Below are 68,242 nucleotides of genomic sequence, written 5' to 3'. Positions count from 1 at the left end.
CCTGCATTGGCAGCCGGGTTCTTTACCACTAGCGCCACCTGGGAAGCCCCCTAAAATGGGTAGAGGAACTGAAAAGACATTTTTCCAAAGAAGACATACAAATGGCCATTTGGCACGTGAAAAGCTGCTCTGCATCACTAATCATTAGGAAAATACAGATCAAAACCACAATGAGACATCACCTCAGGCCTCAGAACGGTTATTATCAACAAGACAGCAAGTAACAGTATTGGTGAGGATGTGGAGGAAAGGGGACACTTGTGCACCGTTGATGGGAATGTAAGTTGGTGAAGCCACTGGGGAAAACATTCTGGAGTTTCTTGAAAAAATTCAAAATAGAACTACCATGGAATCCAACAACTCTAATTCTTTCTTCTACTTTATCTGAAGGAAACAAAAACATTAATTTGAAAAGATATTTTCACCCTTATGTTTGTAGCAGCACTAGTTACGATAGCCAAGACATGGAAGCAACCTAAATGTCTGTCGACAGACGAATAGATAAAGGTACGGTATACAAACAATGGAGGGCTCCCTGGTGGCTCAGTGGTAAAGAATTTGCCTGCAATGCAGGAGACCTGGGTTCGATCCCTGGGTCAGGAATATCCCTTGGAAGAGGAAATGGCAACCCATTCCAGTATTCTTGTCTGGGAAATCCCATGGACAGAGGAGCCTGGTGGGCTACAGTCCATGGAGTTGCAGAGAGTCAGACACCACTTAGCAACTAAACCAGCACCACCACCACCCCTGTATATGCAATGGAATATTACTCAGCCATTAAGAAGAATGAAACCTTGCCATTTGTGACAACATAGATGGATCTAGAGGGGATTGTACCAAGTGAAATAAGTCAGACAGTGAAAGCCAAATACCATAAGATTTCACTCAGATGTGGAATCCAAAGAACCAATGGACAAACAGAACAGAGACAGACTCTTAGACACAGAGAACAAACATGTGACAGCTAGACGGGAGAAGGGGCAGGGGGAGGAGTGAAATAGGTAAGGGACATAAAGAGGTACAACCTTCCAGGTTGCCAAATGAATGAGTCACCGGGATGAAAGGTCCAGAGTGGTGGAATGTAGTCAACAATATTGTAATAACTTTGTACAGTAATGAATGGTAACTAGATTTATCATGGTGATGACTTCATAATGCATAGAAATATTGAATCACTACGTTGTGCTCCTGAAACTCACGGTGTTATATGGATCAACCAACCTTCAGTTAGAAACAAAAACAATGGTGCCTGCTGTTGTTTTCATCGCTGGTAATGAAATGATGGTAATGGCTCAGTGAGTAACACAGAGCTGGCTGTGAGGGGGTCAAATGCACCTCACACCCCATTGCAGACGTGGGTGTGTGTTATTCTGAGCTGCTGCTGGTTGCTCAGGGACAGGGTGGAGCCAGGCTTAGATCCTGCATGTCAGAATCAAAGTCCAGGGTGGCCCTATGAGATGTAGGTTGAGGAGAGGGGCATGGGACTCTCCTTCTAGGTAAGGAACTCCCATAATCTGACCTGGGGAGCACTGAGCAGACAATTGGCCATTTTCTCTGGTGGCCAGGAGACCCACCCGCAGCCCACGGGGTTCATGGAATGTCTGCTCAGGGCCTGGCTGAGGACAGACCCTGATCATGTGTTCCAAGCTGACTTGACTCTCCTAGGAGCCGGAGGCATTCTCTCCCAAGGATCCTTCCCTTCCGTTCTGCAGCCTAGAGTGAGATGCCCCATTTGAGGGAACTTGGCTTCCCAGTCTCTACAGATTAGGACTTAATGGCGATTCAAACCTGTTGCAAGGTTTCCCTGGTGGCTCAGGGGTAAAGAATCTGCCTGCCAATGCAGGAGACAAGGGTTCGATCCTTGATCCAGGAAGATCCCACATGCTGCAGAGCAACTAAGCCTGTGAGCTGCAACTATTTGTAGGGAATATGCTATGCACAGGCCTGTACCATAATTAACAGGGCTTCTTTGCAAAATAAGAATGACTTTCTCATCACCCCCAGGCAAAGGGCTGCTGCTGCTGCTAAGTCGCTTCAGTCATGTCCAGCTCTGTGTGACCCCATAGATGGCAGCCCACCAGGCTCCGCCGTCCCTGGGATTCTCCAGGCAAGAACACTGGAGTGGGTTGCCATTTCCTTCTCCAATGCCTGAAAGTGAAAAGTGAAAGGGAAGTCTCTCAGTCGTGTCCGACCCTCAGTGACCCCACAGACTGCAGCCTACCAGGCTCCTCCGTCCATGGGATTTTCCAGGTAAGAGTACTGGAGTGGGGTGCCATTGCCTTCTCCAGGCAAAGGGCTGGGAGCAGTAAAAAGTACAACGTGGAAAAACATCTTGAAAACAAGATGTTGAAGTACTGATGTGACTGATGGAAAACCATTAGTGACTGTTCTCATGAGCAGAGCCTTGAGGGAGTTGCTGAGAAAGGTTGTCACTAGCTGATGGTCTAAACAGAGTCATGAAAGGCCTGAAGCTTTGACATTGAGGACTGTGCATTGTATATCCTTATCCCTGATCTGAGATTGTAAAAAACAGGTATCTCTAGAGCATGTACAAGAAAGATGTTAGCAATAAAAAGCATGCAAGGATTAGGATCTGGGCTTTTGCCTGTGCATTCTTCTTTATTCTTCTGCGCACTGCCCCTCAGGTCAGTTTGTTGTTGGGCTTGTCCCAACATTTGGTGCCCAAACAGGGACCCGAGGGTGCAAGTAGCTTTCAAGGCTTTTTGACAGTGCCAAAAGACGCGGAGAATTCCAGCCGAGAGATCGAAGGACAGTGAAAGTACTCGGTGAGGACACCCCTGTGGACTTGTCAATCAGGGACACAATGGGGCGATCTCCTTCTAAGCATGCTGACTATATTATGCTTCTAAAAACCTTACTACACAGCTCTGGAGTGCAAGTGAAAGAAGAGAATTTTGGGGAATCATTTCAGGCAATTCATAAGCTCTGTTACTGGTTGAACCCAGAAAAAGGGACTTTGAGTCTTAATGAGTGGAAAGAAGTGATGCATTGTTTGTGTAGAGCCTATCAGTCTGGGGAACCCATTCCTATAAGTGTGTGGTCTCTTTGTAACCTTATATACTACTTTGGCTCCTTTACACTCTGAACTGTCTGACTCTTCTGATTCAGAATCCCATACTCCTGCTCCTCCTGCATCTCAGGAGTCGCTTGTCCGGCTGCCTCATATTTATGAAAATCTGGATAAAGGGAAATATAATCCTTTGGAAGGGGAGAGAGAGGCTTGATTTTTGAGTCCTAAATTCCACATTAACTACGGTACGGGACAACATCCTCAAGCTTTCCCTTTATCACCAGTCTCACAGCCTTCGGCTCCTTGGCCAGAGCCCCCTATAGCTCAGGAACCCCTCCACTAGATCCTGACACACCGTTGGATGGTGGGGTACTTATTTAGAGCCGCAGTCACAAAACCAAAGAGGTAGGCGCCTGCTCTCTCATCTTTTCAACAAGCTCTAGGAGCAGTGAGGCGAGAAGGTGACCTTGGTACTTTGGTTTCGCCTGTTATCGTGACTGTATCGTGAGGTGCCCCCTAATGCTGAACTTTCACAAGGCGGGGTACAATTTGAACATACTCCTCTCTCTTTCAAAACTATTAAGAAGATTAAACAGGCATTTACACAGTACAGAACTACATCTCCTTACACCACAGGTCTTATTCAGGGGTTGGCTCAGTCTGAACAACTCATTCCATATGATTGAGAAACGATTCCTAGAATTTGCTTATCCACTTCGGAATTTTTACAATTCTGAACATGGTGGCAAGATGAGGCCTCTCAACAGGCTCAAAGAAATGCAGCTGCTAATTCTCCTCTTAATATTACTGTGTAACAATTAACGGGGTCAGGAGCATATCAAGGGGTTCAGAGACAACTATAATTCGATGATCAACTTATAAGTCAGATAAGATTTATTTGTCTTAGGGTGTGGGAAAAGGTTAGCCCCCCAAGACAGTCTCATCCTTCTTTTGTTAATGTAAAACAATCTAATGAAGAACCTTGTACTGATTTTATCACCCAATTAAGACAAAATCTGGTGAGAACTATTGCTCAAATTGAATTAAGGGATATGTTATTACTGATGCTTGCCTATGATAATACGAATTCAGAATGTCAAAAGGTTTTACAGCCTCTCAAAACACAAGGAAAGCCTCTAGAGGATTATATTAAGGCTTGTCATGATATTGGATCAGAACCCTATAAGATGCAATTGTTGGCTCAAGCCATTAAGGCTTGAAACAATAAATGAATCAGGAGATTAAATGTTTTAGTTGTGGTAAGAGAGGACATGTGCAGAAAAATTGCAAGACTAATAAAATACCCCTAATAAGCCTACTCCCACAAATGAAAAGACACCTGGATTATGCCCTTGCTATAATAAAGAAATCATCGGGCTAATCAGTGTAGATCTAAATTCATAAAATTGGATCCCCTTTGTCAGGAAACTGGAAGAAGGGCTCCGCTCAGGGCCCGTCAAACAATATGAGCTCTTAACAAACCTGGAAAGCTGTTCCTTTTGTGTACCCAGCCAGCGAACAGCAACCTCATCCAGCCCTTTCAAACCATACACCCGGGTTGCCAACCTCCTTCCTGCAACATCCGGGAGTGCAACATTAGATATCCCTGCCATTGATAATTTACTTCTTATGCCAGCTATGAAAATTTATAAAATCCCTATAGGAATTAAAGGTCCGATATCTAAAGGAAGTGTGGGGTTATTATTAGGACACAGTAGTTCAACAAGTAAGGGAGTTCAAGTCCTAATGGGGGTTATAGATGAAGATTATGAGGGTGAAATTTCTATTATGATGAAAACAGAGTATCCTTATCAAATAATAAAAGGAGATCGTATGGCTCAGTTGTTATTATTACCTTATATCACTACTAGTAAATCTCATATTAAAAAAACCGGAGGATTTGGAAAACTGGAGGACAGGAAAACAGGTATATTGGCAAACTTTTGTATCTGATTCTAGACCCACATTATCTGTATATATTAATAATAAGCAATTTTCAGGACTTATAGATACTGGAGCTGATGTTTCTATAATATCTAAAAAGCATTGGCCAGTTTCTTGGCCTTTAACAGATATCCCTATTATGTTAACTGGAATTGGAACTAAGCAAAATATTCAAAAAAGTACTAATATTTTGACCTGTTCAGGCCCCGAACAACAACCTGCAACTTTAGTTGCAGATACCCCTATTAATTTATGGGGACGAGATCTACTGATGCAATGGGGAGCTTATGTAACAATTCCTACTATATCTTCTCAAGCTAAACAAATTATGGCAAATATGGGATACAATCCTGTTCAAAATACACAGGTTGTGGGGGCCACTACCAAACAACAAAAAACAGCACTTAAATTGACATGGGAATCTGAGGAGCCTATTTGGACAGAGCAGTGGCCCCTATCACATGAAAAGTTACAGGCTCTTGAACAGCCAGTAGAGGAGCAATTATCTTTTAATCATATTGCCTCAACTACTAGTCCTTGGAATTCTCCTGTCTTTGTTATTAAGAAGAAATCTGGGAAATGGAGAATATTGACTGATTTAAGAAAAATTAATGCTATCCCAAAGAAAGGCAATGCCAAAGAATGCTCTAACTACCGCACAATTGCACTCATCTCACACGCTAGTAAGGTAATGCTCAAAATTCTCCAAGCCAGGCGTCAGCAGTACGTGAACCGTGAACTTCCTGATGTTCAAGCTGGTTTTAGAAAAGGCAGAGGAACCAGAGATCAAATTGCCAACATCTGCTGGATCATGGAAAAACCAAGAGAGTTCCAGAAAAACATCTATTTTTGCTTTATTGACTATGCCAAAGCCTTTGACTGTGTGAATCACAATAAACTGTGGAAAAATTCTGAAAGAGATGGGAATACCAGACCACCTGACCTGCCTCTTGAGAAACCTATATGGAGGTCAGGAAGCAACAGTTAGAACTGGACATGGAACAACAGACTGGTTCCAAATAGGAAAAGGAGTACGTCAAGGCTGTATATTGTCACCCTGCTTATTTATCTTATATGCAGAGTACATCATGAGAAACGCTGGGCTGGAAGAAGCACAAGCTGGAATCAAGATTGCCGGGAGAAATATCAATAACCTCAGATATGCAGATGATACCACCCTTATGACAGAAAGTGAAGAGGAACTAAAAATCTTCTTGATGAAAGTGAAAGAGGAGAGTGAAATGTTGAGCTTAAAGCTCAACATTCAGAAAACGAAGATCATGGCATCCGGTCCCATCACTTCATGGGAAATAGATGTGGAAACAATGGTTGACTTTATTTTGGGGGGCTCCAAAATCACTGCAGATGGTGACTGCAGCCATGAAATTAAAAGACGCTTACTCCTCAGAAGGAAAGTTACGACCAACCTAGATAGCATATTCAAAAGCAGAGACATTACTTTGCCAACAAAGGTCTGTCTAGTCAAGGCTATGGTTTTTCCAGTGGTCATGTATGGATGTGAAAGTTGGACTGTGAAGAAAGCTGAGCGCCGAAGAATTGATGCTTTTGAACTGTGGTGTTGGAGAAGACACATGAGAGTCCCTTGGACTGCAAGGAGATCCAACCAGTCCATTCTAAAGGAGATCAGTCCTGGGTATTCTTTGGAAGGACTGATGCTAAAGCTGAAGCTCCAATACTTTGGCCACCTCATATGAAGACTTGACTCATTGGAAAAGACTCTGATGCTGGGAGGGATTGGGGGCAGGAGGAGAAGGGGATGACAGAGGATGAGATGGCTGGATGGCATCACCGACTCAATGCACACGAGTTTGGGTGAACTCCAGGAGTTGGTGATGGACAGGGAGGCCTGGCGTGCTGCAATTCATGGGGTCGCAAAGAATCAGACACGACTGAGCAACTGAACTGAACTGAACTGAATACTGGACATATTATGGCCAATACTTCTGATGTAGAAATTATTGATTGGAGTCCCGAAGGAGATCCTTTGGATAAAAATAATAATTTACATTTGCCTATATTGTTAAACAATACTTATGACTCCATGAATAACATTGTTAATAGCTCCATATATTGACATGGAGGGAGTTTCTCCCCTCCCTTGCCTCAATTACCTTATATGCCTTTACAATCAGAATTGTGGAAAATATCAGCTGTCTTCCAAGCCATAACAGCATGGAAGGGGCGATTTAATTCAACAATATCCAGTCATTTCTTAACAGTTTGATAAAAAATCAACCCATTGGATTAAAGCATTAGTTTACCTTTCATATTTTTGATAGGACCTACTTTTTATAATGCCTCTTCTGGGTTACTTACTTGTCAAAATTGTTCCTTTTACACTTGTATCAACTCTTATCTCCAATTTCAGAATGACTGTTCTCTATATATTCTAAAAACCAGATCTGGAGTATGGCTTCCAGTAAAAATGAATAGACCATGGCAGGATAGCCCCACAGTCTATACTGTAGAAGAAATCCTTAAAGAAAGTGTCAAAACGCACTAAATGGTTAATTGGACTGTTAACTGCTACCGTTTTAGGAATTATTGCTATAGCTACTACAGCAGCTGTGGCAGGAGCGGTGTTACATCAGGCTGTACAGACTGTGCAGTTTGTGCAGGAATGGCATAAAGATTCTGATGTTCTTTAGTCTATCCAAAGACAAATAGATGGAAAATCAGCTGTACAAACGGCTGATTTACAACAGGTTGTTACACTACTCGGTGATCAAGTAAACAGTCTGCAAAAACAGATTCGTCTTAAGAGTGATCGGAACATCGCTTCTTTTGTGTCACTCCTCACAAATAGAGTGAATCTTCATTTCATTGGGACAAAGTTAAACACCACCTCTTAAATCAAGGTAATCTATCTCTGGATAGTAATAATTTACAGCAAGAGATTATGGAAACTTTCTCTCAGAAACTACACCTTTTGCAAAGATCTAATCTGCAGGAAGCAGCAGCAGATGGGATTTCTCAATTAAATCCCATTCCTCACTTGAAAACTATCAGAGGATCAATGGCTGGTTTCATGTTAATTTTTATGTGCCTTTTTTTCTGTTTCTACATAGTCTGGCAACAAATCACCAAGAAAGTCAACAGACAACAACAGCAATCGGTGACTATCGCTTTGGCTTCTATGATCAACAATCATCAAAAATAAGCTTCTAAAAATAAAAAAGGGGGATACATAGGGAATATGCTCCGCACAGGCCCGTACTATAATTAGCAGGGCTTCTTTGAAAAATAAGAATGACTTTCTCATCACTCCCAGGTGAAGGGCTGGGAGCAGTAAAAAGAACAACGTGGAAAAACATCTTGAAAACAAGATGTTGAAGTACTGATGTGACTGATGGAAAAGCATTAGTGTCTGTTCTTGTGACCAGAGCCTTGAGGGAGTTGCTGAGAAAGGTTGTCACTAGCTGATGGGCTAAACAGAGCTAAAGCTTCATGAAAGGCCTGAAGCTTTGACATTGTGGACTGTGCATTGTATATCCTTATCCCCAATCTGAGACTGTAAAAAACAGATATCTCTAGAGCACGTACAAGGAAGTAGATGTTACCAATAAAACACGCATGGATTAGGATCTGGGCTTTTGCCTGCGAATGGCTTCTGCCCCCAATCCCCCCTTTATTTCTGAGTCTTATTTTTCTTTATTCTTCTGCGGCACCACTCCCTCAGGTCAGTTCGTTGTTGGGCTGATCCCAACACTATTGAGCCTGTACTCTCCAACAAGAGCAGCCACCGCCATGAGAAGCAACTAGAGAGTAGCCCCTGCTCACTTCAACTAGAGAAAAGCCCACCTTTAATTAATTAAAATTAATTAATCAATAAACGAAACTATAAAAAACAAAAACCTGTAGCGCTCTGGCCTGCTGTGGTCCAAAGCCCAACTTGGTAAAGGACCCGCACCCAGGCTGTCTGGGCCCCAGGCCTTTCTCAGGTTGCAATGGAGCTACCCCTGCAGAATGATGCCCGTGCAGCCTGCTGACCCCCGGAGGAGGCCTTCCCAGCACCCAAAAGCTCCTCCAGGTGGGCAGTCCCTCTTGGCCCCAGCCTGGCTGCCCCTACCCCTTGCCCAGGGTGCACCAAACATGAAGGACGTTGGCCAGCCTGAGCAGGGATGCAGCCAGCTGAGGATGGAAGCGTCTCAGTTCTATTTGAGGAACCAAGAAATGTCCCCTGTGAAAGGAGAAGTGTGCATGGCCCCCGGATACACATACCCCACCTCTGTCCCCAACGGAGTGCCCATTCTCTGGAAAGCCACAAACATTCCAAGACTGGACTTCTGCTGAATCATCCCGAATTCTTTGAATTCCACGGGTCTAGGGAAAGATGTGGGTGAGGTGATCAGAGGCGGGGCAAGATCCCCAAAGAGGTTAAATAGGTCACCTTCACCCTGGGAGTTCACCCTGGTCTCCCCTGAGCAGAGGGACCCACACACAGAGACCTTCTCCCCGGCTCCTGGCACCATGGCTCCCCTGAAGACAGTGCTCCTGGTCGCCGTCCTCCTGGGGGCTCTTCTGCAGGACACCCACGCAGGTGAGAGCAGAGGAAAGACACAGGAGGAAGGGACACTGGGCAAGGAGGGGTGGGGCCGCTAAGACCACAGCAGCTGCACACGCACATTATTCCTGCACCCCACTTACTCCTGCAAAGGTGTGAGAGGCTGGCAGCAATAGGATTTAGAGGGAGGCGTTCAAAGGAAAATGATGATGATGAAGAGGAGGAGGAGGAAGATGAATGTCCTAGGACTTGGGGCTCAGCTTCTGAGGAAAAAATTGCTTGCACATCTCCCCCTGCAAATGTCATGAGGCAGTGACTGTGATTGTGTTTTGACAGTGGACAAGGAGCAATTCTCACAAGTATTTGTTAAGAGTCTGTTTATTTAATGGGTTTTTATATACAGTGAGGGGCTTCCCTGGTAGCTCAGCTGGTAAAGAATCCACCTGCAATGCAGGAGACCCCGGTTCGATTCCTGGGTTGGGAAGATCCGCTGGAGAAGGAACAGGAAAACTCCAGTTTTCATGGGCTTTCCTGGTGGCCCAGACAGTAAAGATCCTCCCGCAAGGCGGGAGACCTGGGTTTGGAAGATCCCGTGGAGGAGGATATGGCAACCCTCTCTAGTATTCCTGCCAGGAGAAGCCCCATGGACAGAGGAGCCTTGCGGGGCTACAGTCCATGCAGTGTCAAAGAGTTGGACACGACCGAGCACCTAAGCACAGCACAGTATATAGAATGAGAGGGCTGGCATCAAGGCAGGAGCACACGACCCCAGAGCAGGTGAAAAAAAAGAGATTTTTATACTCAGTTGGGAAAGGAAGGCTGAGCTAAGATTACTATTTTAGAGAAACAAAGCTGGTTAGCACCCCGTGTGGTGACACAGTGACAGGGCCACAGTCTTCGGGGCTAGCTTAATTGGGGTGACCTTCACAGTTGGCTGCATGTCTCACTTTTGTAAAAGTCTGGGCCTGGCCAGCTCCGTGTCAGTCAAACCAAGCTCCATCCGCAAGATGGTGAGAGGACACTCCGAGGCTTCTCAGAAAGCACCTTGTGGTGGTCTGAATTGAAGTCACAGATCGTCTGTTTGCCAGTTTGCAGATGCTGGATATTTTTTCTCCTGCTAAGATGAGGACACCAAGCCCCGGGGAAGTGTGTTCACACCCGGGCCTCCACTTTCTCATCTGTAGAATGGGGTAGTGACAGCACCTGTCTTCAGGTGTGCTTGAGGACTGAAAGAACAGCTACAGCCAAGGGTCAGCCCAGAGCCTGGTCCAGAGTCAACGTTTGGTGATTCAGGGCTGGTCTGAGTGTGAGCACACATGGATGCACACACATGCAGACACACACATATATGCGCAGACTCCCCAGGCACATACAGATCCACACCTGCACACAGATCTCCACACACAAATGTGCACACGCACAAAGACGCACACACAGGCATGTGTACACAAATCCTCTCAAACACATATAGACATGTGCACAGACAGACACACAAACACCGCAGGGCCCCTCAAAGCACACACACGACCTCATGCACACAAACGTGCACACTCTGACACACAGACTCACACACAGAGACACAGGTGCAGACCCCTCACATACTCCCCCACACAGAAACATGATCACAGAGCCCCTCAAGGAGACCTCTCCCAACCACACAGACACACACATGTAGAAATGCACACGCAAGGACCCACATGATACCACACACACACAGACTCCTCACCACAGAGACACACACACGTTCTGGCCCTCACAGACCCTCCCCAAGCAGACATGCGCACACATACCTGTTCCTGCTTGGCCTTCCCCGCAGCTCGAGCAGGCAACGTGGGCCGGGAGTGCTGCCTGCAGTTCTACAAAGGATCCATTCCCCAAAAGGTGCTGGTGGGTTGGTACCAGACCTCGGACGATTGTCCCAACAAAGCCATTGTGTAAGTCTGCCCCTGCTGTTCCCCTCTGCCCCCCTTCTTACCCCAGGAGCTGAACGTGGGAGAAGGTGGACCCTGGAGCTCCTGGAAGGGCCACTGCGGAGGGGAGAGGACAGACCGGGGCCTTCATCCCTTGTCGCCCTGGTCCTGCTCCTCAGGGCCACTCCCACTCCACACTCCGTGAACCCCCAAAGGACCTCAGGCTGTGAGGTCTAAGCTCTTCATACATTTATGAGGAAAGGGAGGCCCTGAGAGACATGGGACAGCCCCACGCACAGGGGCAGTCAGCGCCCTACGTGGTCGCCTCTGCAGCCTGGGCCCGAACCCTGAGCCCCTCCTAGGCACCCCTCATCCCCAGGGTTACGTGGATGCAGATGGTCTGAGGTGGGGAGCAAAGCTGTGCAGCCCTGGCTCCCTGGAAGGGTCGGGAATCACTGAGGACAGAGTGTGGGGTCCCAGAACTGCCACTGCCACCCTGGGTGACTTCAGGCGAGTTCCAGCCCCTCTTGGGGGCTTGGGTCCTGGTCATCACAGGGCGAGGCTGTGCCAGGACTCCGGAAGGCCTCCCTGCCCTGACCCCCCACCATGGTGTTCTCCCTCCATGTAGGCTGGTGACTCGCTCTGGTAGAACCATTTGTGCAAACCCCAAGGACAAAACGGTGAAGAAGGCAATGAAATACTTGCAGAAACAGAAGAAGTCACCTGCTTCGGCCCTCCAGGAGTCCTGACCCCTCCTGGACTTCTTGTAGACCTCCCGCCTCCATGTTCATTACCCCAACCCCCAGCTCCTGGAGCCAGAGGAGGCCCTACAAGGATAAGGAGGCCCCTTGTCCCCTTTTCTGATTAAAGTCTTTCTCCCCCAGTCTGGGTTCAGCGTGTTCTGTCCACCCTGGCCTGTCGCCCTGGAAGGGCCCTCAGAGAACATCTAGTCTCTCCCTGTTCACGTTAGAGAAGGAAGCTGAAGCTTCGGGTGCAGACCACCCTCAGGGAGAGGGGGCCCCGGGAGAGAGATGGAGGCAGGGGTGGGGCTGAGGGATGTGGGATGAGCAGGGCAGGGGTGACAAGAGGCTGGTTGCCCACCCCAGCTCTGCTGTATGAGAGCAGGAAGAAGCCCTGGGAAGGGGCTTCCAGCTAGCCTCCCATCTAATCTGCCCCTGGCCTCCTCACGCCTGATCCCAATTCCACGAATGTTTCCAGGATTCTTTCCAGGCAGGCTGGGGTTCTGCCAAGTACTGGGGAGCTCCCTGGCGCCAGGGACTCCTGCAGCCCCTTCTCCATCTTGCCTACCTCTCAGCCCCCAACCACACACTGCAGCCCAGCCAGCCCCAGAGGGTCTTTGTAAGCCCAGCTGCGCCCCCCCTCTTCTGGCTCCAACTCCAGGCCGGCTCCCAAGGCTGGAGTTACTCCCCCTTGTCCTGAGTACCCCGCCCCAGCCTCACCCCTGCACCCACTCAGCCCCATGGCTTCCAGCCCTCATCTCCCACTCTGAGCAGGCTGCTTCCCACATTGTCCGTGATTCCTGCTGACCTGAAGTGTGAGCCCCGCCCTACCAGGTGACATCGCACCCAGCCTCAGCCCAAGCCAGCCTGCGGGAAGCCATCCTGGCTGCCACCCCTCCCGCCTCTCCTGCTCTTCGGGACGGTAGGGCAGCCCATGGGGGTTGTTTTCCTGTTGACTCCTGTGAGGGTCTGTAGTCCTGATTCCTCTATCATATTGGGAGCTCAGTGAGCCCCCCTAGAGAATCCACAGCCCATGTGCTCAGAAGGATGGAGAAGGACCCATCCCCAAACCCCTCTGACCAGGCCCAGCTGAGGACTGGAGTCATGGGGAATGGATAGAAGTTGGGATCTTCAGATTCTAGATCTGTCTCACTCTCCTCACCAGCCGTGGGCCTGTGGCTTCTCTCTCTGGGGCGAAGTCTAGGGACAGGGGCAGTGCGTCCTTCTCTCATGGAATTCCGTGTTATTTGGCGGGGCTGCAAATGAGAGTTCTTTTCGGGCAAAGTTTATGCCCTCTGCTGCCGCCTTGTGGTCAATGTTTTATTGATGGGCAGACATCAGAGCCAAGCCAACGAATAAAAGTGATGATAATAATAAGGTTGACGATGGTGGTGAATTATCTTATCCGTGACCCCAGGGTCTTCTCAGCCACAGTTGGGCTCTTTCTCTGCCCCTGGTCCCAAGGAGTATCCCTCGAACAACCACCTCTGATCCAGAGTCTTTGGGGGCAGCCCAGTCTGAGTCCTTTGTGGGAAAATATTGTCTGGATCCACAGTGTAAGGAGTGGGGAAAAGATGATCTCAAAATTAGGGGAGGCAAGGAGATGCTCCTGTGACAGCAAGGGAGAACAAGGGCTGGAGCCTAGACCTCCTCACCCTGCAATAATGACACTCAGGAAATTCCCTGATGGTCCAGTGGTTAGCTCTTGGCACATTTGCTGCTGTTGTCCTGGGTTCAATCCCTGGTCAGGGAACTAAGATCTTGCTAAGCCACGCGGCACAGCCAAAAAAAAAAGAAGAAGAGAGACACTCAGAGATCATGCATGTAATCCCAGTGCATTGCAAACTCGCCTTAAAAGAATAAGAACTTTTTTCCTAGTGAAATCTTCCTGCTGCTGCTAAGTCGCTTCAGTCGTGTCTGACTCTGTGCGACCCCATAGACAGCAGCCCACCAGGCTCCCCCGTCCCTGGGATTCTCCAGGCAAGAACACTGGAGTGGGTAGCCATTTGAGGCCCTTCTTGTGAACTTGGATAAGTAGAGGACTATGAACAGGTAAAGAGGGGTGGGGGGCTGGGGGTCACAGAGCAAGGGGGTGTGTGGCTTAAAGGTCCCTCAGTGGAAGAGAGGTGGAGCCAGGACTGGCAACAACATGCAGGATTCGGAATCCAGGTGTTTACTAGCAGGGTCAGGTGCAAGGTGGGTGGGGGGAAGAGGCAGGAGATGGAACCAGCCATCATGTTCCCCTGGGAAGGGGCCATTTTAAGGAATCATGACAGGGAGACTTGCCCAAAAGTAGGGAGGCAGGAAGCAAGAGGACAGGGCAGGGACCAGAGAACACAGAACAGTTGGGAGGCGCACTGGCCTCTCATTGTTCCTTCCACCTGGAAGGTGCTTCATCTCTTCCGCATCTGAAATCCAGTCCCCCTTCTGAGCTCAGCTCAAATGCTGCCTCCCTCAGGAAGCCCTCCCCGACCTCCTTGGTTGCAGCTGATGCCCCACTCTGTACCCTCCTCCAGCTCCCTGCTTTTGCTTTCGCTTTATCACACTGTCACCTGTAAATATAGTTACTTGCAAGTCTGACTCCCTGATGAGCTCCTTGGGGCAGGTATTTCTGACAGGCAACTCGGTACTTCCTGATTCATTTATGAGAAGGAGGAAGTGCTTTGTGTATAGTGGACATTTGAGATATATATTTTCATCAACAAGCCCCCGTGTGAATCCCATGAGGAGCACGTCAAGAAAGAAGGTCCCAGAGGAGCGGTGCCTGGATAAGGTAACTGCGCTTCAGTCTAGGCATTGACGTGGAATTCAGAATTGGGATACTCTTCAGAATTGCGCTGCTCTTCAGTTGCCCATCAGAGGGCGCTCCAGCTCTCAATAAAAATGGATGTACCTGACCACCAGGGCCCTGGCCTCAGCGCGGTCCCCAGGGGCTGAAGTCACCCACGTCGGATTATAGCTGCTCAAGGCCTCGGGTCAGCGTGTCTGTGGCTGGCCAGCTCTTCTCCTGAGGGAACTGGACAGGGAAACACTGCCAGGGGTTAACAGGATGAAGAGGAAGAAGGAAAACCACTGCTAGGGATTGCAGGGCCGCTAATTTCAGATGCGACGTAGGCAGTGCTGAGAGCACCGAGCTAGGGCCTTTTTCACCGCGTTTTTTTAGATTCTGAATGTGTCTATTTGGCATACATTTGTCACAAGTTACACCTTCCCTGTGATCTGGCTCTCAAAGGGACGCAAAAATCATACTGCAAACTTTTCAACCAATCCCGAGTCCCCCCAGCCATCTCCTTTATATAACTCACTTCCCAAACCAGTATTTCCCCAAATCACTAAGCACTGGGTACCAGACAATGAGGGACAGCGCCCGCGCTCCAAAACCCGCTATCATGACTCCCACAGGCCGGTCCTCAATCGTTGTCCCACTCCTGCCTTGCTTTTTCCATGGAAACCCAATAAGGGTTGTGGCCTCAGCCTTCCCCACGCTTCTCTTTCTGCCCTGTGGGCTGGCATGGCCCCTCCTCTTGGGAAAGGTAAGTAATAATGGCATTGAGTCACCTACATACATTTAAATCCCATGAGTACATTTTATTTATTTATTTTTATTGAAGCATAGTTGATTATAATGTTGAGTTAATTTCCATTGTTCAGTAAAGTGACTCAGTTATTTATACATGTGTATATAAAATTCTCCAAGCCAGACTTCAGCATTATGTGAACCGTGAACTTCCTGATGTTCAAGCTGGTTTTAGAAAAGGCAGAGGAACCAGAGATCAAATTGCCAACATCCGCTGGATCATGGAAAAAGCAAGAGAGTTCCAGAAAAACATCTATTTCTGCTTTATTGACTATGCCAAAGCCTTTGACTGTATGGATCACAATAAACTGTGGAAAATTCTGAAAGAGATGGGAATACCAGACCACCTGACCTGCCTCTTGAGAAATTTGTATGCAGGTCAGGAAGCAACAGTTAGAACTGGACATGGAACAACAGACTGGTTCCAAATAGGAAAAGGAGTTCGTCAAGGCTGTATATTGTCACCCTAATATGCAGAGTATATCATGAGAAACGCTGGACTGGAAGAAACACAAGCTGGAATCAAGATTGCCAGGAGAAATATCAATAACCTCAGATATGCAGATGACACCACCCTTATGGCAGAAAGTGAAGAGGAACTAAAAAGCCTCTTGATGAAAGTGAAAGTGGAGAGTGAAAAAGTTGGCTGAAAGCTCAACATTCAGAAAACGAAGATCATGGCATCCGGTCCCATCACTTCATGGGAAGTAGATGGGGAAACAGTGGAAACAGTGTCAGACTTTATTTTTTTGGGCTCCAAAATCATCACAGATGGTGACTGCAGCCCTGAAATTAAAAGACGCTTACTCCTTGGAAGGAAAGTTATGACCAACCTAGATAGCACATTCAAAAGCAGAGACATTACTTTGCCAACAAAGGTCTGTCTAGTCAAGGCTATGGTTTTTCCTGTGGTCATGTATGGATGTGAGAGTTGGACTGTGAAGAAGGCTGAGTGCCGAAGAATTGATGCTTTTGAACTGTGGTGTTGGAGAAGACTCTTGAGAGTCCCTTGGACTGCAAGGAGATCCAACCAGTCCATTCTGAAGGAGATCAGCCCTGGGATTTCTTTGGAAGGAATGATGCTAAAGCTGAAACTCCAGTACTTTGGCCACCTCATGCAAAGAGTTGACTCATTGGAAAAGACTCTGATGGTGGGAGGGATTGGGGGCAGGAGGAGAAGGGGACGACAGAGGATGAGATGGCTGGATGGCATCACTGACTCGATGGACCTGAGTCTGAGTGAACTCCTGGAGTTGGTGATGGACAGGGAGGCCTGGCATGCTGTGATTCATGGGGTCGCAAAGAGTTGGACACGACTGAGCGACTGAACTGAACTGAGCAACTGAGCACACATCTTGAAATTGACACTCTAGGGGTAATGGCCTAAACCAATTCCAGCACCTTTGGTGAAAACTTCCTACTTGGCTGAGCCCTCACCCATACTTGGTAGCGGATCCATGTGCAGCTTCCCCTCCCCAACACAGGAAGCAGGCGGCTCTAGGTGCATAGCAAAGCTAGGTCTCTGATCTCCTGCCAACAATCTGAGCCGGCCAGGGTTGCTCCGTGGGATGCTTGGCTGCACACGGAACCCCCTGCTTGATGTTGTAACTCAAGCGCCCCCTCGGTTTGGAGCAGGTCTGGGCTCTGACTTGTTCTCTTCCTCCCACTCTCCAGCCCCAAAGGCCCTGCTTTCAGCACCCTTCCAGCTCTCTTGTGGTTCCTCTTGTGGTTCTGTTTCGGCTATGTCTTAACCCCAAGGAAGGTGTGGTTTGCTCTGCTGCCCACACCACTAGGTGCTTTAAAGTGACTTCAAAGAAAAGGGGAACGCCCCAACTGTTTGCTGTCCGATTTTGGAGATGACCTTAGAAAGAGTTCACCGAAAAATGATTCCTCAGCCCCACCCAGGCCCAATGACAAAATGTCCAAGGACCTGGGTAACCTTTGCCTTTAAAGGTCATCAGGTGATGGTCACAGCTCATTCTCTGGGTCTCACCCAGTCTCCAAATGTAAATTGTGGTTTTCAGTGATATCTGAGACTGTTTTGGCTCCAAAACCTCCCCTCAGAGCTGCTGTCTTCAAAAGTCCACAGGTGTGAGGACCCTTGTACCTTCCGTGGACTCACTGAGCTGTGTGGCAGCTGGGCACTGAGGCCACGTGTGCACTGCTGGCCAGCCAGGCCGCTCTGCAGCAGGTTGGCCCCCAACTCTTAGCCCTCATGTGGAGTGATCCAGCAGTGCTGGCCTGCGACTCTAACTGCCAGACAGGAGGTGGCATCACCCACTTTGCCAGCAGTGGCGGGGACGCAGAACAAGAATCAAATCAGCAAGAACTGGTGGCATTTGCCTGGAGTTCTGCTAAACCCAGCCCAGCTCTTTAGCTCAGGATCTTCTCTCTTCAACCTGCAGGTAGAGATTTTCCTCCTTCACTTTGGCAACTGCAGTGGGAGCCATTAACAGCATCCTGTCCCGTGGCTTGACTTGATAAATATCTGTTCACTTTAAGCCTAGTTGGGGGCTGGAGTGGGTACCATGGGTGTATAATGAGCCACCCCCAATCTAGTGGCTTAACACCACACACATTTGTCATCTCAGATTCTGTGGCTTGGAAGTCCAGGCACCACAAGGTTGGGCTCCCATGTAAAGTCCCACCAGCTGGGTCTCATCTGAAACCCGGGTCCTCTTCTGAACGCTCCTGATTATTCAGTTCAGATTTCTGTTCTCAGGTGTGATTGCAGGGCTGAGGGCATTTTCTCTTTGACAGTCATTAGGTCCTGCTCCCTGGTCCCAGAAGTTGCTTGTGGTTCCTTGCCTGTGGATCCCTCATAACACGGCAACTTAAGGCCAGCAGGAAAAACTTATCCTCCAGTTCTTATAAAGGATCGACTGACTAGGTCAGGCCCATGAAGGACAATCGCCCTCTTAAAAGGCTGAAGGTCCAGGGAGGACGTTTTCCTCCAATTATTATTTTTATTGAAGTATAGTTGCTGTATAATGTTACAGGTATACAGTGTAGTGATTAATGATTTTTCAAGGTTATACTCCATTTAGTTATTATAAAATATTGGTTATAGTCCCCATGTTGTACAATAATGTATCTATGCAGTTATTTTATACCTAATAGTTTATACCTCTTACTCCCCTACTCCTATATTGGCCCCCACCTGCTGAACTCATAACTAGTTTGTTCTCTGTATCTCTGACTTCTGCTTTTTTGTTATATTCACTAGTTGGTTGTATTTTTTAGATTTCATATACAACTGATATCACTTCTCATGTCTCTTAGCCTAATGCCCTCCAAGTCCATCCATGTGGTTGCAAATGGCAAATTGCATTTTTTATGCCTGAGTAGTATTCCACTGTATGTATATACCACCTTTAATGTTGCTTATTATTCATCTGCTGATGGACATTAGGTTGCTTCCATTCTTGGCAACTGTAAATAGTACTGCTATGAACACTGGGGTGCATATATCTTTTCAAATTAGCTTTTGGTTTTTTTGGATATAAAGCCAGGGGATTTGCTGGGTCATATGGCAGTTGTAGTTTTAGTTTTTTGAGAAATCTCCATCCTGTTTTTCACAGTGGCTGCACCAATGTTGTACATTCCCACCAACAGTGTATGAGGGTTCCATGAGGGACTTTATCTGCAAATCCTTTCATATCCACCACACAATATAACCCAATCACAGCAGTGATGTCCTGTCATCCTCACAGGTCCTGCTCAGTCTACCACGGGGCTTCAGAGTCAAGCCATACCCATAACTAAAATCCATCAGAATGGACAAATACCAACGGGTACTTTTCTTTATTGTTAAAACAGGAAAACCTGGGTCTCTTATATCTACACAATCTCTCTTGCTATCTGGCAAGATCACTTTCATGTTTGTGTAGGTGGGAACAAGAACAGAGGAGCTCCTGCTCAGAGATTTACTGTTGGTTCTGCTTCTGCCCTGCTTCTCTCTAAATGCTCACCAGCACGGACTCTTCAAAAGGCGATGGAGGTCGGTCCTGATCTCTAAGTGCAGGAATGGCTCCCTGTGGTGTGACTCAGTCTCTCCAAAAATGGTTGTGGTACCAGGTGAGCTTAGATGGCTGTGTCAGACATCACAGACACACAGACATACACCCTCTTCACAGCGAGTATGCGTAAGTACATAAATTTTAATAACCTGTTGATGAACAGAAATGAAATAGGACACAGATGTAACACATTAACACATGGATGGGGGGAGACGAGTGGAGGGAGCAGGACACTGGATATGATCATGGCAACCCATGAGTGATTCCCTTGGTGCTGAGGTCACAAGACCCTCGCCTCACGTCACCAAAAACTGCATGGTAAATAAACCCCCAACTCTGGGAGATAAGCTGTGGGCGCTGCTGCAGAGCTTAGGATGAGACAGGGTCCTCCATGTCAGTGTCAATACTCAAGGGCAGCGGGATCCAAGAGTGTCACAGTCAGCACTCTGACGTAGGGAGAGGGGCCCACTGGAGATGAGCACTATTCGCCTAACACTGGGTGAAGGAGGTCCCCACTCAGGTGGTAGGGCCCCAGGATACCTTGGTCTTGACCGATGGCAGCACTCCACACCACTGTGCCCCGGCCAGCTCCACTCTGTCCCCTGATCACCCTCCCTGCCAGGGACCTAAGTCAGAGGAGATGGGGGGAACCATGTGGTGGGATGTGAGGGGCGGGAGCTGGCGGAGGAGCAGGTGTGCCCCAGGCCAGGCCCTCCTAGGCGTCGTGGAGGTTGCTGTCACTCAGAAGCACCTTCTCCCCAGGTTTGAAGGCTGGCATCCCAAGGTAGGGGCAGCTGGCACAGCGGAAAGCATCGCCCAGGTAACACTGTTGAGAGAAGAGACCCATTAGCGAGAAGCTGAGTGTCAGCTCTCCCGGAGATATGGGCTGGAAGATGATATAATATGGCCACAGCAGCCTGAAGAGAATGAGCGGGAGTATCTGTAGGTCCAGCTGAGACCCACAGACTGAGAGTCTTTAAGATCTCTGATTTCATGAAAGACAAATGTCTACAGAAAGTTCCTTAGGTGGACATACTTCTGGGTTCTCAGCAGTTCAAATCATAGCCACATGTAGCAAATGGTTAGGTAGCTTCAGGCCCCGTGTGAAGCAGAAAGAAAGGGGCCAGAAATAAGAAATGACAGGCGCCTGCCTCCCTATGGTCCTGAGCGTGCTACGCACCCTCAGGTGATAACCCGTCTCCCCACTACTCCCTGGAGACACCGTCTCGCATGTCCACCTATTGTTACAATACTTGGGCAGTAGCTTCTGTAAAGCTGGAGCTGGTCTGTGTATGCTTTAGTCCTTTGTGAATACTGAGTAACCATCCAGATACTCACATTTCCACAAGCTGACTTGGGCTGGGAGCTTATCTGGTCCCTCGATTTCTCTTTTTCCAGTTCTTCTGCGAGGCCACAGGTGCTGGGGGAAGTCAGGAGCTGATGAGTGAGATTTCCTGCCACCCAAATCCTTGACAGACCTCCTTTCCCCTTGAGCCTTTACAGACCCAGACATGGACCTTTCCTGGCCTAGTCAGGTTTGGGCTCCACAACTCAATAAGGTATTGTTTGGAGATTCACACAGAGATAGTAATCTATGAAACAAGTCAGGAAGGAGCCCAAACTTAGGAGAAAGTAGCTTCTTGGGAGGAGATGGAGGGAGATGCAGCTGAGGAAGCCAGCGGAGGCAACGTCTGAGGTTCCCGATTCTTAACCTGGGTGGTCAGTACCTGGGTGTTAGTTTTAGTACTCTTTAAAATGTACCTGTTTAGGACACTCTTCTATACATCTGACACACTTTCCTGTAAGATACGTTTTAGTAATTGTAAAATACAGTGATTCTTTGAGAGTCAGAAGTGGCTGGCAGCAGCGAGGCGGCCCCAGCGCACCCCAAGGCTTACCAGTTCTTGCAGGCTTTCCTCTTTTTCCCTTCCCCACAGGAAGGGGCCCGCAAGGAAGCTGGGTCTGGCTTCTTCAGATCTTCCGCGTCCAGCAGTTCATCTGAGTCGATAAGATCCTGGAGAGTGTTGGAGGCCATGAATGACACAGTCGTGGTCTCTGCTAATGAACAGCTGATGTGGTCACGGGCCACGGCAGCAGTTCACCCCTGTGTGTCAGAAGGCGTCCACCGTCCTACCCAGGGTTGATCATCGCACCCAAGCCGCCCACACAGCAAGTAAACTGTGGGCACGGAAGCTATACTGGGTTGTGAGGGGCCTGGGAACTCATTTATGATGTGCAGAGATTATGTGTGAGGAGGGTGGGAGGGAGGGAGCAGGAAGAACAGAGAACTGTTACATGTACTTGAATATATAAGGACTGTCACACGAGAAAAGGGGATGGAATATTTTCCATATAATTTCAGGGGAAAAGGCAATAATAATATATACACTTGGGTAATTTGTGAGGGCAATTAATCTTTAAGTTCTATGAGGACACAAACCATCACCTATTTTGCTTACCACTAACCTCGATAGTCGCAGAAATGAAGCATTTTATTATAGAAAGCACAGATGTGAGATTTTAAGACAGTGAGCATTTGGAATCTTGTCCAGATGAAGAAGCCAAAAAATATTTTAGCTGGCTAACTCTTTTTAGGTTTACACATGCCTACAAGAGTCTTCAGTATATCACATGAAGTGAGAACAAGAAAATCTGTGGAGAAAGATGCTGAAAAGGAAATGTAAGATGCCACCAATGTGGAGTTTCCTTCTGAGTCAAAAACACCAGTGTCAGGCACCACCACAAGGCTGGGCTTTAAATGCTTTCACACTTACGAATTCAGAGTCCATTCCAAACTATGACCACTCCTACCCAACATGAACGTCGCTCAGTCGTGTCCGACTCTTTGCAATCCCATGGGCTATATACAGTCCATGGAATTCTCCAGGACAGAAGAGTGGAATGTGTAGCCTTTTCCTTCTCCAGGGGATCTTCCTAACCCAGGGATCAAACCCAGGTCTCCCACATTGCGGTCAGATTCTTTACCAGCTGAGCCACAAGGGAAGCCCAAGAATACTGGAGTGGGTAGCCTATCCCTTCTCCAGCAGATCTTCCTGACCCAGGAATCAAACCGGGGTCTCTTGCATTGCAGGCAGATTCTTTACCAACTGAGCTGAGAAAAGCCTAAAAGAATGCAATCAGGTGACCACAGAGCTGACTCACCACGCTCTCATCCTCCATATCATTGGCCGAGAGGGTCCAGAGCTTGGCAGCTGCAGGGTCCACAGCAGGCTTCCCTGAGTTCAACCAATAAAAGAAAACAAGCTCCAGAAAAGCAGCCAGAAACAAGGTCCACAAACATATTAAGTGCTTCTCTTTAAGGCTGTGCAGGGAACACACTGGACTGGGAGTCAAAAGACTTGGGCTCAAAGCCCAGCTCAACCACTTATAAAGGACCCATCACTTTATGGTAATAAAAGTCATCCTTTGTTAAGCACTTGCTTTGTGCCAGATATTAATACTACACATTAAACACTTTACATATGTTATCTGGTTTAGTCTTGCTAACCACCTCATGAGGAAACTTATCTGTCATCCTAATCTTCTGAGGAAACAGATTTAGATACTTGGGTCGGTTTCATACAGCCACAAATACAGACACAGTCTGCCTAACGCTTTAACCTTCCACTCCAGCTTGCTTTCTCCTCCTCCTCTTAGTTTCAGTCCCTAGAGCATGGGGCTTAATAGTATCCCCTAAACCCACAGCAGGAGATTTGCAGATTAAATGAGAAAGTGTGCCAAAAAGCATTATGAATAGCAAAGCTTTGGTCTCATGTAAACCTGTTATAGACAAGAAAATGGGCTCTGGAGCTGATGGTGGTAGTTTAAGAACAAATCAGTGACAATTACACCTTCTGATTCCCTTTCCGGGGGCTTCAGTGTGGGCTGGCTCATGAACGGGGCTTAGGGGGCAAAGTGTGCCCCCTGTGAGGGGCAAAGTGTGCCCCCTGTGATCACTGTCACAACTGGATGCTCAGACCCCCACAGGGCAGGTCATCTAAGCAGATCCTAGCTGCTCTGGAACTGTGAATCCAAAGGTTAGGATGCCAAAGAATTTCTTGAAGATTCAGGTTGGACAGCAAAACACAGCAGTGTGAATGTATACTTGTAAATTTCTGTCTACCTCACAGCTGGGACAATTTTCCTCAACCTGGGCATTAAAAGAAAGTGATAGGAAGGGTGAGAATGATGACAAAGGACTGGGTGTAATTTTCTAAACAGAAGAGCTATTTTTATAAATGTCTTAAGATCCTCAAAGAAAGAAAAGCTGACTTCAGTGGCACAGAGAAAAGGACACGCAGGAAGAGGAACAGGGCACTCTTATCTGCCATGACCGCCCCTGGGAGGTCTTCAGAGGGTAAGTGTCATGATTCTGGGGTCTGGAAAGACTTCATTAGCTAATGAAGCCACAGGACTCAGAACCCTGGACTCTGGAACCTGGAGGCCTCAGCATCCTCTGGCGCAGGAGGAGGGACTGAACTAGGTAATATCCACGTGCCACTTCAGTTTCGGATTATGAATATGCCCGGGACAGCAGTACATTAAGCATCCTTCTATTTGGAAATGAGAGAAATTAAGGAAGGAGCTGATTCTATAAAGTTCTCACCGCCTCACTCAGATCTCTGGCTCGGTTTCTAATAGGACCTCCTAAGTCACTCAGATAGACATGTCCCTAGGCCATCTCACCGGAAGACTTCTTGGCAATAGAAAGCTTAAGTTGACTAGAAGAGCCCACTTCAAAGTTGGGCTTTTTGCCTGTGATCTGCAGAGAGAGCAGACTGTCGCTGTGGTAACCCAGGTGTTCTCGGACAGACTGAATCTCCTCAGGGCTCAAGGACTCGCGCTGCAGCTGGAATTCAAGACAGCAGAGGATCAGGGCACATCACAGTCCTTCTACAGTGTGACACGGTACCATGTCCCCCCATGGATGTCAAATGCTCGCATCTGGAGGAAGCACACGACAGCGGGAGGTCATAGACAGGGCCTCGGGCCTCACGTTCTCCAGAGCGTAACCTCTGTCTGCATGTTTACAGTTAACCCATCCCATGGACAGTTTGAAAGTATTTATCAGATAGCGGTCTATTGGGTACAAGGCGCTGTGCGAGGCCTTGTGGGGACTGTAATAATTGTTATTATCAAGATGAACTGGGTGTGTTGAATAGGATCAAAGCCTGTAGCGGGGAAGCATGCCCATGATAAAGAGGCTAGAAATGAAATATGTAGTAGAGAAAGCGAACCAAGGGGGAGGGAAATGCTTTTTATGTTCCTTGAGACGAAGCAGCAGGCAGTAAAGGTAGGGAAAACAGTAGGGGGTACCACCTCTGCGTCCAACAATTAAGGAATGAATGGCCACAAAAATCAGAGTCCATTTACACCACTGAATGTTGTTCCATCATTAATAACCAAGTGGGGAATACACTGATATGGATAAATGTCAAGCGTATCTAAAGGTGGAGAAAAGAGCTAGTGACTGAACAATGTATAATGTGACTTGATTTACATTAACAATGTGTAGACATACACACATAACACTCTTGTAAATACATAAAATGTCTGAACAGCCACACCAAAAAGTGTATCGGTGGCTTCCTCTAGGGAGGGAAGTGTAAGCAAGATCTGAGACGTCACTTTAAATTCTTTGGTCTTAATTGAAGTTTTATGAACATCACGTATTTTAGAATTAAAAAAGGGAAGAACTTTAACTAAAAAGAAAAATTAAAAAGGGAAAGTATAAAGAAACTGAGGCCCGCGGCCATGTACAGATCCAAGTATAACAACTATTGTGATTTAACACCTATCTCTCACACAAGAACATTTCAGCATGGGAGAAGAATGCAGAACCATGAATACCTCTATTTAATGTTAATGTTTCTACTGAATTGTCAGAAAAGGATTTCCCCTCTAACCTATTCCAGCCTCCCACCAAAAAGGTGAGGAAAATAACTGTGTAAGATTTGTGTAATAATTACAGGTGACTGCCTTCCCCGTGGGCCTAAGACTTGTGTCCACTAAGAGATGTGTTGCTCCCTTTCTGCCTCAGGCATCACCACCAGTACTGAGACCAGAAAATGGCCCAGCCCAAGCTGAGTCTGTCCAGAGGAGGCTGATGTTAGAGGTCTCCTCCTTCGAGGCATCAGGTGTCTTCTCAGTTTGTTTGCTAGTCTAAGTGACGCGGCTCACCTCACCTTTAGGGCTGCTATTTCTCCCGGGTTCTCTCTGTATCATCTGACAAAGAGATACTGGGCTTAGTGACCCAAGGCTTAAATTCCCAACGAAGAAGGTCATCTACAAACATACCTCTTTTACTTCCACAAGACCAGAAAGAGTCAGGGCTGAACACAGCTTAGATGCCGTCTTCACTTTGCTATTGTTAACTGCTAAGAGGAAAACCCCAATTAGTAGCGTTATAGGCCAATGCAGGAAAAATTATAAAGGCTCTATCCTAATCGAGTCAACAGGGCATTAAAATAATAATAACCTATTCTGTTTAATAGAATATAAATATATTTATATACAATATAAAGATGTATATATATATTTTAATGATAATATTTTAATTAGAGAAATCCTTTTGGTTGTTCAAAGTGCTCTTATACAATAAATCCTTTATTACTGTTTCTTATCACTCTCTGTTTCTAAGAAATACTTAACCTTACAGAGGCTGCTGGATAATGACTGAGAAAGAGGATTAGAAACTGTATACAAGTATCTTTGTATGGTTCTGGTAAGACGCTGTGTTTAGCCACTCAGGGTTTACCTCCTGGCAAAGAAGGCTATATCTGCTCCTAACATCACAAGTCTGTGTTTCCACATAAACATCTCTATATGTTTCAAAATACTTTCATTTCTATTATCATATTTGATGAAATGCATCACATTTTGATAGAAAGTCTAAAATGCTAAAACTCTAGAATGACTCTGACAGCTTTACCACTAAGCAAAAAAAATTAAAAAAGGTTTTTATTTCTTGGATTCTATCTTTAGTTTCACATGAATCAATACTTACCTCATCACTCTTGGACTATATTTAATTTTTGAGTTTGAAATACTATAGATGTATAGTAAATTAAAAAAAAGTTCAGGGAGGTTCGGAGGACCCTTCCCCTCACCTCCCCATGGTAATATCTTATACAATTATTACATAGTATGAAGGCTGGGAACCTGTCACGTGTAATAATATAGTCCACAGAGCTTATCTGGATTTCACCAGTTTTACATACATGCGTGTGTGTATAGTCTTCATCACCACAAGGAACCCTCACACTACCCCCTTTATAGCCTCATGAACACCCTTCCCTCCTGATCCTAACCGCTGACAATGGCCACCCTGTTCCCTGTCACTATAACTTTGTTATTTCAAGAATGTTCTGTGAATGGAATCATACAGCATGTAAGCTTTGGAGACTGGATTTCCTTCACTCGGCATGATTCCCCTGAAACTCAACCAAACTGCTGCATGTGGCAAGCGTTTGTTCCTTTCTCACCGCTGCGTAGTTTTCCATTGTGTGGATGTACCAGTTAAACCATTCACCTGTTGAAGGATCCAGCCATTTTCAGATGAGCAGTTTCCTTCTGTTTTACAACTAACAGGTCAAAGATCACAATTTATTCAGATGTGTGGTTCAGAGTTTTACAATAACTTATCCCTAAGGATAAGGTTTAATATAGGAATATTGATCTCCAAATATTTGCTACTCAGAGAGATGCAGCAAACATACCTAAGATTCAACCCTGTTAAATCATAGGGTTTAAGTAGGTCTTTCAAGTGAAGATCTAGTCTTTTAAGTGAAGATCTCCTTACCTACAGCTGTCTCTACCGGTTCCTTCAGAAAAAGACATCCACCAGGCCGAAGAATCCGGGCCATCTCAGCCAAAATATCAGCACTGTGCAGAGTGGTGCTTCCAGGAATTATACCCGACAAAACAATGTCAAAGCTAGATTCTTTGTGGGCAGCTGAAAAGAAGGAAGACTCTACTTAGTGGTCACCTGGGCCCCAGAAGCCATCGACCAAGCCCCCACAAAAGCTACGCACGTGGCCCCGTAAAATAAACACCTACCTGTTCTGCAAAGTCTATTATACCACTGTTACTAGCAAGTGGGGCAAGGACGCTTGCTCTCCCTCAGTCTTACTAACTTCTTCTTTTACATGCTCAGGGGAAAAAGTAAAAAAAGAGGTGGACGAAAAACAAGCTTTAAAAAAAAAAGATGTGGAACAGGTTCAATGAGTAAAGAACCTGCCTGCAACGCAGGAGCCGTGGGTTCAATCCCTGGGTCGGGAAGATCCCCTGGAGATCTTGGAAATGGCAAAGATCAAGGAAATGGCAACCCACTCCAGTATTCTTGCCTGCAGAATTCCATGGACAGAGGAGCCTTGCAGGCTACAGGCCAAAGGGTCACAAAGAGTTGGACATGACTAAGCAGCTAAGCACAGAGTAATAAGAAAGAAGAACCTACTTACACAGATCATCAACTCTATCTAAGTCCACTATATCTCAACTGAAACAACCACTATCATGTGCCACCTGAAACAAAAACCCAGCCATCAAGGAACGACAGGAAAGCAGCACTCCCCTCATAACTGCCCTGAAAGACAACCTGGGCAGGTACTTACACTGCAGCAGCTGGTTGATATTTTCCACAGACACTCGGCCCTCATCGCCAGTTAAGGCTTGAAGCTTATCCACCAGATCTTTCAGAGCCTCCACCGGGGATGACTTATCCCAGATCACTGCCACAAACTGGCCAGCCGAGATCCCAAAATCTGCCATTCCCGCAGTGCTGTGGACCTAAAAGCTATGGGCCAAAAAAGAGTCAAGACTGAGCAGAGACAAACATGGAATGATTAGAATTACACCTAATTTTGACCTTCCATTAGAAAATCTCACTGTAGATAGCAGAGTGTGATCAAACAAACCCATTATCCAAGGTTTCATAACCCCAACATTCCCAAACATGGCAGGTGGCTTTCTTGGTGAGAATCGTGACTGGGGAGTCAAGTACGGAGGTTGAAGGCACAACGATTATTCTCTCTTTGCTATGAAAACTCAGCTTGAACAGAATATAAAACACACAGGACATTAATTAAGCATAAGTATGACTCAGCAAGGGAAGCAAATAAGTTGGCTGCCATATCCTAACCACAAGCTGAGATGTTTTTAAAAAGAGACAACATATGTAAATTTAGCAAATTGAATAATGATATTTCTCCATTCATCAAGATAGGAAAATTCAATTCCACTGACTCTGCAGTGACCAATGGTATCTACCATGTCTTTCTTTAACAATTAAAATTAGCCAAACTCTTCAAAGCATTTAATATACGTTATCTCAACTGAACCCAAGTATAACCTTAAACTAGGTAATACTCCCATTTTAGTCAGGACACAAACTGTTGACTTTGCCCAGGTCACGTAACTGGTAAGTGTTGTGTGGATAAAGAAAGGGCTGGGATTTGAATCCCAGTCTGTATGACTGTAAAACCCATGCTTTCAACCTATGGAAATTTCCTCCCACCAGAGTCAACTTTCTCTTTCACTTGATACTCGGACAAGTATACAATGTCCTCACGATGCACTCAGGTCAGCAAGATAGCAGTCTACTTAGTTCCCTTTTTCTTTCTTAAACATTAATGACACTGAGTCCCTGCCTGCAGATAGCTCTACCAGATGACACGAAGACAGAAGCTGTAGGAGAGAGGTCATGCGTGCATCAGTCTTAAGCGGAACACTTCTGTCTTCTGAGAGGTGGCTAACCCAGTAACAATTATGTCACCACAAACATTCCAGGACTGAGCTTAAGCCAGGCACATACACTCTTCCTTCTTTCAAAATGTTCCCTTCAAATGATTTGCCTTTCAGCCTATTAAAACATGCTAAGGTTAGCCAGGCATCCTTAAATATGATACAAAATCAAAATAGGACTTTTGATTTTGTCGTTCATCTTCTAAAGGAGTTACTAAGCCTTTTATTTTCTAGAGCAAAGTCAAATCTCCTCAGTCCTCTGGATCCAGGTGCTCTGTAATCTCCAGACGCTCTACCTGTATCTCCTACCTCCCCTTGTTCAATGGAAAATCCTGGCATTTTTCACTCCATCGTGCCTTTTATGTGATTCCTTCCTTGTGGAATACCTTTATTATCCTAACCTGCCTTCAAGGCACAGTAAAAGAATGCCAAGTGCTATCAGACAAACAGGACTCCTTATTCACTAAATTGTGGTTTTTTAATCCCTAAAAAGCACACAATCAAGAACTGAAACTTTAAGCTCTCAACTGTAACATGATGTTGAGGAAGAACCCTTGCAAGTCTTTCAAGTGAACAACTTGGGGTCTCACATTTAAGAACCGACTACAAGATAGGAATATGAACTGCTGGGCATGAAGGTATAAGAAATAAACGACCTGTTTCTAGAATGATGTTGAAACAAGTTCTCCCTGGGGGCCATGGAAAAAGATCCCTTCCCACTACACCAACCTTGCACTGTACTCACAGAAAAACCCTCATGCAAGAACTGAGGGGCCAAAGGCTACTCATTAGCAGGAGAAACACAAAAGGCCAGATCTCTAGACCTTTTCAGCAAACTTAATGGAGGCAGAGTTTTACAGAGCACAGGTTTCCAACAGAAATGGACTGGGATTCTATCTAGCACTAGATCTTCTATTCATTGGCTACATAACCATGGATCTGTGATTAGCCTCTCTCTTTTCTCATTAATAAAGTAGGGATAATGATCTTATATTTTGCAAGGCGGTGGCAAGAAGTAAATAAGAATATAAAAATATGCAAAGCACTCAGCAGGGCCTGGCACATAAAGCTCAATAAAATAATGTTCTCAGAGAACTCTGAGCCTCCACTTCTCTGGGGCCAGTTTATTTGCCTTTGCTTCAAACAGTCCTATAAAATCTTGTTCCTCTTCAGCCTTGCCAGCTGGGAGGACTCCCCAAGGAGAGATGTGAAGCTGCTTTTTCATTGTTAAAATTACACAATATGAGAGCCACACTTTATGACATCTTATACAGTACTCCAGTGGGATTGTCCATAAATTAGAAGACTGGAAAGTGCTCTGTGTTCCATATCCCCTGAAACTAATCTTCTATGGCAACAGGGAGCTCATAAAATACATTTATTAAACATTAACCCTCAAAAAACAAGACACAGCCACCATTTGCAGTCAGCATTTTCTGAATAAAATGGGACACAGTGTTCTTTTAAACATCTAAAAGCGAAAGTGTGATGTTATTCATCATCAGAGTTTTATGTTGTTGTCAATGTTTTTTCTAAAAAGATATAGGGGAAAAAATGTCTGGCACCTAAGTCAACATACTTGGAAGTGTGACTCAGAGGCCTAGTTTCATTAAAATGGTAGAGTAGAAGTCATTGTCACGTCAATGGATTTATCTGAGAACAACTTCTGGAGATTCACTTGTTTATTTTTAAGACACCTGTAAACATCAAATCTTGAAGCATTTGGATTCCTTTAAGGATGAAGGGGGTGGGGGGGAAAGAATTTAAAAAAAAAAAGATTTAAGTTTGGATTTCAGTTCAAACCAAGGATCAAACCCTTTCAAGTCAAGTGTATAAAAAAAAATTCTGAGAATACTGACAGTTATCAGGAAATTTTTAATTCAAATAAACTGAAACACACACACACACAGAAAAAAAGGTGATAACCTGTAAGGAAGTAGTAAACTCAAAGGAAAAGAAATGGACAACTTTTTCTCCAAGCAAATGCTAGACTTTCTACAAGAGATATTCACTCGAAGATGAGTGGACAGAACTCAGAAAACAAAACCTCATGGGGAGATCAGTAGGGCTTTACCAAAATCTAGAAATATGGATCTGAAATTTTAACACCTGGGGAGTAGTTCTGGCTTAAGGGGAGGCTTCCCCCACACTCACACAGGGGAGAAGAGGTAATTGCAAAGTCTAGAGTTGATAAGCTAACTGAAAAGATTAAAGCTGCAAAGATGCAAAAGAGAAAAGGGTCTAAATGCACAAAATTTACAGAATGGCATGTTTAGCTCCTGCCCTCCGTTATCTCTAATCCCCAAAATAATTTACTTCTTCCGACTATTATGAAGCCTTCCTTGTTGATTAATTTCCCAGTAAGGCACTCCATATTTACATTTCTGTTCAGTGACTAGTCCATGACCTCCCTGAGTCATGCAGAGCTTGGCACTCAATGTAAGAATAAAGGCCACCAGCCTTTCCCAAATTTGCAGATCATCGAAATCACCCGGAGGCACGCTAAAATAAGATTCCAGGGGTACATTCTGAGGTATTGAATCGATTCTCCAGGAGAAAGATCTCCGCATCCAACTTACTAACAAGTATCCTGATGGCTTTTCCAACCTGGCAAGTTTGGGAATACTCAATTATACCAACTCAACACCTTGGAGGTTCAGGGAAGACACAGGTTCACATTTACAACCTGGGGCTCCAGAGACCCCTCCAAGACGGAAACTTCAGCTTCTCCGATGTTTGCCAAGAGGGATGTAGACTCAAGGTCGTAACAGCTTGCTACTAGAAGTGGGTCTCAGACTCCGATCTCCCGGTCCCCAGCTGAGCGCTGTCCCCCGGGCCTCAGGCTGGGTCCGGCTGCGCGGGAGATAAGGCAGCCCGGAAAGGGCCGAAGCCACCACTCCAGGGGCCGCGGGGGAGACAGGGCCAGCCCGGCCCCTCACACTGGCTTCCTCCGGGCGAAACCCAGCTGTGGTCCTCAGGGAGGTGGCCACGGCCACGTTTCCGCCGAAGGACGGGGCTGGAAATGGGAAAGGAGCCGATGTAGAGGAGAGAATGGGTCGGGAGGGGACTGTTGGGGACGATCGAGCTCACGGACCACCAGAAGAGCGCTCACCTGCCGCCCTGAGCTCGCTCCCAGCTTCTCTGCATCCGCCGGCTCCACACCTCGCGCCTCTCGCGAGAGGAGGAAACTCCCGCTGCGCTGGGGCGGGCAGAAGTGGCCACTCAGCGCTGCCATTGCATCGCCGTAGGCGGCGTGCCCACTTCCAAGATGGCGGCGACGGTGGCGTTTTCTGGCGTCCTACGCCGGGCGGGCTGGAGGCTCCTTCAGCTGCGGTGCCTGCCCGGTGAGGGGGCGGCCGAGCCCGGGAGAGGGGAGGGAAGGGGTGGGGTGGTGGGAACCGACCTGGTCTGGGTGAGGGGCTGAAGAAGCCTCGGGGCGGCTCGAGGGCAAGGTGAGGTGAAGGGCATAACGGCTCGCGCCGGCGACCCGGGCTTGAAGTGGTCGCCTGGCTGGCTTCTGACCACGTTCTCGACCTGTGAGGAGCAAGAGCATCAGGGAAGGGCCTGTCATTCCCATTTCACGGAGTTGACGGAGCCTGAGAGAGGGCTGTGGGCGCCCAAGATGACACAGCTCGTCTGTTACAGACTGGCACACTTGCCCAAGTCTCTTGACTCTGATCTCAAATCCCTGGGCCCTGATCACAGGAAACAGCCATAGAGAGCCCCTCGTCTATTAATACTTTTTCCTAAGGCAGTCATTTCCCCACCACTTCAGTAATTCTTCAGTATCTACGTATCACCTTTGCCTCCATATGGTCAGTAGTTTTGTTTATATGTCCGATTTTATAAAAATATTGACCTTTATATCACTACCATAAATGGAAAACAAATGTCACCTCCCATAAGTAAATTATGTATTAACATATATAAGTATATAACTGATGAAATAATGTTCTTTTGTATCTCCTGTAGTCCACCTGAAATCTGGACTGCAGTGGTTCTGCAATATTGCTTTGGGATCTCCCAGACCCTTTTCAAAGTTTTATGAATATTTGCTCCATTTTTTTCTGTGCATATACTAAAATAATTGATATTTTCACCTGTCGCATGCTGTGTTTCTTTTAAAAATCATTGTTTTCTGAGTTGGTCCATAGATTTTTTTTTCTTTAATGAGTGCTGTTTTATACATAACTCCAACCTATATTCAGTAGAAGTACAAATAATGCCTGTGACCAGAAAATCTCCTAGATATTTACCCAACAGAAATGAAGGCATATGTCCGCAACAAGATTTGAACAAGTACATTCATAATACGTTTATTTATAATAGCCAACACTGAAACAGCCCAACGGAATAGTGTTTCTTAATGGAATACTACTGAGCAGTAAAAAAGTAACAACCTACTGATCTACACAAAAATATGAATCAATCTAAAAGATATTCTGGGCAAAAAAAAAGTCTTATACATATACAGAACCTACAGTGGGATTCTGTATAGATGAAATTCTCGGACAGGCAAGACTAGAGTGAAAAATTTTAAACAGGTGAATATATATGTCACCTCAATAAAAGAAAAGTAAAAATTTTAACTCTAGTTAAGGATGTGTGTGCTGAAATGTTTAGAAATAAAGAATACTGAAGTTTGCGACAAATGCATCAAGAAATAGATTAATGTAGGAAGAGTAATGGATAGCCGTGTAGAACTTAGGTAGTGGATATACAGGCATTCATGCCACAGTTCTTTCCACTTGTCTGTGTGTTTGAATTTTTTTGTATAAATGCTCGGAAAGAAAACCGTAGTATTAGCCTTTCCTTAGTGAACACAGTACTGTACCTTTTAAAAGCCCTTGCCTGAAGTAAATGGGGCTGTTGCAGTATTGCAGATGAGAAAACAGACACCCAATAAACACTAGGGAGTCGGTACTCAGACCTAATTTCTAGTCCAGTGCTCTTGCTATGATATATAAGTATGTAACATTTTTAAGTCACTTTCATTTTTTGTTTGAGCCTCACAGCATTCTCATTGAGTAAATAGAGATTATTGCTCTTAATTTGCATATTTTAAAGTCATGCTCTTTGTCCATTAACCTAACAAATGATGGAAACATGCCTAGAAGACAGGTGTTCTCCTGGTTTATACTTTTGCCACCACATGGGAACCCATGTCAGAAGGTTCCCAGTTTACCTAAGATTTGTGTCTAGGATCCAGCACTTGGTTCTGGCTTTCCTCTGCTTTTCTTCCATCCCTCCTACCACTCTGGGTCTCAAAGGGTCTGCTTTTGAGTCAAGAGTGTCCTTGACTGATCAGCTCAGTTTCTGTTTCAGTGCCCCGCTGCCGACCAGCCCTGGCCCCACGTGCCTTCCGTGCTTCAGCTATGCAGCTAAGGTCTTTGGATCAGCAGAAGGATCAACCCCCGCCCTCTTCTTCTCAGCAACAGTCTGAGGCGCAGGGCGCAGAGGAACCCAATCCAGAGGCTCTGCGTTCACCCCCCAGGTAGGCATCAGAACACCTGCCCACCCATTTTGTCCACTTTAAGTGCCTGGGTGAATCTGTGCTTCTCCTTTCTTTCTGCTCTCCACCCTCTTCACACCTTTCATCATTTTCAAAACTATCTTTGGAAAGAACTTGTTTGTTTATTTTATGAAAATGGTGCCTATACATTCTAAAATGTTCTGAACAATACAAAGACGTTCACAAAAATCAAACAAAAAAATTACCAGAAATCACAAACCAAGGAATAACTCTGCTAACGTTTTTGTGATTATCCTTTTAGATGTTTCTCTAAGCAATTCATATATAGCCCTATGTATATTATAAATGATTAATTACACTGTATACTATACCTGTTGTTCCAGAGCCTGTTTTTTCACTCAGCAGGACATCTTTAATGTCTTTTCACAGATTGTATGATTTTAATTGTTGCATAATATTACAACAAATGGCAGTATCAAAATTTATCTGACCTTCTATTGATGGATATTTAGATTTCATTCACATCATGAAAAATGGTGTGATCAAGTGTGTGATTTTATTAGCAGTGGGAGCACGGAGTCAAAGGTTACACACCTTATGAATTTTGTTCACACCTGTGGGGCCAAATTGCCTGGCAGAAAGGAGATAATAATTTCCGTCTCCATTAGATACGTTCTGTCTACTTAATCCTGCCCCTGAGAAGCTCCTCCAGCTCTGAAATGAGAGTCCCCAGTCAGTTTTCCGGTTTCGCACTGAATGTCCTTTTCATTTCAGTTCAGAGGGTCTTCTTTGTGCCAGGCCCTGTGAGTAATATCACCATTGTCCCTGTCCTCATGGATTACAGTTTGGTGCAAATCTAGATAAAGAAATGGTGCCATGAGGCTATAGACTGGGATATCCAGGGTGCTGCGAGAGCGTGTCCCTTCCTATCGCGTGACCTCCTTGCTCACTGGTTCCTTTCTCTCGGTGACTCTCTGGGAGGTGAAGGATGATGTGATTTTTGCTCTGTCGGCGTTCACACACTGATACTGACAGGTAAGTAAATGTCCTCCCAACACACGCTGAGAGGAAGCACAGCGCCTGTGGTTTCTGGCCAGGCACATTTTGCATCGCTCGGCAGGAGGCGGTGAGAGGAGGAGTGAGAACTCTCCCCCTGTCTGTCTCAGGTACACCGACCAGGGCGGGGAGGAGGAGGAGGACTATGAGAGTGAGGAGCAGCTGCAGCACCGCATCCTGACAGCAGCCCTGGAGTTTGTGCCCACCCATGGGTGGACGGCAGAGGCCATTGCAGAAGGAGCCCAGGTGTGTATGGGTGTGGGCAGGGAGGCCTGACCGGGTCAGCCAGGAGGGAGTCATACCGGCCAGAGAAGAGGGCCTCACACTTTCTTCCAGCCCAGCTCAGAGTCCTGGAACCCCTCACGCTATTAGATATTCTGGTTTTGCTTGTTTTTCCTCTGTGGAGTAGAAATGGCTTTATTTTTAGATTATTTTTTAATATAAAAAGAATATACCATGCATTTGAATCTTGAGAGTTAGGTTTTAAAGGCAGATCATAAGTAGTGTGATGGAAGAGATCTGAGCTGAGTGAGGCTGGGGAAGGGTCAGTTGAGGCCAAATCAGACAAGATCCAAAGGTCGCGTTGAAGAGTTACAATGTCTTTTGTCCTAAGAATAATTGGAGATATGTGCTCAGTCGTGTTCGACTCTTTGCGACCCCATACACTGTAGCCACCAGGCTTTTCTGTCCCTGGAATTTTCTAGGCAAGAATTCTGGAGTAGGTTGCCATTTCCTGCTCCAGGGGCTCTTCCCAACACCCAGATCAAACCTGCATCTCCCGCATTGGCAGGTGGATTATTTTCCACTAGCCCCACCTGGAGATACAGAAGATATGGGATTAAATTTGACATTTCGGAAACCATCATTTTGGCTGCTGGATGAAAGAAGTATTAGAGGCAGAGCGAGTCACTGGGGCCTGCTGCCAGTCATGCAGGAGAGAGGAGGGCTTTCTGACCTAGAACAGTGCAGTAAACATGGAGACGGGTGGTAGAATGACATAGGAGGGAGTGACAGAGTTGCCTGTCAGTTTGCATGTGTGGGTACGTGGCGGTGCCATTTTCTAAGATTAGGGCCCCTGAAGAGGTCCAAGTTTGGGGAAGGATCATGGGTACAGTCCTGAGCTTTGTTGTGTCTGAGGGATCTTTGGGTCAGCCATTGGGAAACCTCGAGCATACAGGCCTGAAACTGGAGGAGCTGCCTGGACTAGAGTATATGTATGTGATCGTTAAACCAGGGATGTGAGTGAGATTGCCTCGGGTGGCACGAGTGTGAGTGTGCCAGGAGTGTCATGTGAAAAGAGAGAGGAGTCTAGGTTCTCGGGGACCACTGACATTGAAGGGTGGGTGAAGCAGGGTGGGGTGGCAAAGGAGACTGAGGTGGAAGAGCCTGCTCTGGAGGCCAAGCAGCAACATGTGGGCGGAGCTACTAGACATCGGTGGCTCGGAGGGGAGTACAGGTCAGCAGTAACGGGGTGGGTTGAGGAGTGAGTGGAGGGTAAGGAAATGGAGAGGCGTGTGGCAGGGACGGGTAGAGGGGAGCTGGTGTACGAGCTAGTGTACGAGCTAGTGTATGAGCTAGTGTACGAGCGGGGGAAGTGGGATGGAAGTTGGAGCCGGATGATGCAGAAACACGGGTGATGGTAAAGATACAGGAGAAATGGCAAAATTACAAATGTGAGGTTCCTTGAAGGCAAGACTTATGAAGTCCAGAAAACAGGTGGAAAGACTGGCCTTCGATGTATTAGAGGCAAAGCTGGAGAAGACAGCTGCAGATTTCGTTTTAGAAGAATCTTCTGGGTTCCCAGGGAATCGCTTCTGTTTTCTCTGAAGTAGGCGTGGTTGTCTCATGAACCTGAAGTTAGGAAAAAGTGGTAAGAGACAAAGATTTGGAGGTGGCAGGGAAGGTTTGAGAGAATCATTAGAGAAAGATGTAGCACCTGTAGAGAACAGAAATGTAACAGGATTGTTTGGGAAAATCTGAGTCAACTGATTATTCTATGGTTACCTGGCTTTTTTTTGCCCCACTCTGCATACCTCTGTTCATACGGCTGCATAATACCTGTTGTATTTACTTGAACTCAATTGATAAACATTTGGGTTGTTTCTGATTTTTTTTTAGTATTATAAACCTATGTGTATGACATAATTAAGTACATTTCTGGTTGGTTTCTTCAGGACAGATTCTGAGAAGCGGAGTTGGTCTTTCAGGGAGTGCGTCAATCAGAAGAAATCACTCGAATAGAGAGAATTTAACACGAAGCATTGTTAACTAGATGTGACATTGGTAACCAGGTAGCCGAAAGGATAAAGAGAACATTAAGGTATCCTCAAGGTAGCACCTACAGAGAGTAGCTCTCATCCTGTTCTCCTGCACTGGCAGGCAGATTCTTTACCATTGTGCCACCAAGGAAGCCCAAAAAGGCTGGGTACTTCCGCCAGAAGAGAATTCCTTCCCGACTCCCAATGGTGGGGATTTTTTAAGTCTTTTTGTTTCTTTCTGTCCTCCGTCCCTGCTGTCATCAGGGTTCTTCCGACTGTAGCTTCTCAGTGACTGTTGTTTAACAGGAGTAGTAAAAGGCCTCTGTGGCTTTGTTAAATAACTCCTTGACAACTCAGTGAGAAAAGTTTGTGGGTTTTTTTTTTTCTTTTTTTTTTTAATAACTGAGAGACCTACTCTCCAAGAAATTTAGGTTAAGTGAGCTAGAAAGACAGTGCTTTTTCCAAGGCCCTTTTCACAACAGTTAAAATTCTAGGTTACAAGTGTTAGAACTCAACTCTGAACTGGCTCAAGCAAGACAGAGTGTTTCAGCTCATTTAATAACAGAAAAGTCTGAAAGTGGCTCTGGCTCAGCGTTCTTATCTTGTGCTGCTGGGAGCTGTCTCCATGGCGTATCTGCTTTGCTTTCCCCTCCGTGAGCTTCATTCTCAGCAGGGGCTTCCCATGAGTTGAGAGAGTTAGCAACCCCAGAGGAGAGAGAGTCCCTCTTCCCTGTCGGTACTAGCGGAATTCCAGAGGCAGCCTCATAGGACTAGATTTGGTCACGTGCATGTCCCAGAACTAGGCGCTGTGAACTCCACACGTGCCGGCCTGGATCCCCTACTTTGCATCACACCCGGGGGCCTGATGGAGTGTGGAGGGACGAGTGCTCAGCTTCTCCCAGATCACATGGACCAAGAATGAGGAGTGGAGGTGTCGCACTGAAAGCCAAGCTTCTGGTGCCAGGAGAAGAGGTGCTAGTGATGAACAGGCAGCCAGTGACCACTGCACCTGCCCGCCACTTCCCTGTTTTCCCCCTCCCCCTCTGTAGTCCCTGGGTCTCTCCAGTGCAGCCGCCAGCATGTTTGGGGATGACGGCAGTGAGCTGATCCTGCATTTCGTGACCCAGTGCAATGCTCGGCTCACCCATGTCCTGGAGGAGGAGCAGAAGCTGGTACAGCTGGGCCAGGCAGAGTAAGTCCCACAGCATCATTGCTCGGGGTAGCAGCTAAGGATGGGAGGACTTGGACCCCACCAGCTGTCCCGAGGAGGCCAGTCCAAGCAGAGCCTGCAGGGTAGCGCTGAGCACCCCAGCTGCTCCAATGGGACAGAAATGTAGCTGCCTGTCTTGTTCTAGCTGGTGGACCCCTCCGTGCTAGAACCGAGTACACAGGGTAGCACTGAGCCCCTGCCTTCGACCCAGAGACACTCTGTTTTCTTTTCTCTCTTCCAGGAAGAAGAAAACAGACAAGTTCTTGAGGGATGCTGTGGAAACCAGACTGAGAATGTTGATCCCGTACATTCAGCATTGGCCCCGGGTACATGGTCCACCCACATCCAGGCCCCAGGGTGACAGTGTGTTCATGTTTATGATTCTTAGCACCTTCACGCGGAAGGTCTGGCATGATGTTCAGAAGTTAGCTTGCTGATCTCCACAGACCCAGGGGTGTGCAGTGCACTGGTACAGTAGGTGTCAGATTGAGAACCAAAGAGAGGGCCTTCTGAGCCGCCTGTGTCTCAGTTCCTGGAGATGTGAGCGGCCTGGTCCTAGATCACGTCCTGGTGGGCTGCTAGTGGCCCGAGTATGTCAATGGGTTTTTGGTGAGGAGGGCTCCATGAAGGAGATTAGAAAAGTCAGAAGATTTTACTGACCATCATCATTAACAGCCCTTTCGCATTCTAGATCTCAGGGGAGTGGGGCTTCTTTTCAGTTTGTCAGTGTGACACTTAGAGAATTGGAGTGTTCATTCCAAGGGCTTTCCCCAACTTTTCTAAAGCTCCATTTTTCCTCCTCTTTTCAAAGTGTGTCACAATGTGGGCCATTCTCGGTTAAGAAAGTCAATATATATCAGAACTGAGAGAACCCACAGATCAACTGGTATCCGCTGCCCAGCTGGGAGATGGTTGGGCATTTAATTTCAGCTGTGCACTGGGTGTGAGGGAGTTCAGCCCAGAGTCAAGGCCCACACCCTGCCCATGCTCGCATGCTCGATTTCGTGGACTGACTCATTCCACCTTGCATTTAAAGCCACACAAGTGCATGAAGTAGGCTGTGGTTGCCTTCTTATTAAGCGTGTTTCCTCCTGGGCTATTTCAAGATAACTTTCCAGCCAGTCGGGGACGTCTCTCAAGGCCACAGCCAGTGGGTTTCAGAGTTGGTAAAGTGACAACCCTCGGACTGTCCAGTGTTGATACCTGCTAATGGAGGCATCTCTGGGTTGTGCCACTGCTTATATGAAAGGATTTTGAGGTCTCAGGTAACAGAAATCAGTTTGAGTTAGAGAAAAAAAAAACTGGAAGGAGTTTATCATGAGCTACAGCAGGGCATCAAGGGCAGGAATGCTGCTGCGCTCCGGGATGGCCTAGAATCAGGGCTTAGAAACCTCCCCCAGACTCCCCTCCTATCCCTGCCTCTTTCTCCATGTTACAGAATGGGGGTGCCCTCCTCCATCCTTACTCAAAGATACCAGGCTAGACCTGGCTGTCTGCATTCCCAAGTTCATATGCCAGGGACTGAGGATCTGATTGGGCAGCAGAGGGTACTCTGCCCCGGCTCCCATAAGCCGCAGTTGGGAGGGAGCCTTAGACGCCAGGAGCTCACAGCTGTGGGTGGAGATGGTGCGTCTCAGAAGGAGGGCTGGGCGGGCCCCTTACTACCTCTACCGAACAGTGAGGCGCTGTCATTACCGGTGTGCAAGTACCCCTTCCTGTGTCGTCTCTCCCCAGGCCTTCAGCATCCTCATGCTCCCTCACAACATCCCACCCAGCCTGAACCTGCTGACCAGCATGGTGGATGACATGTGGCATTACGCTGGGGACCAGTCCACTGACGTGAGTGCTCTCCTCAGGCCCGCAGCGGGTGGGGATGGCTGGGTTAAGCATTTTCTCCAGAAGTTTGTGAAATTTCTTTGATCACACATCCCTTCAGGAGGACTCCAGAGTCATTCCCATCTTAGGAAGGAGAGTTTAACGTATGAGGAGGGTCCCTCAACAAGCCACAGTAGCCTCTAGGTCCTCTTCATTCAGGGACCAGTGCTATATCCACACATCAGTGCTCCTTCCCCCCAGAGTGTGACACACGGCATCAGAGGGCTGACTGGGCTACCGTTTTATAACCATTTTCCCCTCAGTCTCCTAAAATTTAGATTCTGTGGCAGACTTCCTCCATGTATGTCTTTTATGAGACTGATTTTTTAAAAAAAAGGATGCCCGTAGAGACATCCTCTAAGACTTTTTTTTTTAAGACATTGCTTTAAAAAGAAACTCCCTCCCTACAGCCCATCTTGGCCTGCTTTGCTCAGAGATCAATAAGCCTCTAAACAGGCAGCCGGAAAGAATCTGACTTATTAATACTATCGTATTTCTGGTAGAAAATTAAAAATGTATATACACATGTATATATCTACACCTTCATAAAAGAAATTAATATGCGATGGTACTTGGTGGGATCCAGGATGGAAGGCAGAGAGATGCTTCCATCACAGTTCTAACAAAGTGCTTTAATAAACTTCCCTCATACGGGAATATACCACCAACAGAGATGGTTGGAAAATGAAATTAGAAAGCCCAGAAATCAGGGAGGTAAAACAGGAAGCAGCCAAGCTAGTGCTCTGAAGAGTGATTGGCCAGGATAGCCACAGCCAGAAGTTGCTGAAGGACCCGAACTCTCAGCTCCTCCCAGGTGTTCCAGTCTGTCCCTGATGCTGCCTCAAGCCCTCGCATCACTGATGGATGACACAAGGTTTGGTCACAACTGCCTGATCACAGAGCCTCCCTGGAACTTAGACCCCATGGACTATAGCCCGCCAGGGTCCTCTGTCCATGGAATTCTCTAGGCAAGAATACTGGAGTGGATAGCCATTCCTTTCTGCAGGGAATCTTCCCTAACCAGGGATCAAATCTGGGTCTCCTGCATTGCAGGCAGATTGTTCACCATCTGAGCCACCAGGGAAGCCTGAAAATTATATGAGATCTTTGTGACCCTGTGGACTGTAGCCCTCCAGGCTCCTTGTGTCCACAGAATTCTCCAGGCAAGAATACTGAAGTGGATAGCCATACCCTTCTCCAGGGGATCTTCCCAACCTAAGAATTGAACCTGGGTCTCCTGTACTGCAAGCAGGTTCTTTACTATCTGAGCCACCAGGGAAATACCTAGATGTCCAGAGACGTGGGCTTTTCACTGGTGGGTTCAAAACAGCAGATGTAGCAAAATCATGCTGCTGCTGCTAAGTCACTTCAGTCGTGTCCGACTCTGTGCGACGCCAGAGACAGCAGCCCACAAGACCCCCCCGTCCCTGGGATTCTCCAGGCAAGAACACTGGAGTAGGTTGCCATTTCCTTCTCCAATACATGAAAGTGAAAAGTGAAAGTGAAGTCGCTCAGTCGTGTCTGACTCTTCGCGACCCCATGGACTGCAGCCTACCAGGCTCCTCTGTCCATGGGATGGCAAAACCATATGGGATGCTTAATAAACATCCAGATCCTGGCACTTAACTTCGGACCTGCTGACTCTGGGCTCTAAGAGGTTGGGCCCAGGAGCCTGCATTTTCAATCTCCCAGGTGATTCTGACACCCAGCCTAGTTTGGGAACAGCCACATTGTCCAGAGGGCCACGTGTATCCGTGAAGGAAAGGGGAAATTAGGAGGGAGCCCAGAAGTGCCAGGGGCTTTGGGTAGGAATCACTCAGACTTCCCCCAGCCTGCAGCAACAGTGGTGACCTATCCCCCTGGATGGGTTTCTTTGCAGTTTAACTGGTATACCCGCCGAGCAGTGTTGGCTGGCATCTACAATACCACTGAGCTGGTGATGATGCAGGACTCCTCCCCAGACTTCGAGGACACCTGGCGCTTTCTGGAAAACCGAATCAGCGATGCAATGAACATGGGCCACACTGCCAAGCAGGTAGCTCGGGGCTCGGCATCTGGGAAGCTGCCTCACTAAGCGCTCTGTCCTCTTGGGCCAAACTCGTCACCTGTCTGTTCTCTTGCTCTTCTTGGGCCTCAGTTGACAGTCCCCAGGGCCTTCACAGGGAGCCTGACTGGTTCTTCCTCACCCCAGCCCTTCCCTAAAAGCCACATGTGATCCCTTTGTTACTGTGTTATCTGTAGACTCTTCTTCCAGGACACAGGCCCTCTTGATTCTATCTGTTGGGGCTAATAAGCCTACTGATCAGACCTCCCTGTCTCACGTCTGAGCAGTGGTGGGGGCCTGAGAGAACCTAACTCTTGACTCCTAGGTCAAGTCCACCGGAGAGGCCCTGGTGCAAGGACTCATGGGCGCAGCAGTGACGGTGAGTACCGCCCGTCTTGTCCCTGCCCAGCTGGCTCCAGTCCCATGATCCTCACGCATGTCACTCACCCCAAGTAGTTTTGTAGCCTTAAATTGGGGAAACTAATCTTACGACTGGCAGTGGTTCAGTCCCAATCTCTAGATCCCAAATATCTCACCTCTGTTTGTTACTGGCATGAAGACATAATTTATGCCTGGGACCCTGGTACATCAGATCTCTGCATCATAGCCACACAGGCTGCCTCAGAAATCTCAGTCTTTGCCATTGGAGTCCTGGGGGCAGGGCCAGGTCTCATCATTCTCTGTTTCCATCCTGTTGTCAGCTCAAGAACCTGACAGGTCTAAACCAGCGCCGGTGAGCAAGAAGGGCTGTAAGCTAGAGTACCCGGAAGAAAACCCACGGATGTATCCAAAGGGCTTTGAAACATACAAGGTGCCATCCATGGAACAGGGTGTCACCGAGAAAGCGCCAAAGGACTCTGCAGCACTACCACAGCCACCTGGGAACCACAGGGCACTGGACAGCACAGGTGTAGCCCAGAGTTGGGCCACTTCTTCAGTTCCTAATGCCAGGCCAGGCCTCCTGATGCCTTTTGGCACCATAGCTGTGGGACTGAAAAATGCGGCACTCAATCAAGCATTCAGATCATGGAAACCCAACACATCCCTATTGTGGTCTCTCAGGCACTTTGACCATGTCTTAACCTGCCTCTGGGGCTCCCAAGTCAGAGTCCGGATCTGAGGCCACCCCCAGTGGCAGCTCCCCCACAGCACAGCACAGGCCTGTGGGTTCCATGCTGCCCTTTCATGCTCCAGTGTCCTGAGTCATTGCACCGGGAAACCCCGCGGGCAGGCTGCCTCACCTGAGACAGGTGCCTGCCGGTGCTCAGCCTGGCCAGAGGTGTGGTCCCAGGCCCTGTGTCATGTTAAAACAGCACTCACTACAGGGTTATTAGTGAACTTAGAGTCTGTAAAATATTATAATAAATATCTTTGAAGCAGTTTCCTGTTGTGTAGGGAATTTCCATACAGATCATGGCAGCTGTCCAAGACCCCAGAAGCAGAGAGCAGGGTTTTGGAGAAGGCTTGCAACTGGCAGTCAGGAGACCTGAGTTAGGGTCCCGGTGCTGTGTGACATTGCTGGGCAGCTATGACAGCTCTGCACCTGTGGGCCCGGGCCTCCCTTCAGTAAAATGTGGGTGACAGGGGTCTTTCCCCCTCCCGGTTAGCTTCTTTGGCTGCTCCTGCCCATCACTGACTATTTCCTTGACACAGTATTTAGCTTTACAAATTCAGCCTCTGTGCTGGCTGGGCCCCCTATTTAAGTCTGGTTAATTCTGTTCAGCCCCTGAACAGACTTGTATAAGTCTGTTCAGGCTGCTGTGGTGAAATGTCTCACAGTTATAGAAGCTGGAAGTCCAAGATCAAAGTACCAGCTAACTTGATTCTTAGTGCTTTCTTCCTGACACACATGGCCACCTTCTCCCTACATTCTCACACAACAGAGAGAGCATGCAAGTGTGCTCTGTTGCCTCTTCCTGTTTTTGTTAGAGCACTAATCTCCTGAGAGTTCTATCCTCAGGACCTCATAAAGACCCCCATTTCCAAGTATCCTCACATTAGGAGTTGGGGCTTCACCATTTTGGTACACGCAGCACTCAGCAGCCATCTGTCTTCTGCTTTGCTGTCTCCTACCCAAGTAGACTGAATGATGATGGGAGTAATGGCTAGTAGGAATTTCCTGTTTCTTGTGCACTTTCCTCTGGGCCCTTTCTGCACCTAATTCTTTTATCTTGACATCCTGTCAAGTTGCCTGCAGTAGCTATCCCATATTTTGTTCCATTCCCTCTTTTGTCTTTTATAGCATCCATCTCACACTCAACAGACAACCTTAATTTACTGAGATGATACAGGCGTTAGTGCTAGGGCCCCCTTAATGCTCTTCTTCTCTGTCTCAGGTGTCACTCCTTGCTAAGGCAAACGCCTCTCTATCCCCTCTGATTATTCTTTCTCTGCCCCTTACATGTTGTCCCCTGCCAAATTCTATTTTAGGACTTCTCTGTATAACCTGCTGCCACCTGGGAATTCCCTGGCGGTCCAATGGTTAGGACTCTACTTCATTTCAGGGGACATGGATGTGGCACAACCAAATGCAAAAAAAGACCCATCAAACTCTTTCCAGGCTGTTTAAGGCACTGCGTACTCTGTGCATGTAACCTACATGTGCCCTCCCATATAATTTAAGTTATCTTTAGGTTTCTTACAGTACCTAATACAATGTTTAATGCTATGGTAAATAGTTGTAAATGCTATATAAATAATTGCTGGTCGTGCAGCAAATTTATTTTGTTTTTGGAACTTTATGGAATTTTTATCTTCAGTTGGTTGGATTCAAAACCCTTGCATATGGAGGACCAACTGTACTTTAGTTCTTCCATAAATTAACACACTTCATCCTTTTAAACGTTACACAGTTTTTTACACAGTATTCCTGTGTTTGTATGTTTAACCAGGTCTCTGTCAATGGGCAAGTTTTATCTATCTTTTGCTACAGACTGCTGCAGTGAACTGGAGAAGGAAATGGCAACCCACTCCAGTGTTCTTGCCTGGAGAATCCCAGGACGGCGGAGCCCAGTGGGCTGCCGTCTATGGGGTCGCACAGAGTCGGACACGACAGAAGCGACTTAGCAGCAGCAGCAGCTGCAGTGAACGTCCCTGTACATGTATGTTTGCTTACAACTGCAAATGTTTGTGCAGTATGGATTCTTAGAAGTGTTACTGCGGAATCAAGGATGTGTGCATGCTTTGCCAAATCGCCCTCCGAATGGTTGAACCTGGCGCCTCTTCAAGAAGGTGGTGGGAGGGGTGGGTAGAAAATTTCGGGCCTCCGAGCAGCAGGCGGCGCTGTGAGCGCCCCTCCGCGCCAGTGGCGAGGCCCCGCTGACGGACTTCCGCTGGCGGAGGTGCGCAGGCCGGGCAGAGCTGACGCCAGAGGCCGAGCGAGCGGTGGGGCGCGATGCCGTACGCCAACCAGCCCACAGTGCGGATCACGGAGCTCACCGACGAGAATGTCAAGTTCATCATCGAGAACACGGACCTGGCGTAAGACTGCTGGGGGAAGAGGTTGGCGGTTCTGGAAAGCCGGGGGCCCCGGCCTGCGGGACGTCGTGACTTTTCAGAACTGGCTCCCGGGCCAGGGCTTCCGCTTTGGGCACGGTGGGGCGCGACCCCGGCCTGTCGAGGCTGGGGTACCCACACGCCGCTTGGTTTTCATTCCTCAGGGTGGCAAATTCTATCCGGAGGGTCTTCATCGCTGAGGTGCCCATAATAGGTAAGCGACCCCAGTCTCGTTGCCAGGGCTACCAGGCCTCTCTCTCCCCCCACCCCCACCCCTCCCTTTACCTTGCAGCTCCTGCCTCCAGCCTTGGTTTGGGCGACGGACTGGGGGCGCTAAGAGAACAGTCGTGCTGGAGACTTGATCGGGCCCTTTGCCCTTGGCCCAGGGCCATTCTGGCCACCTCTCTGGTTCCACGGGCTATTTATTTTGTTCCATTCTTTTCCGTGCGTTGGTGAAGCGCATGGGCTCAGGAGTCTGTGGACTGGGACTCAGAAACTGTTTTCACTTACTATCGCTGCGAAACTTGGACAAGCTATTAAACTCTGTTGCAGCCCCCTCTCTAGTGTTCGGACGCTAATAGCAGTTGTCAGGGCGACGTTAACGATTAAGGGTAATAATCTCTGTGCCTTATGTTCAGTGAGTCTCCAGTACCGGTAGATGTGAATCTGTTCCGTCAGCTGCATTTCGGGAGCATCCAGGCAGTGGTGCTAGGCACTGGAAACGCAGAGCTGTAAAGTACAGGGTTCTTTAGGAGTTCATCTTCAGTTGCTCAGTTGTGTTCGACTCTTTGTGACCCCATGGACTGTAGCCCACCAGGCTCCTCTGTCCATGGGATTCTCCAGGCAAGAATACTGGAGTGGGCTGCCATTTGCTCCTCCAGGGGATCTTCCCAACCTATGGATCAGACCCTCTCCTCCTGCATTTGCAGGCAGATTCTTTTAGGGTTTAAGGAGAACCATAGCTGCAGTGGGTTTGACGCTTTGAGGAGAAAGGATCTGTTTCTGCTTTTCTTCCAGCCACTTTTCACTGGGTGTTCTGCCTGTCTACAGATACACTACAAATATTTTCTGAGTGTTAACTCAGAGTTTGGTTTAGGAAAAAGAGATGTAAGCCATAGTTACCGCATCAAGTGTGCAAATTCCTAAGAGAGAAACAGGCCAATTGTTTGGTAAGCAGAGGACATTGTAGTTTTTCCACCATTACCACCCTCCAGAGACTTTTTCAACTCAGAGCTTGGAGTGTTGGTTCTCCTTCTCTGCCTAATCACCCCGTGGGGTCTCAGGACCCTAGTTTCATCATGAGTAAAATGAGGCAGTTGTGCTTTAGACACTGACATTCAAGCGCCACTTTTTCCACAAGTAGCATGAAGCATCTCTTGCAATCCAGACCCCAGTTAGGAATACAGAAATTAAGACATCTGAAGACCCAAAGAATTTTTGAAGCTTGAAGTGGAAGCAAGATGCACACAAATATAATGCAATTAAGACAAGTGTCTTAAGAGAAATATGGACAGAGTTCTAGGAGAGAGTAGCTTCTTCCCGGGAGAGAGTGTTCATCTCTGTATCACAGAGGGTGGGCAAGTCCTGGTTTATGGGAAGCTCACAGAGTTTTTAATCCTGCACAGGAGAGGTTAAAGGCAGGCCATTGGGAGGAAAGGCAGAGACAGAAAAGCTTGGCTCTTAGTCCTTACTTGGCTCAGGTTTAGGAAGCAGAAGGACAAGCAGGTGGGGGTCTGGTCATGTCTGGTCCTCTGTTCCTAGTGTCTGCCCCTCATTGGACAGTTGGTCTCACTGCCTTTGACTTCTGAATTTAATTGTTTATGTACAGATATTTATGAATGAATGAGTAAATGTGTGTTTAAGTCAACTGTGTGTGACACTACAGTTCTCCTCGCTCATGGCTGGTAGGGATTAGTATGCCTTGCCCATTAAAGGAATTGTGTAAACATGATTTGGTTGAATGATAATAAAGTATTAATTTGGGTAATCTAGTCATTATATCACAAAAGGAGATGTGGACCATAAGTCTATGTTACTTCTCTGAGGTTTGTCCAACTTTCAAATGCCCAAATAGTTTGTGTTCTTACTGGTGTTGGCATGAGTAGCAGATTTAAGTGCTTCCCACAGAAATATTCAGCTCTAAGAAACACATTCCCATTCTCGTGGTATCTTTAGGTCATTGTTTTTGGGGTAATACAGGGAACTCTGCATCATAATTGCCTGAGCAGGGAAGTGCGGTGCGGTGTGTGTGTGTGGTTCTTATTAAAATGCAGCTTCCTGGGCCCCACTCCAGAGCTGTGGAATCAGAGTCTCTGGCAGCCTGACTCGGCCTCTGCAATTTAGTACGCACTAGATGATTTGGAGGAGCTCAGATGGTAAAGAATCTGCCTTAGTGCAGGAAGCCCCCGGGGTTCAATCCCTGGGTTGGGAAGAGTCTCTGAGAAGAGCATGGTAACCCACTCCAGTATTCTTGCCTGGAGAATCCCATGGACAGAGGAGCCTGGCAGGCTGCAGTCCATGGGATTGCGAAGAGTCAGACACGACTGAGCAACTAACACTTTCAGATGATTTTTAAATCTGGAAAATTTGGTGGCTAATCTGCCCGTCTGCTTTTTCTGCTTCCTTCATTCTTTAGCAATTGACTGGGTTCAGATTGATGCCAATTCCTCCGTCCTTCATGATGAGTTCATTGCTCACAGACTTGGTGAGTGCTGGGTTTGGAGAGTTACAGGGAGGGGGCTGTGCCAGTGTCAGAGGAAGAAGCGTCCTCACTCCCAAGGGGACTTGTGGACTCCTTCCACCTTGGCCCCTGCTTTCTTCATTGTGCTTTTCTATGTCTTCCAGGATTAATCCCTCTCACCAGTGACGACATTGTGGACAAGTTGCAGTACTCCCGGGTATGCTGTGTGCTTGGGGAGCTCGGGGGAGGCAGGGAATTCAGTTCTCAAGGAGATTTTTTGCTGCCATCTCAATTTTGGCTTTTAGAAAGACAGTGTGGAGATGTTGTCTGGAGCCCAAGGCAGGCATCGGTCTTTGGTTCTGATGGGACCACAGATTGATGAGGCTCAAGGGGCATAAGAGAGTCTCATTAGCCAGAGGGGACATACACCTGGATGCTCATTTATACCGAATGGGTGGAGCTGTTTCTCTTCAGCATCTGGTGTGCAATGTTTTCCAGAGCATCTCTTCCCAGGGACAGGGGCCTAGGAGGCTAAAGGGCATCAACAGAAGGATAGTGGGTGAGGACAAGGAGCAGAGGGAGTGAGAACTGTTCTGCAGAGCAGCAGCTGTCTGCCAGCTGTATGCCTCACCCTATGGGTTGTCTTCCTGAAACATGGCTCCATTCTTCTGGGGTGACGTTTGCCACTTCCATGATACATTAACAGACTCAGAACTAGGGAACGTGTAGGACAGGATTAGGTTACCTGTATCCTTTCATCAGAGCTGCGTTAGTTGACAGCTTGAGAGTATTCCTTCTTGATGGCTTTCGGTGGTCCTGAATCAACCCCTTTTCTGGTATTCCCAGGGGCACATCATTTTGGTGTGCTAATGGCTAATTTGATATATTTTGTAAATGTATATGTGTGTTGCTGTTTGTTTTATTATTTATTTATTTTTGGCTGTGCTGGGTCTTTGTTGCTGCTTGAGCTATTTCATTTGCATCGAGTGGGAATACTCCTGGTTGCAGTGTGCAGGCTTCTCACTGTGGTGGCTTCTCGTTGCGGGCACTGGCCCCAGGCTCAAGGGCTGCAGTAGCTGTGGCTTGCGGGCTCAGTGGTTGCTGCTTGCTGGCTCAGCAGTAGTTGTGGTGCACGGGCTTAGTTGCTCCACAGCATGTGGGATCTTCCTGGACCAGGGTTTGAACCTGTGTCCCCTGCATTGACAGGTGGATTCTTATCCACTGCGCCTCCAGGGAAGTCCATATATGTGGTTTTTTTTTTTAATATTCAAGCACACAGCAAAGTGTGGAGCTAATAAAACAAATAGGCATGCTGCCGCCAAACCACCTGTCACATTTTGACATTTCATCATTTTTGCTTCATGTCCCCAGAGTCTGTTTTTAAGAAATAAAACATCACATATATTGGTAAAGACAGTTGTACCACCGATTGAAGAGCAGTTAGTCCATATCTTACATAAAGATATGCATCCCCCGTGACCGAACAGTTCCTTCCATTAAATTTTTTTCTAGTATTGCATTTACTGAATAAAGATGGTCTGGATTTTTCGTTTGTGTTTTCTTAAAATTTGCAGAAAAGTTAAAAATAGAATACATATTCATTCTCATTTCACTTTTAATTTACAGTTGTTGATACTTTGCTATATTTGCTTTATGTTTCATATAGATGTTGTGATTTTTGCTAAACCATCTGAAGGAACGTTACAGAAATCATGATACTTCTCCCCTAACTACATCAGCATGTGTGTCCTAAAAATAAGGATATTTTCTTACCTAACTACAGTATTATGTCTAAGAAAATTAGTGTGGATTTGTACTATCTATATACAGTCTAAATTCAGACTTTCCTAGTTATCCTCAAAATGTCCATAATTTTTTTTTATTTGGCTGAACTGCTTGGCTTACCAGATCTTATTCCCCTACCAGGGTTTGAACCCCACACTTGACAGAGAAAGGGCAAGTCCTGACCGCTGACTGCCAAGGAATTCCCCCTGATTGGCTGTTTGTGATCTGTGATGCATGCACTGCATTCGGTTGTTACACCTCTTTAGTCTCTTGATCTCTTGAACAGACTCTTCTCTCTTCATTGTACTTTTTTTTTTTAGGTTGAGTACCTTTTTATATTTTTGTCTTCCATTACATTTTGATTCTTTAATTTCATATTTCTAAGAGTGATTCCATCTTGAGGGTCTAGGTTGCCTTCCTGTCCCATCTGTGTGTGATTACAGGCTGGCCAGGTGTGGCCCATAGATTTCCTTCATCGTCTTGAAAACATCAAAAGTAGCTTGGATTTTCCTCACTAATATGAGGGGAGAACAGTTTGCTTGACTACATTCTAGTAGCTCTCTTCTTGCCTGACGTTAAATGGTGGCAGCTAGTCTCTTAAGACGGGAGTGTTTGAAGAATCGGTTTAAAGAATGGCACACTTGAGAACTATTAAAACTGAGCGATACTTACATGGTGGCAGTCTCTTATACCCTTCTCTGCTTTTGTGAATGTATGAAACTTTTTTAGAAAAGGTCAGTAGTCTGGAGCTTCAAAGGTACTTTTTCTATTGTCCCCTAGATTGTTTTAAGTGTTAATTGCATCCACAAGCTAGTGCCAGCTCATGGATACTGAACTGTGCGGGCTGAAAGCCTCCTCTGTTAGTGCCTTGGTTCTCTGAGGAAGAGCCGTTCAGCAGCCCAAGAGCGGTGTGTAGATGGACACAGCTGACAAGAGACTGGCGGCTGTGGTCCACCCTTTCATCAGATGAAGAACCTTCAAGGACAGGGTATTAGAAGCGGGGAGCCAAGCCAGACTTCACTGTCTGTCCACAGACTCACTGATGTCTCTCTCCCACCTCAGGACTGCACGTGTGAAGAGTTCTGCCCCGAGTGCTCGGTGGAGTTCACTCTGGACGTGCGGTGCAACGAAGACCAGACGCGTCATGTCACGTCTCGAGACCTCATCTCCAACAGCCCCCGGGTCATTCCGGTCAGGAAGGCCTTCCCTGTGGGGACCTCTGCTGTTCTCCTGGCTCCAGTGGGCCAGATTGGGGTGGATTCTTAGAAGATGCCAACTTCCCTGTGTTACCCTCTGCCTTAATGTGAGCCTGATACTTAGAAGTGCTAATGATTCTGGACCCTTGCCAGGATGGGCAGAAACATTGGTGCTGTGGGCCCTCTGCCCCCTTAGGACCCTTTTCAAGACCATGGTACTGTTTTGACTGAGGAGGTTGTAGGGGTTAGAGGCCAGTCACCAGCACAGACGGGATCCCTGGAGGTGCTGGAAGATTTCTGGATGAGATGAGCAGCTGCTAATAAATGCCTCTGTTTGGATTCCCTGCAGGTGACATCTAGGAACCGAGATAATGACCCCAACGACTACGTGGAGCAGGACGGTAAGGCACCCCGAGAGAGGCAGAGACCAGACCCAGCCTCTCATGTTGTCTGGTCTTCCATGGGCTGCAGGTCAGACCCGGAGAACTGTGCCTCTGCCGGCCCTCGACTGACTGTCGCCTGTCCCCACAGACATTCTCATCGTCAAGCTGAGAAAGGGCCAGGAGCTGAGACTGCGAGCCTATGCCAAAAAAGGCTTTGGCAAGGAACATGCCAAGTGGAACCCAACTGCAGGAGTGGCTTTTGAGTATGACCCTGACAATGCCCTGAGGCACACGGTGTACCCCAAGCCAGAGGAATGGTATGTTCTTGGTGGGAGTTGAAGGCTGGCTGGGCGGGCGGGTGTGGAAGTGGCTCCTAGTGACCCAGATGGGGCAGCCTGACTAGGAGACACGGGTCCCTTGAAAGCAGCCATAGCAACCCTGTGCTGACCTCTGTTTGACCTCAGGCCAAAGAGTGAGTACTCAGAGCTGGATGAGGATGAGTCGCAGGCACCCTACGACCCCAACGGCAAGCCAGAGAGGTAAGACCCTAGTTTGGCACTCGAAGGTCACAGGTCTGGTGCAGCCTCTGAGTTAGGGAGCCCCTTTCCCTCCTGTCCAGTTCCCCTCAGCTGAGGAGGGGCCGGTAACTGCTGAACCCCCCTTAAGTCCCCTTTTGGTCACTGGGAGAAGGGGGCCCTCCAGTTATCCAGACTGTTCCTTTTGTGATTATTCAGCCCCCAAAGAAAGACCAACATAAGATCAAACCTAGGGCCCCAGACTGTCCAAAGCCTTCTAGTGACAAACATGAAAACAGTCCCGGGTCATTCCAGTCAGGAGCAGTGGCACTGCTGATCATCTTCCTTCCCCTCAGTGTGGAGTGTGTCTGTACACAAGTGTTTTGAGATTGTCACACAGTATCTTTTTGAGGCCGCTGTGGCCCTCTTGAGGTCCTACAGAGTGCACTGGGACCACTGTTTTTAAGAAGCTGGATGGAGGTCAACCCTGGAACAAGGTCAAATTCATGGGGAGAAAGGAGTCAGGACCAGAAGGGAGGGAGGCCCTTGGCCAAAGCTGGGGCCCGCTGGCCTGAATGCTTTGTGGAGGGCTCTCACTGGACTCTTGCCTCTCAGGTTTTACTACAATGTGGAGTCTTGTGGCTCTCTGCGCCCCGAGACCATCGTCCTTTCAGCCCTCTCTGGATTAAAGAAGAAGCTGAGTGATTTACAGACCCAGTTAAGCCACGAGATCCAGAGTGACGTCCTCACCATAAACTAGCTGCAGCTCACCTGTTTGAGCAAAACAGTTGGATTTCAGGTCTCTTCTGAGACTCTTTTTGGCTCCTGGGGACTGGACAGCTGTTGCTCAAGTTTCTTGGCAAGCCTTCAGTACCAATTAGCAAGGCAGCAGCGGGGAGGGGTAGGTCCATGCCAGCCTCGATCGGTTACAGATCACCAGGGGCGCCACTATTGCCGGCAGGACAGTTTTCCCCTTCATTTAGCATCCCTGGGCCTTCCTGTAGGTTGGCAGCAGTGCTCCCTGAAACACTCCTTCCACCCTGTCTCCCAGTGTGCCTTGGGGGCCATAGGGCTCCCCTGTTGACAACCACTGAGCTGGACTCTCACCTTTGGGTCATTTCAGCTCTTTACTTCGAACCCTTTCTGTTCATGAGTTGGAGTGCTCACCATTGTAGGCTCGTGTGTAGGGACTGACTCTGAATCCTGACTCGGGCTGCACGAGCGCCCTTCCAGTCCCTGCCTCGGCCACCCTGTTGGCCTTTCACTCAGATTCTCAAGTGTCCTGAATTTGAGAACCTCTTAAGAGTAGTGTTAGTCCTAGGCTATCCCCTCTTCCCCCCAGTAAACCTTGTATTTTGTTCTCTACCCATCAGTTTCAATCTTCACCAACAATGGCCAGATGATTTAATTTGTGTGGTGGGGGCAGGGTAGAGGACAAGGACCTTAATGAAGATCTGGCCTTGACCCTTAGCCCTGTAGGTAGGCACACACCCAACACAGTTAATTAGGCAGCCTGGCAGGAGAAGCCTGGAGAAAACCGGAAATCTAGTACAGAAAGGAAGGGTTATTTATTAACAGTAGTTGTCTTTTGAAAGTTTTTATTTTTGGCAATAAAGAGCACAACGTACGTAATCTCCTTCATGCGTCATCGAGCCACGAACCGAGCCAGCCAGCTCTGCCTCCCCTCCCGTGGCCTCTGGGTGCCCTTCTTCAGGCTAGCTTACTCCTGGGGTGGTCATTCCCTGGGTCAGGTTCAGAGCTGAACGGGCCGTGGCCCCTCCCTGGCTCCAGGGCTCTGTCTGGAGGGGCCTCTTGCTTTACCATCCTCCTGCCACAACTCAAATAGTGGTTATTTACAACAGGGTCTGTTCCCACAGATCAGAACCCTAAAATATTAAAAACAAAAAACCCAACACACACACAACCGAAGGTTTGATGTGAGTAGAAAGATAGCCCTTCTGCACGGTAGTCAATAAATACCAGCACTAGAAAATCAATTGCTTTAATTGCGTTTCAGCAGGGAGCCTCAGCACCATGTGGGGAGGAGGAAATGGGGCGGTCTCGGTTTTTGAGTCCTTTTGGCCAGAGGGAGGCCACACGGCAGGGGAGCACCCTCCACGGGAGCACTGCCCACCTGGTCAGTGAGGGGGCAGCAGGGTGCTCCCCCCGACCCCTCAGTCCTCCTGGGGGCCGGCCTGGCCCTGGAGCAGGAAAGAGCTCAGGAAGGGCCACCCTCCCTGGGCTGAGGTAACAGCACCCTGCCCCCAGGGCGTCTTCTCGCCTACGAAGCAGGAAGATCCTGGGCAGAAACCACTTTAAAACCAGATTTTCACCTGAGGTGTCAGCGAGATGTCACCTCTGTGTAAAACTCCGAAGTGCAAGGCTGCCAAGTGGCACAGTGTAAGCTTGGATCCTTCCTGTGCCACCAGGCCCAGAGGGACCGAGAAGCCACCTGCTGTCTCCACCCCTGGGCTGCGTGGGAAAGCCAGCAGCCAGAGCAGGCGCCGGGAGTGTGGACTCTCCCTCCTCAGGCCTGAAGCAGGAGGGCTGGTACCCCTTGGGGGACAGGAAAAACCACCGCCCTCACATTCAGAAACAGCCCTGACTGTGGCCTGGTCATGGGGATAAAAAATGTGTATGTGGTGGCAGGGAGGGACAGAGGGGGAAATCTTATTAATATAGAATAATGTCATAAGCCATATATATTAAAATCATTAACCGTATATAGTCCTATGGTAGCTCCAGCCCCTCACACATGCTCAGGTGGCATGGCCAGCCCTTTGCCTTGGTCCAGTCTCACCCTTGGGGGCAGAGAAGGGACGGCTTGCTCCCTTTCTCTGGGCTCCTGGCCCACAGCCCCTGCAGGCCGTCCACGAGACACTGCAGGCAGCCCCAGCGGTCGTCCGAGCACGCTAGCTCTGCCGTCACTGGGAAGGGGCCCTGGCCTCGCTGCTGTCCCCCTGGCTGGGCTTTGGCTTTAGCAGGATGAATCTGTTGAGGAGGTCCGTTTCTGAGCTGGCCTGGGCTGCCGCATACCCCTCACCTGTGGACACAGACGCAGGCTGAGGACTTGGGCCCAGGACAGAAGACCCCTGCCCAGCATGCCTTGTCCTCCACAGAGCCTCCTGGCTGGTGGGGGTGACGCACAGCAGTGACTCACCGGCGAAGCTGGAGGCCTCGGCGATGTTCTGGGAACCTGTGATGTGGTGCCAGTAGGCACTGCGGGGCAGCATGGTAGTGGGCGTGCAGGGGTATGAGTAATGTTCTGTGCCCTTGTTGAGCAGCTGTGGGGCAGAGAAGGGTCAGCGGCTAAGCCCAGGGGCGGCCAGCCCAAGACCCTGCCTGCCTTTGCCATACACATGAGCTGGAGACGGCTGGCACTCTCCCGGTCCTCTGACTGCCCGCCCGCCGCCCCCTACCCTGGACTGAGACGTGCGCGGCCTCACCCTCACATTCTTCTCCATCTCCAGCAGGACTCGTTTGTGCTGCTCGGCGATGGCCAGGGTGGCACTGTGGACCCGCTGGTAAATCTGTTCCCCTTCCTGTGTCTGGAAGGTGTAGAGCCCTTCTCCAGCGTCACACATCCTGGGGACACAGAGAGCACGGTGGTGGGCGCGTCCCACGTATGTGACATGCTCAGGCTCTCCTTTGGGAACAGGCAGGGCTGTTACCTGAGGGCCTGACCACCCAGCTCAAACGTGCTGAACATTTTCCATGGGCCTCGTGGTGGTCTAAATACTTTACGAGAATTAATCCATTCTGTTTTCTCCACCACCTGGTCTGTGTGCAATCAGTTTGCTCATAACTACAGTTTTTCTCAAACTATCTTATAGATGAGAAAACTGAGGCATTCAGAAGCTAAGTAACAACCAAAGTTACATGGTGGAGTATACAGAATTGGAGTCTAGGCAGGCTCCTCCAGAGTTCAAGATATACCCAGTCACCATCATCACCCAGTGTGTGAGGCTAGGTACTTTTATTATCCCATATGACAGATAAGAAAACTGAGACACAGGTCTGCCATCACACAGCTGGTCAGTGCCAGTGCCAGCATCTGATTTGAGCTTTTGACGTACTTGCTGGGAGCCTCGATTTCTTCATCTGTAAAATGGGAATATTATGTTCCCCTTCAGGATGCTATGCCGATAAATGAGCTTTCAGCACAGGGCCCACCCAACACAAGTGAGTGGCAGCCACCATCAAGACCATGGCTGGAGGGTGGGGAGGCGAGTGGGTCCTACCGGCCAGCCTCGAAGGTGAAGCGGGTGGCATCCCGGCCATAGCGGCGCAGTGAGCAGAGGGGCCACGAGACGAGCTTCACGCGGGGGTTGTGTATGTCCCAGAGGTAGATGTTCTCGTGGGTGATCTGCAGCTTGCACTCGCCATACACGTCCAGGTTGGGACAGGGCAGCAGGAAGACATTGAAGCGATCTGGAGGGGAGAGGACAAGAGGGCCTGGAGCTTTCGGGGGATGGGGGGAGGTCCCCCCACCCCCACCCTGTGCCAGCACCAGGCCTCACCTGTCTGCTCACACTGCACTCCTGGGGCCAGGAGGTCTGGCTCTCCCAGACTGATGTCGTTGAGCCTCGACCCCAGACACTCCACAGAGAGTGTCTTGTACCACTCCTCTGCCTCCAGCTCTGGAGAAAACAGTATCTCATCATGCTGCCAACTCAGGGTCTCTCGGCAGCCCACCCCACCTGCTTCAGCCGGAGTAGTCCCCCCACGCAAGGCAGAGAGGGCGAGGCCAGTGGACTCTGCCTGCCTGCTCACCTCATCCTGGGGGGCGGCTCCCTCAAAGGCGCCCTCCTCCTCTACACCTCACACCCCGTCAGGAGAGCTAGCCTGGCTCTGCCCCCTACCAACTGGACCTTGACCGCACACCACCGGCAGCCCCATCCCCTCACCTGAGTCGCAGGTGAAGGTCCGTGCAGAGTCGTCAGTGAATATGATGGCCACTGCCTGCCTCTTGGTCTCCTTGGGGAGCCGTGTGACACACTTCACATTGCTGATCTCTGTCACCTGGCATGGCATCCACAGGGGACTCAGCCAGGGTGAAGCACCTCCCGCTACATCCCCCGCAGCTCTCTCACCCCCAGGAGGTCCTGTTGGCCCTCAGGACTCTGAATAACAATCATCGCTGCTTACAGGTTGGGGAGCTAGGGCCCAGGCCCCCTAACCTTGGGGCAGCCTCGGAGGCACACGGACTTCTCGTCTGGATACTTCTCCAGCCGCTGAGGCCCCTTGCTGGAGGACTTCCGGAACACCAGCCAGCACCTCCGGTAGATCTGTGGGGCGAGATGGCAGGGGGATGGACCCTGGACCACTCCCAGCGCAGCCAAAGTGACCCTGCAGTTTTCCCTGCCTACCACGAGGGGCAGTGCCACATAGCCTTCTAGGGGGCTCAGGCCCAGGAGACCTGGGACAGCTGACACCAGTGTGACACCCCACCCTGGGGAAGAGACCCCTCCCCAAACTGAAAAGGCAGTCATTTCTTGGCTGGCTCCATAAAAGTTGCTCCTGAGTTACTGTTTACTATGAGTTCAGCCCTGGGTTTAATCTAAGTAGCCAACATTTATTGAGTGCTTCCTATTTGTGCTTTTTGTTATTAGCACTCCTCACATTTAATCTCAGGGTCACTCTTGAGGTCAGTTCTATTATCATCTCCACTTTACAGATGGAATCTGAGGCACCCAAGAGTTGAGTAACAGCTTATGAATGGCAGAACTGGTATTTAAAACCGGCTGCCTGGAGCCAAGGCCGTACTGGGAAACCACTGCGCTAAGGCTCAGTCCAGGAGCACCGGCCAGGACAGAGGCAATGTCGTGCGGATAGGAATCAGGCCCGAGCCCGCTCCCAGCCTGCACATCACCACAGCCCTTGTTCTTAGAGCCAGGGGACAGCTCTTGATGTAGGTAACACCCCCTCTTGTCTCCAGGACCATCCTGGGAATGAAGGGAACCAGGGTTAGTTTCCTGCTCCAACTGGGAAACCAGGCGCTCTCAGAGGTCAAGGAGCAGAGCCAGGAACCTGGAATCACCCCAGAGCACAGAGCCGTCCCCAGTGAGGTTCATCACTCCTTGCCCCAACCACCGCCAGTGACCCTTGCCTAAATCCACCTAAATTCTCTATAGCTTCCCGGACTCCATCCGAGGGGCAAAGGAGCCAGGGAGCGGGGAGCTGCAACGTTGGTGGCCCTAGCCACTTGCCTGGGCCTCTGACTCTTCCTCCTATGGCTCTTTTCCAGCCCAAAGTCCAGCTGGGGTGCACCTACTCTTTCAGCAAGCACTCTAGAAGGCTGGCAGAGCCATTCCGCAGGAATCTCCAGTGCTCCTCTCACTGGCAGCATGGAGACTGAGGGGCCCTCCTCTTTGCCCTGCTATGTGGGCACCAGATCCTCGGCAGGCAGGTTCCCAGGGTGCGGTGGGCCAAGGCAGTCTCCATCCTGAGAAGCTACTCACACCAGGCTATTTCAGGCTCCGGAGACTCCAGGAGACATGTCTGTCCCTGCCCCCCTGACCTTGGCTCAGCCCTTGGCCTGTCTGCATAAACCCCAGCAGGCCTCAACTCTAAGCTGAGCAGCTCTTTTAGGGCAGAGATTGTATTTTATTCTCAGAATCCTCACATCCCAGTAGCCTCGTGAACAAAGCCTGCTGAACAAGTGAATGATCATGTGTAGAGACCGTGAATGGATGGATGGATGAATGAATGAATGAATGCATGAATGCTGCCAACTCAGATATGCCCTGCCAGGCGGGGCTCTGTGCAGCCTGCAGGGGCGGAAGGCCTGGGGGCCTGAGCGCTCTGGTTGCCTGGTTACAAGATACACACACACATGCACACACGCGCACGCACACACACTCGCACGAACACAGAGCCCCAGGGAGCCACTGTGCTCAAGAGCCCTCCTTCCCCACTTCTCACAGGTCTTTGATCAGCGCTTCAGAAACGCGCTGCCACAGCTCTGCCTTGGGAGGAAAGCCCTGGCAGGTAGGAGGGCCCGCTCCTGATCTCTTTCAGCCCTTCCCCCCTCACCTCTGTGGGCTGAGACAAGAATGGCTGGCCTGAGACAAGAATGGCCCGGTGGCCCCAGCCCCTCACAGCAGATCTGCAGGGGGAAGTCGAGTTCCCTGAGTGGGGGTGACTCCAGACGGGGCCTGGCCTCAGCCCAGCTCCTAAACCCTGCCCTTGACTGTGCCCACCGTAGGTTCCCAGGCCTCCCCCGAAACAGGCCAGGTTCTAAGCCCAAGTGGCCACCTCAAGTGCCTTGGCTTCCTGGGAAACTCTGCTCTGGACCGGCCCTCGGCCCAGTTGGCCCCTGGGGACCTGAAGGCCCTGACAGGTCTGGGCCCTGGGGAAGGAGCCACACTAGAAGCTGGGCCCCTGCCCCCTGCCTGCCCACCTCAGCCTTAGCTTTTCTCCTCGTTCTGTGCTCCAAATGGGCTCCATCCTTCTCTCAGGGCAAGAACACAGTGGCTGATGGCCACCAGGGCCCAGGCTGGGACACAGTCCAAATCCAGGTAAGACCCCAATGTGCCCACCAGCTAAGTGGCTGCCCCCTGCCTGGACAGAAGAGCCCCCAACAGGGGCCCTGGGGTGAGGGCCACAGGAGTGGAAGGGGGCGCAAGAACCACCCTGCTCCAAGGCCAGTCCTGTTCTGTCTGGTACCCACGCAGGGGCCCCTGAGTATCAGAGCCCAGCTCCTCCGCCAGCCCACTCTGCTGAGCCAGGAAGCCTTGAAAGTCAGATCACACCCCCACTCCCACCAAGGCCATGGGGGAGGGGAGGGTGAGCAGGGGGCCCAGGTAAACACAAGACTTGGGCTATCTCAGGGGCCAGGGTTTCCATCTTACTGGGGAGACCCCTCAATGGAGAGAGTGGGGAGAGTCAGGGAATAAAGTCAGCTCTTGGGACAACCTCACCAAGATTATTAAGTTGGTCCCTGGGGCCCCTGCTCATGCCTTTTGGGGGGGCAGTTTCAGCAGTAGGGGGTGGGAGAGGGTGCACACCCAGCAAAGGTACATCTGAGGCCTCATCTCCATAGGCCCTCCAAGCCCCCAAAACCTGGGAGGAAAGCAGCCGGGCCCAGTGCCATGGGCCATCCCGCCCAGGTGCTCATTCATAAACCACATAAAAGCCAGCTTCTGTGCCCCTCGTACCGCCGCCCTACCCCCAACAACCAACCACTCTCCTTGGCCAATACTTCAACCATAGAAGCAACAACCGAAGACAAAATAAATAAATGCCAGTACACAGAAAGCTACGGGAAGCAGGAGAGATGAGGTACTTTAAAGAAAAGAGGCCAGGGGAGGGGAGGGGGAGACGAGGAGGTGATGGCAAGGGGAAGTGACAAGCTGGTCTCAGCTCAGATACAGCCCGGCATTTCCAGCCGCTGCCCGGGCGACAACTTCAACAATAGCAGGAGAGCCGCCTGCCCATCGGCCACCACCACTGGCCCAGCCACTGGGACTCCAGCCAGCCGGGCTGGGGTGGGGGCTGCAGTGGGCAGAGCCGGGCCCAGGCACATGCCAGGCAGCCCGCCGGCCAGAAACCTCGAGAGACCGGCAATGCACGATGGCCAGCCAGGAACCGGCGGGTGGCCGTGCACCCCCGACATCCCAGATGCCAGACCCAGGGCCCCTTGGAAGGTGGCTCACCCCGAGCTTCCTGCTCTTCATCTTCACGTAGCCTTGCTTGACGATGTCGTTGAAATTGGTCGCCATGGTTTCTCCACCGTGTCTTTGAGGCTCGTCTCTCCCGGGAGCCGAGGGGAGGGATGCCCAGGTGGCCTCGGTTTTCCCGGCTCCTCCTATCACCTGTTCAAGATCCTCCGACGGGGCTGCTGCACGGAGCTGCTCTTCACCTTGCCTGCCTCAGCATTGTTCTAGCAGCTCCTTCGCCCGGCGCCTGCTGGAAATAAAAATGACAGGGAGATTAGACAGTGACATCTTTCTCTTCCCCTGGCCGTCTCGATCTTTTTTTCCTTCCTCTACCCACACTCGTCCCCTCCCTTCCTCCCTCTGCCCGCCCTTCTTCCTTCCCTTCCCTCCCCACCCCAGGACGGCAGAACCATTCAGGAAAACCCCGAGGTGGAGGCCTCTACGAGGAAAATGGTCTAGCCCAGTCCCCTCCCTCACACGGTTAACCCCTTCCTGGGAGGACGGGCTCCGGCTCCTGCTGTGGAGGTGGGGGCAGAGGGAAAGGTGGCCGGGGAACTGCCGGCGGGGCCCTAGCTCCTGCTGCAGCTGAGGGGCAGGCTTCCAGCAAGCCCCCCTCCTGCGCGGGCACCTCCCTGTAGGAAGCCTTCCAGGAGACGGGCTCCTGGGAGATGGCACAGATTCTGGGACCATGCTCCCCGAGGTTAGATGATCCACCCCGTCGGTTTCAGCAGACAGCGCCCCCCAACTACTCCAGGCCCTCTGTCCCACTCTGTTCTATACCTGGATCTCCCCAGCTCCAGGCAAGAGTCTGAGAACTGTCCCCTCAAACCCTGCTCTCCCCGCCCCTGGAACTCTTCAGCAGCCTGTCTGGGTGCTGCTTCCTGGGTGGGAGGGCAGAGTCCAATGGGACGGGCCTGCAGATAAGCCTGAAGAATGTGCTGGGCAGGCTGGCAGTGGCCACTGTCGAAGCGGTTGCCTTGCCCTGGTGCTGGGAAGGCCAGGTTGGTCTGTGAGGGCATCGGGTCTGGACAGGACTCTCGGTGTCCCGTGTCCTGGACCCGGGCAGGAGTTAATTACACAGAGAACTAGCAAACACCTGGGCTGGGAGCAAAGGACACAGCTGGACCACATTGAGGGGGACTAAGGGGAAGTCCATACGCAGCTGGAAAAGGGGTGCCACCAGGGGCTCTTGGAATCAGGCAGGTCGGCAGATAACAAAGACACAGACTTGGCGGAGGGGGGTGTCTCAGTGATGACCCAGCCCAATGCCCATTTCAGATCATTTTATGGTTGGGGAAAAGCAAGCTGCCCAGAGAGGAGAGGCGGCGTGGCCAGGGTCACAGAGCAAGTCCAGGCTTCAGCCAGGGACAAATAAGTTCCAGAGTGGGTGATGGAGGCGGCCCTGGGGATGGGATGCTCTGCCACCTGGCACTGGCCACTCACCACCGTCTTAGCCTTCTCTGCCACCCAGGCTCAGGGGCAGGGCTGTGCCCACAACATGGTCCCCTGCATCTCTGGATGAGAATGTAGTAGCATTGCTGGGGTCAGCTGGGCAACTGTGCTGCCAGGACAGGACCCTGGGGCAAGTGTCCTGCTGGAGCTGCCAGCAGCTTGGCATTAATTAATCTTCTGGAGGCCTGTCTGTCGAGTCCCTAACAAGGAACAGATGTGACTATCCCAGTGTGCACATGCAAACAGGCAAAAGGACACAGACGGTAGTGCTCTCTATGCCCTGTGTACCCCGAGAGCCCCTCCAGCACCCCTCAGCAGCCTCCGTGCCCATCCACACCTTCTCTCCCAGCTCCCTGGGAGCCAAGACCCTGCCACACCCAAGTGATCTGTTTTCCTCCTGTAAGGTCGGCTGTGGGGTCCCTCCCTGGTACTGACCACCCCCCCAACAGCCTTGCCAGACCCAGGTGCTGGCACTCAGATGAACAAGCTTTCCCAGCTCTGTCTCCACCATCTGGGGCTTCCTTGACCCCCCAGCAAGGACCAGCTCTGTAAAAGTCCCCTCTGAGATGATGGCCAGCCAGCCGCTGGCTGAGGGTCCAGAGCAAGGAAGGCCCCTTTCAGAACACACTGACCAGCACGCATGGGCCCAGGGTTCATCCAGGGCAGCTTGGGATGTGGCCCAGCCAGGAACACGCACTTAACGGCAAGAGGTCCTGGGCAAGCCACTTAACATCTCAGCGCCTCAATTTCCCCACCAGTAAAATAAAATAAAAAAAGATAAATCAGCCCATTTTAAATGAGGAAATGAATCCTTAGGCACCTGCCTGCCCATGCTGGACCAAGAGCGTCTGCCTTGTAAACCCAAAGGGCTGACTGTATTTCGAGAGCTGCTGCCCAGCCAAGGGCTGTGAGATCACCCTAACCCAGCCTTCCACCTGCCAACACAGGCCTGCTCCTTCCTGCCCCTCCCCGTTACCTTCCCCGCCGTACCCCTTGAGTGACTGCAGCCGCCAAGCTCTCGGGAGTACCCCTGGCATGTCTGTCCACAGGTCCACACCCCGCCCTAGGCTCCAGGCCCTAGAAATAAACCAACGGAAAGAGTAACCTTCCAGGGAGAGCCTGGGTGGCAGGGCGCCCGGCAGCTCATGCTGGCCTGGAGTCACAGGTGGTGCTGACCTTACTCGGTTCCAAATAAATATGCAAGAGCAAGACCCAAGCTGGGGCCCAGAATGATACAGCACAGGAGAGCTGGGGAGGCGGGCAGAGAGGGGGAAGGGTCAATGGGTAGACTTACATTTGATGGGCAATGGGATCAAGGTGGGGGGTGGGTACCCAGAACCAACAAATCCCCCAAAGGACACGGCCCCCTGGCTGAGCCTGTGCAGACCCAATCAGGCATCAAGAGATGGCCGGCGGGCTGAGCACAGCAGGCAGGAACCAGGAAGGCGACCACGCAGCCCTCCTCCCCTTACCGCACCTGGGGCCACTTTCCCCATCACTACTGAACCCCCAGCAGCTCTGGCGCTCACAAGCCTGCAGCAGGGAAAGATGCCCCGCTAACTGTGGTCTCAGGTCTGTAAGCTCAGCTCTGAGCACTCTGAGAGGCTAAGCAGGGTGTCCAGCACCCCCTCAACACAGCTCCTCAACAGGGAAGGAGTAAGGACCCCCATTCCTCCTCCCAGCCTAGCATCAATGTGGTTCCTCAGCCACAAATGGTACCTGTCCCCGACCAGGACACCAGAGGGGACTCTGAAATGTCCCCTCTCTCCCAGGAAGAGCAGGCGTCCTGTGCGGAGTGGGTAGGAGACTCCCTGGTGCCCAGCAGAGGGGTGGGGCAGGGCCACTGCCCACCTGCCCGGTGGGACAGCCGTCTAAACACTCCCTCCCTGCACCCAGATTCTGCCTGGAGGCTTGGCTCCAGAACAAACACTACTTGTTGCTGCTGGGAACCAATGGCTGAGCCGGAGTGGCTGCTGGCCTGGCTGGGCCTCCCCACCCTGCAACAGATCGGATCTTATCAGGGCTTGGGGACAGCCCTGCCTGGACTCCGGCTCACTGACGGCTCGCTGTCTCCACCCGCTGGCAAAGATCCTATCGACCGGACTGTCTCCAGCATCAGGGACATTTCCCATCCCCCACCCCAACCTGGTCCTCTCTACCCCCATGTGATGGCTATCAGGGGCTGGGAGGAGGTCCTCCCTTCCCCAGAGGGCCCCATCCCTGATCTCCTCCACCCCTGCAAATCCTCACAAGCAACCACCACCCGAAACACCGCAGGACTGAAAGTGGGTGGCAAAGTCATATCCAAAACCAATTGGGAAGAGAAGACTGGCAGAAAAAGACATCAGAACAGTCACTGTCTTCTGGGCCCTCCAGCCAGGAAGGTGGTGCTATGTCTCCAGACCACTGCCGCTGGTCTTCCTCCAGTCCCCCGCCCACCCTTCCGGCCTCATCTCCCCCCTGCCAGGGGGCCGGGGGGTGCGGATGTTCCTCAACGTGCCTAACTCCTACCCATGCGGATCACTGCACTTGCTGTTCCCTGCCTATACAACACTGTTCCCTCAGATGGTCCAAGGTTCATTCTACCGAATCAGTTTAAAGACCATCACTTTAGAGAGGCCTCCCCTGACCACTCTGGCCAAAGGGAGCCCCCAGTCAGCCTCTACCACCACACCCAGTTTCCACTGTCCCCACATATCCCCACAGGTTTTACCTCTTCATCTGCTGGTTTGCTTGGCCACTGTCTCCAACAACATCCTAGAATGTCAGCTCCCTGATGGCTAAGCCTCCTCTAATTAACAGCTCCATCCTAGCACCTAGAATGGTGCCCAGTGAAGTGTTGTTTAGTTACTCAGACGTGTCCGACTCTTGCGACCCCATGGACTGTAGCCCGCTGGGCTCCTCTGTCCATGGGATTTCCCAGGCAAGGATACTGGAGTGGGTAGCCATTCCCTTCTCCAGGGAATCTTCCCAACCCAGGGATCAAATCCACATCTCCTGCATTGCAGGTGGATTCTTTACTGCTGAGTGCAGAGTAAGTACTCAGCACATGGGGGCTGAAAATGTAATTATCTCCAGGATTTGTTTTGTCCTCTTCATCCTTTCTCCCATCACCACCACCAATATCCACCTGGTCAGACCTAGCTCAGCTTCCAAAGACATGTGGGCAGCAGTGGGTTCCCATTTCCCTGGGCCCTGGACCCACAGTTTGGTTCAGAGCTGACCCGGGGGGAGACAGCACTGCTGACCCCGTGTCCGGGCCTGGCTGGGTGGCCCCACCTTGGCCCTGGTTGTTGGGTGAGATCATGCCCAGCTCTGCTGCCCTGCCTGGGAGAGAAGAGCTAGAAGTAGCCATTGCCCATGCTCAGAAGGACAAGCAACTGGGGGCACAGCTCCTGAGACCCATCCCAACTGGGGGACAGGACTGGCCTGCACTGGAGCCACATCTCTTGAAAGGGGCAAGAAAGGACTTTGCACTAAATAAGCCCAGCCTCAAATCGCTGCTGTGGATCCTGCCCGCCCGTCACTGCCCTTGACTCTTAGACCCCTACACCCGAAACCCTCCATCTGAGTCTCCTGGCAACAGCCACGCAGCCACAGCTTGGGATATGGCCCAGGTGCCGGCCTCTGCTCATACCCCTCTGCAGTGACAGCAAACATTTAACGGGAAGCCAGACTTTGGGAGCCCTGGGGGAGAGAGTGAACAGGACCCCAGGAACAGGCAAAAACAATCAACAAAAGCAGGCAGCTGGCTGCGAGTTTAAGCTGTAGGGCAGGAATCATCTGCAGGTGGGGTGGACGGTGGGGGAGTTGGAGAGTCTCTAGGAATTTAGGGGCGGGGGGTACTGAGAGAGTAGGAGGCCATGAGAGCAGAAAGGGTGCGAGGACGCAAGCTATGATGAGCTGAGCTGTGCCCCTTCGAGATGGTAGGGCCAGGGAGCACAAGGGCCTGGGCCCCTCCGATGGGTAGGTGTGGGGTAGGTGCTGGGTAGGTGTGAGGTCAAGCCCTGACCTGGGGTCCCCTGGAGAAGAGAGCTGAGGGAAGGCGGGGCTCAAGGGGTAGTTCTGAGGGCAGGGATTGGCTTTTGGAAGTGGACCCCTCAGGACCCCCACGGGGTAGGAAGGTCCCATAGGCTTGGAGAGTCCTCAGGGGGGAGTCGCCGAGGGTCTGGAGGGCTCCTGCGCGACCTGAGGCCCCCTCCCCGCCTCGCGCCCCACTAGTTACCTGGGAGCCGCGGCCCCTGATGGGGGCGCTGGCTCAGCGGGCGGCAGGCCAGGCTCATGCCCGCGTCACGGCGCGACCGGCGGGGGCGGCGGGGCGGCGGGGCAGCGGCGGCGCCGGGCTCCGGGCGGGGACGGTGAGGGAGGCGCGGCCGTCCAGCTTGGCTCCGGCTGGGACTCCGCGGAGCCGCCCCGCCGCCCGGCTCAGCCTCGCCGCTCCGCCCCGCCCCGTCCCCCCTGGCGGCCCGCCCCCGCCGTATTCCTCTGAGCTGAGGGACACCGACTTCTGCCCCGGCTTCCCTGCCCTCCCCGCCTCCTCCCACCTCCACCCCCGCCGCCATTCCCTGCTTGCCTCCGCGGGCCCCATCAGGTGGCTCTCCTCACCCCCGGCTCAGCCTCACCTTCCCTTCCTGGGCCCCCAGTCGCAGTCTCACATCGCCTCTCAGCCCCTG

At 49.6% G+C, this 68,242-nt stretch overlaps 5 protein-coding genes and 1 long non-coding RNA gene across 11 annotated transcripts; 4 read left to right on the top strand and 2 right to left on the bottom strand.

Moving 5' to 3' along the window:
* Positions 1-9,343: 9,343 nt before the first annotated feature.
* CCL17 (C-C motif chemokine ligand 17) lies at positions 9,344-12,293 on the top strand. The gene is made up of 3 exons (XM_027514525.1): positions 9,344-9,536; positions 11,317-11,434; positions 12,039-12,293. The coding sequence occupies exons 1-3, from the start codon at positions 9,467-9,469 to the stop codon at positions 12,157-12,159; spliced, it is 309 nt and encodes a 102-aa protein (XP_027370326.1). The 5' UTR covers positions 9,344-9,466; the 3' UTR covers positions 12,160-12,293.
* A 7,571-nt stretch (positions 12,294-19,864) lies between these two features.
* Positions 19,865-32,776, bottom strand: CIAPIN1 (cytokine induced apoptosis inhibitor 1). 3 transcript variants are annotated; one of them, XM_027516469.1, is made up of 9 exons: positions 32,600-32,776; positions 28,359-28,540; positions 27,548-27,700; positions 26,044-26,123; positions 24,433-24,595; positions 22,909-22,982; positions 21,645-21,760; positions 21,085-21,166; positions 19,865-20,572 (listed from the first exon to the last, which is right to left on the bottom strand). In XM_027516469.1, the coding sequence occupies exons 2-9, from the start codon at positions 28,513-28,515 to the stop codon at positions 20,462-20,464; spliced, it is 936 nt and encodes a 311-aa protein (XP_027372270.1). In that variant the 5' UTR covers positions 28,516-28,540; positions 32,600-32,776; the 3' UTR covers positions 19,865-20,461. The 3 variants fall into 3 exon arrangements, with proteins under 3 accessions (XP_027372270.1, XP_027372272.1, XP_027372271.1); XM_027516471.1 differs by having other exon boundaries at positions 26,044-26,120; positions 32,600-32,687; XM_027516470.1 differs by having other exon boundaries at positions 32,174-32,622.
* On the top strand, positions 32,723-44,785 carry COQ9 (coenzyme Q9). The gene is made up of 9 exons (XM_027516467.1): positions 32,723-32,831; positions 34,813-34,981; positions 36,127-36,262; positions 39,324-39,466; positions 39,726-39,810; positions 41,219-41,323; positions 43,239-43,394; positions 43,729-43,782; positions 44,105-44,785. Exons 1-9 carry the CDS (start codon positions 32,756-32,758, stop codon positions 44,138-44,140), a joined length of 960 nt encoding a protein of 319 aa, XP_027372268.1. The 5' UTR covers positions 32,723-32,755; the 3' UTR covers positions 44,141-44,785.
* Positions 44,786-46,686: 1,901 nt separating this feature from the next.
* POLR2C (RNA polymerase II subunit C) lies at positions 46,687-55,093 on the top strand. The gene is made up of 9 exons (XM_027516472.1): positions 46,687-46,883; positions 47,063-47,112; positions 49,534-49,602; positions 49,743-49,795; positions 52,426-52,554; positions 52,909-52,960; positions 53,091-53,259; positions 53,407-53,481; positions 54,073-55,093. The coding sequence occupies exons 1-9, from the start codon at positions 46,798-46,800 to the stop codon at positions 54,215-54,217; spliced, it is 828 nt and encodes a 275-aa protein (XP_027372273.1). The 5' UTR covers positions 46,687-46,797; the 3' UTR covers positions 54,218-55,093.
* Positions 55,039-67,969, bottom strand: DOK4 (docking protein 4). 4 transcript variants are annotated; one of them, XM_027516465.1, is made up of 9 exons: positions 67,795-67,969; positions 62,115-62,367; positions 58,638-58,745; positions 58,365-58,479; positions 57,978-58,097; positions 57,699-57,888; positions 56,904-57,042; positions 56,618-56,741; positions 55,039-56,500 (listed from the first exon to the last, which is right to left on the bottom strand). In XM_027516465.1, exons 2-9 carry the CDS (start codon positions 62,178-62,180, stop codon positions 56,382-56,384), a joined length of 981 nt encoding a protein of 326 aa, XP_027372266.1. In that variant the 5' UTR covers positions 62,181-62,367; positions 67,795-67,969; the 3' UTR covers positions 55,039-56,381. The 4 variants fall into 4 exon arrangements, with proteins under 4 accessions (XP_027372266.1, XP_027372265.1, XP_027372264.1 ...); XM_027516464.1 differs by lacking the exon at positions 67,795-67,969 and having other exon boundaries at positions 62,115-62,496; XM_027516463.1 differs by lacking the exon at positions 67,795-67,969 and having other exon boundaries at positions 55,039-56,741; positions 62,115-62,198.
* LOC113876811 lies at positions 60,237-62,402 on the top strand. Its single transcript, XR_003506583.1, has 3 exons — positions 60,237-60,447; positions 60,918-60,977; positions 62,146-62,402. It is a non-coding gene; the product is annotated as an uncharacterized LOC113876811 (long non-coding RNA).
* Positions 67,970-68,242: the final 273 nt, after the last annotated feature.

Source organism: Bos indicus x Bos taurus, chromosome 18, assembly GCF_003369695.1.
Source record: "Bos indicus x Bos taurus breed Angus x Brahman F1 hybrid chromosome 18, Bos_hybrid_MaternalHap_v2.0, whole genome shotgun sequence".
Lineage (NCBI taxonomy): Eukaryota > Metazoa > Chordata > Mammalia > Artiodactyla > Bovidae > Bos > Bos indicus x Bos taurus.
Note: the sequence above shows the minus strand (reverse complement) of the source record. Positions and strands in the feature narration are given on the sequence as shown.

Excerpts from the sequence above, each read along its gene's own strand:
- CCL17 (XM_027514525.1), top strand. The coding sequence starts at position 9,467 with ATGGCTCCCCTGAAGACAGTGCTCCTGGTCGCCGTCCTCCTGGGGGCT. Across the intron at positions 9,537-11,316 it reads TCTGCAGGACACCCACGCAG|CTCGAGCAGGCAACGTGGGC; the intron begins GTGAGAGCAGAG and ends CCTTCCCCGCAG. Across the intron at positions 11,435-12,038 it reads TGTCCCAACAAAGCCATTGT|GCTGGTGACTCGCTCTGGTA; the intron begins GTAAGTCTGCCC and ends CCCTCCATGTAG.
- CIAPIN1 (XM_027516469.1), bottom strand. The coding sequence starts at position 28,515 with ATGGCAGATTTTGGGATCTCGGCTGGCCAGTTTGTGGCAGTGATCTGG. Across the intron at positions 27,701-28,358 it reads TATCAACCAGCTGCTGCAGT|CTGCCCACAAAGAATCTAGC; the intron begins GTAAGTACCTGC and ends CCTTCTTTTCAG. Across the intron at positions 21,761-22,908 it reads ATATGGAGGATGAGAGCGTG|GATCTTATCGACTCAGATGA; the intron begins GTGAGTCAGCTC and ends AACACTCTCCAG.
- COQ9 (XM_027516467.1), top strand. The coding sequence starts at position 32,756 with ATGGCGGCGACGGTGGCGTTTTCTGGCGTCCTACGCCGGGCGGGCTGG. Across the intron at positions 32,832-34,812 it reads TCAGCTGCGGTGCCTGCCCG|TGCCCCGCTGCCGACCAGCC; the intron begins GTGAGGGGGCGG and ends TTTCTGTTTCAG. Across the intron at positions 41,324-43,238 it reads CTGGGGACCAGTCCACTGAC|TTTAACTGGTATACCCGCCG; the intron begins GTGAGTGCTCTC and ends GTTTCTTTGCAG.
- POLR2C (XM_027516472.1), top strand. The coding sequence starts at position 46,798 with ATGCCGTACGCCAACCAGCCCACAGTGCGGATCACGGAGCTCACCGAC. Across the intron at positions 53,260-53,406 it reads TACCCCAAGCCAGAGGAATG|GCCAAAGAGTGAGTACTCAG; the intron begins GTATGTTCTTGG and ends GTTTGACCTCAG. Across the intron at positions 53,482-54,072 it reads CCCAACGGCAAGCCAGAGAG|GTTTTACTACAATGTGGAGT; the intron begins GTAAGACCCTAG and ends CTTGCCTCTCAG.
- DOK4 (XM_027516463.1), bottom strand. The coding sequence starts at position 62,180 with ATGGCGACCAATTTCAACGACATCGTCAAGCAAGGCTACGTGAAGATG. Across the intron at positions 58,746-62,114 it reads TGAAGAGCAGGAAGCTCGGG|ATCTACCGGAGGTGCTGGCT; the intron begins GTGAGCCACCTT and ends CTCGCCCCACAG. Across the intron at positions 58,480-58,637 it reads GCCTCCGAGGCTGCCCCAAG|GTGACAGAGATCAGCAATGT; the intron begins GTTAGGGGGCCT and ends ATGCCATGCCAG.